At 40.1% G+C, this 72,089-nt stretch overlaps 1 protein-coding gene across 1 annotated transcript in view; it reads right to left on the bottom strand.

Moving 5' to 3' along the window:
- Positions 1 to 1,592, bottom strand: part of ppp1r3ca (protein phosphatase 1, regulatory subunit 3Ca) — a 2,783-nt gene extending 1,191 nt beyond the window's left edge. Inside the window, exons 1-2 of the mRNA XM_020918505.2 lie at positions 1,412 to 1,592; positions 1 to 550 (exon numbers count right to left, since the gene is read on the bottom strand). The exon at positions 1 to 550 is cut by the window's left edge and continues 1,191 nt beyond it. Coding sequence (XP_020774164.2) covers positions 1 to 550; positions 1,412 to 1,425 — 564 coding nt within the window. The 5' untranslated portion in view covers positions 1,426 to 1,592. The remainder of the gene's footprint in view (positions 551 to 1,411) is intronic.
- Between the last annotated feature and the right edge of the window lie 70,497 nt (positions 1,593 to 72,089).

Below are 72,089 nucleotides of genomic sequence, written 5' to 3'. Positions count from 1 at the left end.
TCGCACTTTGACGGTGCCCGTGAGCGCGCGCTCCTGCAGGGAGCAGTTCTCCAGACACACAGAGTTCTGCATCAGCCTGTTCCGGAAGTCCAGGTAGTCTGCGGACGGCTGCTTGAAGTCAAGGGCCAGGTTTCGTGTGGAGCTGATCTTAAGGTCCATAGTGGCCGCCTCCAGGTCGCACATGTCGAACTGCAAATCTTCGTTGCTTTGGTACGAATCATCGTCGAATTTGGAGAAAACGTGGATGGCGGTGAGTGACAGTCCCTTCATGTCGGCGAACACCACTCGTTTCTTGTTGGCCTTGTTAGCCCAGCAGCCGCCATCTTGCTCGGCGTCCTTCTGCTGGGAGCTGAGGCAGGGCCGCAGGGGTTTGTACAGGGACTTGTTAGCGAGGGACTTGTTAGCGCGCTTGCTAGCTCGCTGCAGGTCCTCGTAGGAGCTGAGGAAGCTTCTGAGAGGAGGGGGAGAGTGGCTAATGTAGAAACGCATGGCCACATCCATGGGCATGACTGGACCGGGCATCACAGAGGGACTGAAGGATCGGAGAACACTGTGGAGAGGAAGAGAGAGGAGAGAGGAAGAGAAGAGAGAGGAAGAGGGGGCGGGGAGAGAGGAGAGGAGAACAGAGAGGGACCAAAAAAGGACAACAAAAAAAAAGATATTAGAACATTTGGTTCTTTTGGCAGAGTTTTCCAGATTCTGTCTAAGTTTGGTTTGTAGTTTTGTTGTGATATTTGTGAAGTTTTTCATTGTGCTTAAAAAGAACATTAAGTTAAATTTGTTTAGTTTTGTTTATTTTGAGCTTGGACCGAAATTACACGACACTAAACTTCGAAATGTACTAAATTTGAATCCGAACTTTTATTAAACTTTTGTTTGTAAAACTTTCAAACTAATTTTCTCATTCATTTACATTTTTCATTAAATTTTATTGCTGTTTTGCGAATCTGAGTTGGACTTTTTCTGTCCAATGCAGATAGGACACCAAAATATTGAACAAAATTTTAAATGTAACGTGAAATTTTTATATTTTATTTATATTTTGGTCTTTTTTATTACTTTTTTTTATGAAAACGTCAAAATTTGGTCAACAGTTTTCATTGTTTGCAAAAAAGTTAACTACAATTTATTTATTTTTTATAAGTAAACTAATGAAAACTGTTAAGAAAATTTTGTCTGACAGATTTTTTTTCAAATTAAAGATGCTTACATGCTTATCTTGCAGCATAAAAATGTCAAAAAATGTGGTCAACAGTTTTCATTTTGCACAAACATTTAACGTCTATTTATTCATTTTTCTATAAGTAAACTGAGTAATTAGATAAAATTATAATTAAAACAAAGAAGAACGTAAGAAACTGTAAGAAAAAAGTTGGATTTTCTTCAAATAAAAGCTCTCCCACATGCTTACCTTGCAGCACTCATCGAGAAAGTACATCCAAATTGATGAAAAACTTTAGAATCCGTAGAACTTTTTTTCCAAATGGATTAGCGGCGTTCGGTAAAGCGCATAACTGCGTCACACCCCCTTTTGTGAGTCTGTGTGCGGCTCCTCTTGCTCTACTCTCTCCCTCTTCCTGCCTCTCAGTGACCAGCCTTGCACAGCTCTCCCGGATTTCAACCCCCACACGGCTCTCATTTGCATAGACGCTCATGTGACGCGCCCGGCGGCCAATCGGAGAAGAGAGTGTGGTCGCTCTCAGCCAGTGGGAGCCGGTTTGAGTTGGTCCTGGGCCAGCGGAGGAGGGGGGAGGGTTGGGACGCCTGTTGATTCAGCTGCTGTTTGGAGATGCTTGACAGACCCCTGCTGGCCGGGTGGGTAACTGTTCCAAGAGTTTGCCCCAACTGCGCTGCAAATTTCTCTGATCTGACCAAGATTCTAAAACTTCTCTCAGTTTATTCATGTTGTTTTCAGGTTCATTTATCGACTTATTACTTCTGAAACTGCTTCATTCTAGTCTAAACTTGGTTTATTTTAACATAACTCGTCAAGTGAAATCATCTTGCTGCATGGACACATCATTTCACTTCTTTTAAAGTCATTTTCTGATACTTTAAAGCGCTTTTATCTTACATTTTGGCCAAGCTTTTTTTTTTGCAGTGTGGGGGATAACGACAGCACGCCCCACTCGAGTATTCGTGTCGCTGTGACCCTCAGCAAAGGCATTTTTACAGAGGCGCGAGCCACAGAAGGACATGCCTGATATTTTACCATAATGCTGAGCTAAAAATAGATCGAGTCTCATGTAACAATGCAACTGTAATAGGGTCAGACTTATGCAACATTTTTGACCCATGAGTAAAAGTAAAATAAATACATTTGTTATCTAAGGGACTCAATAAATCATGTTTAAAATGCTCAAATAAATGAAACAGAAAACGCATGTTAAAGTTCTTGTAGAGGTGCAAAAAAGGTGCAAGGAAACAGTCAAATAAAAGTGGTAAAAATGCAGAGCACCTCACATGGCTGATGTCCAAAAACTTTTTTTATTTTTACACACTGTGGTCCAAAGCCAGAAAAATGATCTGACGAAGGCTTTTTTTGCTGAAATGTTTAATTATTTAAAAAAAAAAAAAAGCTTTTGGACATCGGCCATCTGAGTGTGCTAAGCATTTTTTCACTTTTAAAAAACTAAAATACCCAAGGCCACAGATAAGTTTGAAAATAAAGGACAGAAACATGACTTTAAAAGATGTAATTAAAATTTATTAAAAGGCTAAAAAGTATTTATTCCAAACCCCCCCCAAAAAACACCAACGATGATTAATACGATAAAAACAGAATAAACCCTTGCAGCGCTTGGGTGGAGGAAACAAATCCTGAAACAGAAATAACTGTTAAAAATCAACCAAACAAGGACGACTTGAGAGGGGGCAGCCCCACCCAGAACAAACAGAAAGTGCTGCCACACAGACACAACAAAATAACTTCAAAACCCAAAGTCCAAACTACAAGGTCTGAACTAAACCCTCCCAATACGACCCCGGAACTTAAACCAAACTAAAACCACATTTAAGGTTAAAAATGATATAACATGACTTTAAAATGAAACCAAACCATAAACAAAGTAAACAAAATGAACAACACTAAACTAAACAGTAGCAGACCAATCCTTAAAATCTCAAATACACTGGGGAAAAGATCTGCCACCGGTTTACTTCAACTCGGACACACGCAATAAATAAATAATAGTTACACTGTGGCCGATTATATTTGCCGATACCAATTTCACTGTTCAAGTTTATAAAAATAACAACAAAATGTATTTATCTGAAGTATAAAATCATTTACTACATGTTTGTGTCACATTCAGCAATATAAAAATGAAAAAAAAAATGCATAGAGGCCGATGTCCAAAAGCTTTATACACTACTGGTCAAAAGTTTTAGAACATGACACTTTTTCTAGTTTTTAACCGTTTACTGTTGACCGAAACGTATTCTAAACTTTTGATTCATGAAAGTGTCCACCTTTGGCAGATAGAACAGCTGAACACACTTGTGGCTTGTTCTTTTTACAACAGAAATCAAATCTTGTCCATAAAGTTCTTCCCAAGTCTGTTGCAGAAGTTTCCATAAATGTGTGGCACTTGTAGGTTGCTTCACTCTTCTGTCCAGTTCATCCCAAACCAGCTCCATGGGGTTTAAGTCTGGACACTGGAGAGTTCTTTTTTCCTGAGGTAGTTTTGGCAGAGCTTGGACTTGTGTTTTGTATCTTTTATCTTTTTTAACCTCTGTCTGTTCAGTTTTTACCTTTGCACAATTTCGAGCTCTTCATTGGACTCGCACAACTTGAACTGCAATAAATAACTGGACAAATTAGGGTGTTCGAAAACTTTTGACCAGTAGTGCATGTATTAGGTTTATTGTGGTCCAAAGCAAGAAAAATGATCTGATAAAGGCTTTTTTGCCAAAACGTTATTCATATATATATATATATATATATATATATATATATATATATATATATATATATATATATATATTATATTTTTTTTTTTTAAGCTTTCAGATGTTGGCCATCTGAGTGTGCTATACATTTTTTCACTTTTATATTGCCGTTCCTGCATTTGCACCTCTACAAGAACTTTGTGAGCGTTTTCTGTTTCATTTGTCTCACATACAAGCACATAACACTTTTCTACTTCCATCTTGAGTCATTAGTCTGTTGTAAAAGGGCGCTCGGACTCAGAGACTGGATCAGTGCAAATAAAATATACGTTTTGAGTATCGATGCTTGTCCAATACCAACACCACATGAATGTAAATGTTTTTTTAATTAATCATTGCATTTATAGAGCGCCTTTCAAGATACCCAAAGTGCTTTACATTTCATTCTTCATTCATTCAACACTCAGTGGTGGGAAACTACTGCTGTAGCCACAGCTGCCCTGCTGCCCTGGGGCAGACTGATGGAAGCGAGGCTGCCAATCTGCGCCATCAGCCCCTCCAAGCACCACCATCACTCATACACACACCACTTTCATACTAGGCAATGAGGGTGAAGTGTCTTGCCTAAGGACACAACAGCAGTTTTTAAGACTGGCGCCCCCCTGTGGCTCCTGATTTTCCCAGTGTCTCCATCCAAGTCCTAACCAGACCAGCCCTGCAGAGCTTCTGAGATGTGACAGGATCAGACTTTACAAACTGCTATGGCTTTCTGTTCACCAGTTTAAATTGACCCATGTTTTTGTTCATGAAGCTTATGGAGTTAGAAAGCTTTCAGAAATATTTGTGTGCATAGACGTCTGTGCATATTTGTCTGTAGTCAAGCCTAAAATAAATATTCATAAACTCTCAAATGAGTCCAATCACACATACAGTGTATTGTGTGTGTTTTATCCATCATACAAATTGAAAAATTATCACATCAAGAATTACAATCACATAATTTAAATTTACGATAACACTTTCTTCAGTCCGAATACAAGTTCACAGACATGACTCGACTATAAAAAATTAGGGCTGGGTATCATTAAGAAGTTGCTGATACAATACATATCTCGATACATAGGTCACGATACAATACATATCTCGATACATAGGTCACGATACGATACATATCTCGATACATAGGTCACGATACGATACATATCTCGATACATAGGTCACGATACGATACATATCTCGATACACAGGTCACGATACGATACATATCTCGATACACAGGTCACGATACGATACATATCTCGATACATAGGTCACGATACGATACATATCTCGATACACAGGTCACGATACGATACATATCTCGATACACAGGTCACGATACGATACATATCTCGATACATAGGTCAAGATACGATACATATCTCGATACACAGGTCACGATACGATACATATCTCGATACATAGGTCACGATACGATACATATCTCGATACATAGGTCACGATACGATACATATCTCGATACACAGGTCACGATACGATACATATCTCGATACATAGGTCATGATACGATACATATCTCGATTCACAGGTCACGATACGATACATATCTCGATACATAGGTCACGATACGATACATATCTCGATACACAGGTCATGATACGATACATATCTCCATACAGTGCACTTTGGATTCAATATGATATATTTCAAATCAATTCAATACAGTTCAATAAAAATAAAGGCTAAATCATGGCTGTGATACTAAAAGTGTTTGTTAAACCACTTAGTGCATAGTTATTATGAAATACGCCCATTTTAATCAGCAAAACAGTAAAAATGTCAAATTTGTTGCATAAAAGAGTTTCGTTCCTCAAAACAAACAACAAAACTGCAGCCCTGTAACAAAATAGTTTAGTAAAATATACCAAAAAATACTCTTGGCGATATATCGATACAGCTACCCATGATATCGATACTGTATCATCACATTAAACGATATATCGATATTTTTATATTTTTGCACACCCCTATAAAAAAATGCATCATCATTTCACAGACATTATTTATTGAGAAACATCGAATTGCACTTAAGTTGTAGCAGAGTTGGTAAAAGCAGAGGGTAAAAACAGAGTAACGGCACAACAAGGAACAACAACAGCCGACAAACAGGTGAGTTCATTATAATTTACTGTGAAAAATGGACTTGTCTTCTCACATTGAATTCGGGAACTGAACGCTTCGGTGTAATATTGTCTAGAAATACTTACTCTGAACGAGAAATGTCATTGTAACATTTTTATTTCGTGATTGTAATTTTTGAATGTTGTAACTTTTCAATTCGTATTCTGATGAATAAAATACACACAACACATTTTATTTACGACTGGACTCATTCTAGAGTTTACGAATATTTATTTTATGCTACAGGCAAATATGCACAGATTTCTACCCTATGCACATGATTATTTCTGACAACTTTCTTACTCCATAAAAGCTTTTCCCCATCATTTCTACTGTAAAATTTCTCTATATATTTATATTTTATTATATTATATTTATATTCATTCATACATGGCATCAGTCAAAAGTTACAAATTAATATTTCTCCAACTTCACCACAAAATCACCTGGACCTGATTTTTCCCCAAGTGTTTGAATAAAAAGTGTCTTGCTCCAGAGCAGATAAACTATATAAACAGCTGTTGAGGTCAAAATAAGTCCACTGCATACTAGCGATTTTTTTTTTTTTGGCAGAGAATCAGGAAGTGTGCTATTGGCATGGTAGTTGTTATCAGCATTATTGTGACGACACCTCCGCTCTGGTCTCTGAAAGTCGTTAAAAGCTCTTATAAACTCATCGAGGTGAATAATTTGAATGTTTAGAATAACTTTAAGCGTTTGAAATGATCTCGATCTGTTTTTCACTTTTTTAAAAACGTAAAAATTAGGTTCAGTTGACAATTTTAGATGTTTTACGTGTGTTTTTTCTGACTCCGTACCTGTTGCCTAATGTGGCTTTATCTGTCTGACCTGATGTCAGCTTGTGTTACAGCTAAATAAACAGAAAGTTATTAATAAGTAATAAAACACATGGACTTTAGCGTGGTGTGTGTCCTGGCCTGGTTTAAAGGGCACATTGGCACATCGGATTCTGTTTTGGCTCCGCTTTTTTTTCCAGCTATTTTTAAAAAGACTCTTTGCTTTATCGATCGGCTGGATAAACACTGGAAGTCAAAACACAAAGTGGACTAAAGGCGACGCACGAAAGCGGAGTGTGGGTCGATGATGATTAAAGCCACGATACGTCATTTTTCACGCGGGGGGACTGTGACGTCTGAGCGTCTCCACGGAGATGCCGCAGAATGTTCCGTGATAAAGCGATACCGACGTCTTTTCGCAGCAGGTGACAGGATGTGTTAAAACAGCTGAAGTAAATTAAGGTAATAAATTTAAGATTAAGATTTTTAAGATGAGATGCCAAGTTTGAGATTTGATGCCATACTGTGGAACATTCTTGACAAATCAATGCGTTGTCATGGAAACAAACAGGTGACTGTGCAAACTCTTTACCAGAAACATAGTGTAGTTCTTCCAAGTTTTAAGTCCTGTTATAATGATGTTCACTCCTCAAAAACAAACTAGGAGTTGTGTTTTTTTCATTCACACGGAACAAAACACAACTAGAAACACAAACAGAAAGCCCTCTCTGTTTGCGGAGATCGAAAATGGGCCTTCAACAAAACTAAAAGAACTAAAAAACAGGACAACAGAGAATCAGATCCAGGAGAAAGGGGGTAACTATAGGTGAGTTTCAGCTGACGTCATTGTTATTAAAAGCCCGCGTTGCATGCTGGGAAATATTTTAGTCGGAGGCTAGAAACAGGATAGCGGTCAAACACAGTGCGTAACCTCGCGTATTTATCCCCGATGGTAAATGGTAAATAATAATAATGGTAAATTCCTGCTGCATTATCAGATGCACAAACAGAAGCACGGAAGAAGGAAAATGTCTTTTTCGTATTCTGAGTGAAAAGAACCACTAACGGTGAATTAAACGGCTTTCAAACATTCCGCAGAGAAAATGTAGAAGATCCTAACAAACCGTGGACTCCAACAAGTTCAACAACACATCGAGACTCTTGGAGGTTTTCATCTTTTCTGCTGTGAATGGCCCAGGAGTTTCCACCAAGTCATTGTGGATATCACCAAAGTGAATATTTGTCCAGGTAGTTGGTGATTCCGACCAGAAATTTGGTTTGGTCCAGGTTTTGTCGGGGTTGAAAAGGGTGATTTGTCGTCCGTCGATGATTATGACCAATTTCTGGTCAAATGGTCTTGGGTCCTCTGCCGTTAGAGTGGATAAATAACCGGGATCAATACCCTTTACGTGCTTTCTGTCCGTTATGTTGAATTAGTGTTTATTGCCGCCGACCAAAATAATTCCCAGCATGCAACACGTGCTTTTGTCAACAATGAAACTCGCCTATTCCTTACATGGCTGGTATTTCTGAAAAACTACAGAGGATCTTTAGACAACATGAGATCCTGGTCTCTTTCAAACCTACGAACACTTTAAAACAGAAACTGGTTCAACCAAAAGACAAAACACCGAGACACAAACAAAGCAATGTGTTCTACTCCATGCAGTGTAGTGAAGACTGAAGTGAACGTGACACTGGAGAAACTAAACAGCCACTTCACAAAAGGATGAACCAGCACAGAAGAGAGAGCAGCAGTGGACTTCAGTCTGCTGTACATCTCCACTTAAAAGCCATGGGCCACTCCTGTGAGGACAGCGAGGTACAGATTTTAGCCAGAGAAAACAACTGGTTTGAGAGGGGAGTGAAAGAACCATTTTTGTTAAGAAAGAAAACTCCATCCTCAAACCTAAATCAAAACAAACAAGAGAACAACAGGTGTATCCAGGTCAGGTCCAGAGGTGAAGAAGCTCCATTATGGCCATGAATTGTTCTGTTAATTAGACCTCACACCCTGTACAGGTCAATAGGCCGAACTAACAAACAGAAACTGTAAACAAGTGTGTGTGTTAGTTTCAGAGTAGTTTCAGTGTAGTTAGCGCCTCCCTGCAGATATAAGGAAGTGTCACCAGCGTCTGACCAGAACTGAAGAAGCAGCTTGGAATGAGCTGCGAAACGTCTTCAACCAAATTAACTTTTGTCCAGTCGACAAACTGAATTATCTCCTCGCCGTGGATTCTACCTGGACGACTGAGGGATTCTTCACACAGTTCATTCACAGGTTTGAATCATCCTGGTTTATTCGTCTGTCTATGGGGTGTGCAAAAATATCAATATATCAATATATCGTATCGTTTAATGTTATGATACTGGGCTGCTGTATCGATATATCGCCAAGATTATTTTTTGGTATATTTTACTGATATAAAAGAATGAGAACGTCGCACATCAGTTACTTGAGACAGACGCGTTGGAGGAGAGGGAGCAGCCCTAGAACATAAAAATCCCACCACCGTCTTACTTGCCAAATGTGAGATTTATTCGGACATACTGTGCAGTGTTTCGGCACTAGGCCTTTGTCGGGCAAACAGAATGAGCGCTGAGGTGGCCATCTTAAATAGGGTGTGGCAAGCACCCAAGGGTGACAGTGTACCTAAAACACCACAATTCAAAAAACAAAAACAAGCAACATACGGCTGGCCTGGGAACGCCACGGGGTCCCCCCAGAGGAGCTGGAGGAAGTGTATATATATATATATATATATATATATATATATATATATATATATACATTTTCTTCTGCTTATCCGGGGCTGGGTCTTGGGGGCATCAGTCTAAGCAGGGACTCCCAGATTCCTTCACCCCAGACACTTCCTCCAGCTCCTCTGGGGGGACCCCGTGGCGTTCCCAGGCCAGCCGAGAGACATAGTCCCTCCAGCGTGTCCTGGGTCTTCCCCGGGGCCTCCTGGTGGTGGGACATGCCCGGAACACCTCCCCAGAACAGATGCCTGAGCCACCTCAACTGCTCCTCTCAATGTGGAGGAGCAGCGGCTCTACTCCGAGCTCCTCCCGTGTGACTGAGCTCCTCACTCTGTCACTAAGGGAGCGCCCGGCGCTGTGAGGAAACTCATTTCAAGCGCTTGTATCCGCTACCTCGTCCTTTCGGTCACTACCCAGAGCTCATGACCGTATGTGAGAGTAGGAACAAAGATTAACCAGTAAATCGAGAGCTTCGCCTTTCGACTCAGCTCCCTCTTCATCACAACGGTCCGATACAGCGACCGAATCACTGCATATATGTATATATATATATATATATATATATATATATATATATATATATACACAATGGATCTTAAAACATAGCCTATGTCTATATGTATCCAGATATTCTTCTTATTTTTCAATGATTTTTCTCCTGACTGCTTTAGACTGCTGCCTCCATGACCCCGCCCCGGATAAAGCGTTAGAAAATGGATGGCTGGATGGATTTTTTTACTATGATTAATATTTCATCACGATTAATATTACACTGTATGTTGCTTTTTTTTGTTTTTTGAATTGTGGTGTTTTGGGTACACTGTCACCCTTGGGTGCTTGCCACACCCTATTTAAGATGGCCACTTGAGCTCTCGTTCTGTTGGCCCAACGAAGGCCTAGTGGTGAAACGTTGCACAGTTTGTCCTACTAAATCTCACAATTTGCAAATAAGACAATGTGCAGTATTTTTCTCTATGTTCTTGGTATATTTTACTAAATTAACAGTTTTGTTGTTTGTTTAGAGGAAGGAAACTCGTTTATGCAACACATTTCACATTTTCACTGTTTTGATGATTAAAATGTTTGTGTTTCATATGAACTTTGCACAAGAAGTGGCTTAACAAACACTTTTAATATCACAGCCATGACTTAGCTTTTTTTTTTTTTTTTTTTAATTAAACTGTATCGAATTTATTATTATTATTGAAATATGTCATATCGAAGCAAAAGCAAGATATGTATCGTATCATGGTCTGTGTATCGAGATGCGTTTCGCATCGTGGCCTGTGTATCGAGATATGTATTGTATCTGCAACTTCTTAATGATACTCAACTCTATCTGTCTACGTTTCCAAATCTCAAAATGCCCCGTTCCACCGTGTGATGTCATGAAGAGTTTACACAGTTACACAGCAAAAACTGGAGGGTTCAAATTTCAGTCCGATGAGGTTCATTTGGTCTTCCGATAATTTATGTTATGAGGTTCTTTTTTCAGACCAAGAGTTTGTTTTTATACCTGACAGTTTGGACTGCTCACTAGCGTCTTCCTCAGAGTGGTCATGTGATGTTGCTGTGACGTGTCCGGTCCGCTGATTTAAACAGGTCGTCCTGCCTCCACCAGTAGAAAGACAGCGGCAAAAACATGTATAAATCAGCTGACAACAACATCATGTGACCACTCTGAGGAAGACTGAGCCGTGCAAACTGTCAGGGATGAAAACAAACTCTTGATCTGAAAAAAGAACCTGATAACATGGGTTAAAATTTCAGTTGTTTTTTTTACGCAAAAAGTGTTATTTTAACTATGTGAAGGTTAAATGGGGGTTGGAGCTGGGGGTTATTTGCCAGAGTTGATATGGTTGAGGTTAATTCATCTTCCCGTAGTGTCATTTCGGCCCCTCCCATCCACCACTTCCAACGCCTGCCAGAGAAGACCAGTCTGAACCAGTTTTGAACATGATTTCATCTTAAATGAACTGAAATAAAGTGTAAAAATAAAACAACTCTATTTGTTGTTTAGTTAAATCAGGAAAACCCAACAAAGTGTTATCTGTTTACTCTCCAAACATTTATATAACTCTTGATTTCGGGGTTAAACAGGAACTTTGGACCAGTGTTACTTAATGAACATTTCCAAAAAAAATTTAAATTAACTCTAGAACAGATCAGACTCCTGAGAAAAACCTGAGAAAATGTTCAAACTGATTCTGTGCGAGTCACTTTTAACACTCCTCTCTCTGTGCACCTTTAACCTTTAGTTCAATAGAAATTCCAGCAATTCCTGGTCTGAAATTCTCCATTATTAGTGGAGGTGAGTGGAGTTTTAAAACGTAGAGTGGCTTTTCCGGTCTGACCGCAAGAACTCAGCCTAAATGTGCAGGGTTAGTGCGGGAAACGTGTTTAAATGAAACGAAACGCAGCTCCAGGTCTGTTTGTGATGAGGAAACAACATTGGTTAGACACTCAAAGTAAACCTGAAAAAAAAACAAAAAAACAGTCCACTAATTCAATCCCACACGACGTCACTTATTTCAGCTGCATAAACTGAAATTATGAAATTGAAATGTGCACAGATATTTGTAAGAAGCTATTTTTTTTTAAACAATAATAAAAAAAATGTAAAAAAGGAAAAGAAAATTTGACATGAACACTACATCTGTCAAACGTTGCCTTCACAAATTGACATACAAATCAAATCAGGTTTTTATCCAAACGTTTTTTTTAATCTTTTAAACTTTCCACGCTTTTATTCCCTCACGCCTAGATGACTGTAACGCGCTTTTTTCTGACGTCACACAAAACGCACTCTACCGTCTACAGTTAGTCCAAAACCCTGCGGCACGACTTTTAACAGGAACCGAAAGAAGAGAGCACATTACCCCGATCCTTGCGTCGTTGCACTGTCTTCCTGCTCCATTTTAGAATTGATTTCAAGATTTTATTGTTTGTTTTTAAAGCCCCACCGTACGTCTCGGATGCTTCCTCCAAATTTACACCCGCTCGCGCTGAAATCTGCAATCCCGGCTCCGGCTCTGAGACCAGACTGAAGCCGTGGGGGGACAGGGCCCTTCTCTGTGGTTGGCCCCTGAGCTCTGGAACCCTCTTCCCCACCCCACCCCACCCCACCCCACGTCCACGTCCTCACAGCCCCCACAGCGGATAGTTTTAAGCTTCCTCTTAAGACCAGCTTTTATTCTCTCCGCGTGAGTTGTGTGGTCCTCTGCGTCTTTTATTTACTGCTATTCTATGGTTTCGTGACTGGTTTTATTGTTTTAAGACCAGAATGATTCAAATCTGAGCGTTTATTTTATCATTATATCATTATTGGATTGGATTTCTCTCTTAGTCCTCCCATTCTCACGTTTATCAATCTTTTATCAGGAGCCCGCCTGCTGTATTTTTCCTTAATTCGCTGGCAGCCTCGGTTAAAGACAAGAACGGTCTTAATTCTATCGTTAAAACTTGTTCTGGAATCACAGGGGTTGCAGCAGACTTGGCAAAATGTATTTTACACAAAGCCAAAGTGCATCTTAGTTCACAGAGTTATATTTTAAAGACAGAGTTGTCCTCTAATCCAAAATGTAAAGGTATTTGAAAGCTTTTACCGCTCCTGGCACTCGCTTTTTAATTATAAATCCAATCTCAAGGCAGTATATTACGCTTTTTTTTAGATCTTTTGTTTCATTTGCACACGTTTAAAACACAAACTCTGCAAATTTAGGCTGTGTTCTTTTCTCAAACAGTCTATAATCCAAACTCTTTCACTACAGTTTGGATTATTTCAGCTCTGCAAGCAGCAATCTCTACTGAACTAAAGGTAAAAAGGTTGCTCTGACATGCGTGAATGAAACAAAACCCAACTCCAGGTCTGTTTTTTGAAGTAACAACATCACAACATGATCAACAAGAATCTATTTGGTGTAATATGTGATCTTTAAAAGCCATATATGTAGGTGAATTTGAATCTAGGTCATGAAACTCACTGGAGAGGATCAGTAATACTCTAGTAAAAGGAGACCTTCACCATCCCCATCCCCCAAACCCGTTCCCTCACGTCCCCTCCCCCGCGGACACTCCTGCTGATGTGTCCGGGAGTATCCTATTTCTTTTGTTTTCCTATTGCTCGGCACGTTTTTTTGATGCCGCTGAGTGCTTCCATACGTTTAACATAAATGAAATGACTGAAGAAGTAGAAGAAGAAGAAATTCAATGGAGATATAATGAATGTTTTTGGATTGGCTGCATCACTGACCTCTGAGCTCCTCTTTGTTCAAAACCACTCATGTGTTTTGATCTCTGTGTGTCTCTGTGGTTTTGCAGCTCAAACCAACTAACTGCCCCAGGTGTGGTCCAAAAAAGTTTCAGTCTGATTTATATGATCTTACACGTTTTACTTTTTGGGTGGTTACCATAGATTGTACACAGCAAAAAGTGGAGGGTTAAAATTGACTAACAGAATCAATTTGAACATTTTCTCAGGGTTTATATGAGTCCAATCTGTTCTAGAGTTAATTTAACATTTTGGAAATGTTAATTAAAGCTACGTCCACATGACAACACTTCTGGCTTTTTTTTTTTTTTTTTGCAGGTTGAAAAAAATTTGCATCCACACTTGTCAGATCAATAAATATTCACGTCCACACAACAACGGGGCACTGAGTGAAAAAACATCCGCCATGCTTGTATGTGGCGCTGTAAACAGGATACAGCCAGAGCCACTGGACACACAATACTACAAAGAACGCATGCAAATAAAGTCCTTCCTGCGTGGGGTTCAGTTCTGGTCATGTGGTGATGACGGGGTCAAGAATCATCGGTTTTCAAAAAGTTGTGGTTTGCTTGTTTACACGACAACGCAACGGCGGCCTTTTCAGATTTCTCCAGTCTAGAAACCGTTTTCAAAAAACACAACACGAAAGGTCAAAACAAAAAAAACTTTACCGTTTCGACCAAAAAACGATGTTGTGTGGACACCACCTAAGAAACGCTGGTCCGAAGTTCCTATTTAACCTCAAAATCAAGAGTGATATTAATGTTCTGAGAATAAAAGGAGAACACTTTGTAAGGTTATCTTCATTTAGCTAAACAACACACACAGGTGATTTATTTTTACACTTTATTTGAGTTCATTTAAGATGAAATCATGTACAAAACTGGTTCAGACTGGTCTTCTCTGGCAGGAGTTGGAAGTGGTGGGTGGGAGGAGCCAAATGAACATCAAGGGAAGATGAATTAACCTCAACCATATCAACTATAACCCCGACTCCAACCAACATTTAACTTTCAAATAGTTAAAATAACTATATAAAACAACTCTGAAATATTTTACCTTGAAATTTTAACCCTGCAATTTTTGTTGTATATAAAGAAGTGGACAAATTTAGTTCAATTTAGAGTTAATGTCCATAAGAGGAATTGATTTATGGACAAAATACCTAAATAAAACACTGGGATCGTGTAGAGCAGGTTAATATAAACACTTTAAGACCAAGACGAGGAGCCTGACAGCAGCACTTACAGAGAGGGGGGATGTTTTCTCAATACACACTAAATTGGAGCTGCAGTCAATAGACCCAGAAGTGCACTCATGCTCATTTTCTGTTTGTGCAAAAGAAGAATGAAATCCACAGCGCACTGGTTGTCTGAAGAAGAGCTTGACCCGAAACGTCACATTGTGGTGTCGTTGAATAAAAAAAAATGTGGGAGCTTTAAAGATCTGCAGCTTTTGTTTTTGGAGTCACAATTTCTGTTGGATGCGCACGTCTCTATCCACCAGTATCACCTCCTATTTGTCTCACATTTGTCACACTGATGAATCTTTTGGACAATGAACCGTGCCTGCAGGGTTGCCATGACGACGGCGGACGCAGCAGGTCGCGTCGCTCCATTCACGGAGGCAAGCTAAGTTAATTACCGACAGAATCACAGACCTGTGTTGCAGAGCGTTTCCAGGGCTGGACTTTGACTCAGGAAATTCCTCTTCAACCAATTAATTGACTAAAAATGAGGCGTGGCAAAAGCTCTCAAAACGATGATGCATTTATCAGAGTCAGAAAGCACTCACAAGAATACAGCTTCAAGAGAGTTCGTGCAAAAACTACTATTTAAACTGAAAAACGTACGAGGAAACACTGGGCCTGATTCATGAAATCTTATGAACAATTTTGCACTTCAGGTCTTCTTATGAACATGTTTGGCATTCACAAAATGTTTTCTTAACTGAAAATGTTCTTCTGGAAGAGCAAACGAATGGTTGAACAGTCAGGACTCGTAAGAACAAAAATTCTACAGTGTTATTACTCTGATAATGCAACAAAAATTGAGATTCCTCCATGATTGTAAGTGATATATTTTGTTAAATTATTTCCTATAAACATATGACTGTGTGATCCAGTAACATTTATGAGTTGTTTTATAGAGTCTGTGTGTATTGTGGGCAGTGTTGGGGAGTAACAGATTACATGTACCAGAGTGATGTAATCAGAGTACTAATTATGAGTAACTGTATTTGGTTACAGTTACTGTTTCAGTGAGTGGTAATTGGATTACAGTTACTTTGTTGAAATAAGTGGATTACACGACGGTATTTTCCTGTTTTTACATTTTGGACAATATTGCTTTTTTTGTTTTTTTTGTTTTTTTTCAGTAATTCCACTCATTGCTGGACACTAAACCAGGTCTAAACCAGGTCTAAAACCAGGTCTAAACCAGGTCTAAAACCAGGTCTAAAACCAGGTCTGAACCAGGACTAAAACCAGGTCTAAACTAGGTCTAAACTAGGACTAAACCAGGTCTAAACCAGGACTAAACAAGGACTAAACCAGGTCTAAAACCAGGTCTAAAACCAGGTCTAAAACCAGGTCTAAACCAGGTCTAAAACCAGGTCTAAAACCAGGTCTAAACCAGGACTAAAACCAGGTCTAAACCAGGTCTAAAACCAGGTCTAAACCAGGTCTAAACCAGGACTAAAACCAGGTCTAAACCAGGTCTAAAACCAGGACTAAAAACAGGTCTAAACCAGGACTAAAACCAGGTAAACCAGGTCTAAACCAGGACTAAACCAGGACTAAACCAGGTCTAAACCAGGACTAAACCAGGTCTAAACCAGGACTAAACCCGGACTAAACCAGGTCTAAAACAGGACTAAATCATGGACATGTCTCCTCTTCTTCTATCAATAATATTTTTAATTTGTTTAAGTAAAGTCTGGGCTTTTTATTTTCTTTTATCAGACAAAAAAGATTTCCTCGTCTTTGCTTCTCTACAACAAATCAAGTAATCCAAAGTATTCAGATTACTCACTTTAAGTAATTTAATGGATTACGTTACAAACTACATTTTGGGGTGTGTAATCTGTAATCTGTAGGGGATTACATTTTAAAAGTCACCTTCCCAACACTGATTGTGTGTAACATATTTTGTCCAGGCTGCAGTGAGCCTCAGTCTGTCACAGCTCTGATCACTGCGCTCGACTCAACACCTCCACCATCCCCCCATGACCTCTCATGCACCCGCAGGCCAGCCCCCCTCCCCCGCTATTTACTGTGGGTTCACGACTGTGGAAAGCACAATAAATACGATAAAAGTGGACACTTACTTCAATAAGTTTGTGACTTAAATCTTCCTTCCTGAGTGTGTTCGTGTGAGTTTGGACATTTGAAATCGCCGCTGATGCTCCTCCTGACCTCCTCGGTCACTCTCTCCCTCACGTCAAACAAATATTGGCCATATTTGCAAGTTCAAAGGGCGTTTCTAACTGAATATATATGAATTCTCTATGTTAATTAAATGTAAATGAGTTGAGTAGCTGGGTTTGGGTGAATTCAGCTTCATTTAACTGTCACTTAAGAAGCAATTTGTCTGCTTAAGAACACTTTGTGAAGCTCCTGCAGAATTCTCTCAGGATCTTCTTAAAGTGGAAGTTACGAAAATGTTTTAAGAAAAGATTCAAGAATGAGGCTCAGTGCATTTTTATAAAGAGTTCTGCATTTTTTACAGAGAAATACAAACAATACCAAATCTTCAACTCACTCGTCAATGTGTTTTTTATAGTTTCTTCCAAAGAGTTAAGTGACAGACTGTGAACAGCTGCCAAAGAAAGGCTCAATATATTTAGAGGTGAAGTCTATGTCCTTTGAACCTACATACGGCGCTGTTCAAATTCTATGTCGTTTTTGTTTGCCTGACCAGCCATTCCCTTCTACGTTCTGTTCGATTTCATAAAGTCTGGAAATGGACCACTGAAAAATCGAAATTCTCGTAACATTCAGAACAAAATACATCCCTGCTTTTACCTGAGATAAGTCATAGTTTGGTGCTTCGATTGTTGATTCTGTGAAAATCTGCTCTGTTTCTCGATCCTTTATGGCTACATTCACACTGCAGCCTGAAGTGACCCAAAACTGATTTTTTTTGGCCCCTATGTTCCTGTATCTGATCTTTTAATGACAGTCTGAACAACACAGATCAGATTTTTTCAAATGTGACCCAGGCCACTTGGATATGTGCTCCTGAAACTGATACATATCTGATCTTTTGACATGTGACTTCAGTGTGAACGGCCAAAGCACATTCATCCACCTACACGTTATCAACAAGACACAAACATCACTATTCTGTGCTGAAGTAGGTGAAAATTGTTAATGAACTCCGTGTCACTGAAGTGAAGCACATCACCACTCACCACTCTTGGCTCCGTCTCCACATCCACACATTTCTTTCAACGGACGTCGCTGCCGCTGTCCCACAAAACACCACGACCAAAAACCTCGTCTTTCTCCTTCTCAATCTCCTCCTTAAAACAAGTAAGTTGTTCATGTTCTGGCTCTGGTACGAGAGGAACTTTAAAATCTCCAGGTGCTCGATGCTGCGTCCATGTTTGGACAACTTCTGTAAACACAGAGCACGCTCACTGCGGTTGACGTCATCGTGTCTCCAGTGCACATGTGGGACACTTTTGGGCCGTTTACTGTTCACACAGGAGACCACATACAAGTCGCATTTAATTGGAAATGTGAACGACCTCACAAAAACATCAACAGCATAATCCTGCATAACAGCATTAGCTAAGGCCAGCATTACTTCATTAGTTGGTTTACAAACCCACCAATGCTATATTAAAAGAAAAAGATTTTACATAAAATTGAAATTAAGGTTGTAGAGCTCGAATTACTGAACATTTTGCAAGTTGTTGCCTGAAAATCAAACAATTATTAACACTGTTACACTTAAGACAGACATTTCCACCCAAATCATTATTTCCTCAAACATTTTTACTGTATTTTAAGGGTTTAATATATTTATTACTTTTAAGCTTTAATTTTAAAATACTTAAAACTTGAAATACAATTTCATTTGTAACAATTTGTAACACGACCTGAACATGGATTTTCTGACTAGAGGCTCTTCTGATGATAGGACTGACCCCGTCGCATTTACTTGGAAATGTGAAGGACCTCGCAAAAACATCGGATTTCACAAAAAATATCCAAATTGAGCGTTAAGCCCTGCAGTCTGAATGTAGCCTAAGTCGATTTTTCTCCTTTTTTTTTTTTTTTGGTTTTTGACTTAAACGGTGCATGTTTCTCTCATGACACAGCTCCAGATCCAGTCGTTTTTGGAAAAATTTGGTCAAAGCGCATAATTCTGGCTGGACAGTTTACAGTTTTTTGCAAGGACGCCATTTATAAATTCAGATTTTACGTGCAAAGAGCGCCACTGCAGCGTCCAAACGGAGAGAGCGGATGAAGATGAACCGGCACCTTCTGGTATTGACACGCCCCACCTCCTCGAGCCCACGCCACTCCAGCTGATAACACAAAAGACATCGATTTGAACTCTGCAGAAGAATTACAACGTGGCTCATGGGTGTTTATCTCATTTATCTCACAAATATTTCACCCGCAAACTAATCTGGAGGTTCCAAATCAACCGAGTTATTGTAGATGTGTTTGAGGACAGGAGGACTTCACGAGACGGGGATTCCTTCTCCTTCTCGTCTCTTCACAACTAAAAAAGCCTTGAGTGACAGTGGACACCCGAGCCTGCCCTGTGCTGACAGCGCTGACACACCCCCTTTTAAAATAGCTGTTAACAAGGGTCTTTTGGCTCAGAGAAACAAGCCTGATCCTGTCACTGTTGGATAAAGCGGACATTTATTTATCTGGCCTCAGCTTAATCCCACCTGGAAAACTCTCAGCTACAACATGAGCAGCCAAACAAGAGACATGAGACGCAGAGGTGCCGGAACAGTCCTCCAGTGTCGCTCCGAGCGCAAGAGAATTCAAGTATTTACGGAACGGAACATAACCTTCCCCGACAACCTCACGGCTAATCGGAGGATGCTGGTGAAACGCTGCTCTCTCTCTGTCGGAGGAATTAACCCAAAACCCAAAAGTTAGTTCCTGTGGCTCAACGGCATCAGGTTTGGTTCCTGAATATTCAGACAGAAGAAGACAGCAGCATCTACACCAGGGTGGGCAATTCTTATTTCCATGGGGCCACAAAAACAGAAAATATTGTGGAGGGCCAAACCAAAATGCTTACCTCAATTCTGCATAATATTAATAGTATTTCTTTACAAAAAGCAGTAAATGTGATTGTTTTGACGAGCTGCTCAGACTGGTAAGAGTTTATGTTCTGAATAAGCAATGAAAAAGTGAGGTTGACTTAAGAAAAATGTCATTAAAAAAAACTCCTCTAAAACAAAAGCAATGCAGCTTTAGTCCATGCATGAGGTCAAATTATAAAATATGTTTATTTTGTAATTCCAAATGAGCCTAAAGGGGCTGGTCAGAGTCAACCAAAGGGCATAATGCCCAGGTCTGATCTACACCATGAAGGAGACATAAAGACCTTTCTGGGCTCTCAAGGACACTGTATTAAACTATGAATTAACATGCAATTTAAAACAATAAACTCTGAAAAGCAAGGGATAAAAACATGTGTAGAACAGCAGTCAGATTTTTATGTGTAACCCTCCACAAAAGTTGGAACGCTACAATATTTGAATCTGATTAGTCAAAGCGTCTTCCCTGTCCACACATGCACAAAGTGTTTCCCTCCACATGTTTTTCACAAACTAAATAGTCAGTATTTCACTAAAATAGTCTGAAGTGCATCCATGCATGAGGTGAAATTATAAAATATGTTTATTTTATAATTCCAAATGAGCCTAAAGGGGCTCTTCAGAGTCAACCAAAGGGCGTATGTGGCCCCAGAGCTGCATAATGCCCAGGTCTGATCCACACCATGAAGACCTTTCTGGGCTCTCAAGGACCCTGTACTAAACTACACACAATTTAAAATGATAAACTCTGAACAGCAAGGGATAAAAACATGTGTAGAACAGCAGCAATATAACCTGTCTCATGTCAGATTATGTGTAGCGCTCCACAAAAGTTAGAACGTCACAATATTTGAATCTGATTAGTCAAAGCGTCTTCCCTGTCCACAAATGAACAAAGTTCTTCCCTCTGCACGTGTTTCACAAACTAAATAGTCAGTATTTTGCTAAAATAGTCTATTTTTTCCATGGGGCCACATGAGAAACAGAAAATATTGTGGAGGCCAAAATGCTTCACTCAGTTCTGCAGAATAGTAATTGTATTTCTTTATAAAAAGCAGTAAATAGTTTAGATGAGCTGCTCAGACTAATAAGAGGTTATGTTCTAACTAAGCAATGAAAAAGTGAGGTTTCCTTACAAAAATGTCATTTAATAAAAGCAATGCACCTTTATTCCATGCATGAGGTCAAATTATAAAATATGTTTATTTTGTAATTCCACATGAGCTTAAACAGATCGGTCAGAGTCGACCTAAGGGTCGTATGTGGCCCTGGAGCACGACAATGCCCAGGTCTGAACTAGAGGCACGTATGAATCAGCTCTGCACATCTTAACTGAACAACATGGCAGATTTCTGCAGAATCAATGAGCCAAGTACTACATGTTCTGTTCATTTGAGGTGAGAGAAATTTTGAATTTGTAAATGACATGGGACCAATGAGCTCCTTCGTTTCGCAAGTCTCAGTTAATGTTCTCTATATAAATAAAGAAAAAAATGCAAAAATGTTCCATATTTGGACTTATTGATCTGAAAAATAAATAGAGCCGGGTTAAATTAAAAACATCATACCCTTAACCTGGACACGCGCTGCTCAGGTGAGATAACTTGTGTTTGAACACACGTTGCACCATTGAGCTGACCTCCCTCGGCTTCTCTCTGCAGCCCGAGCACACAGACAAATCAGACTTCACAAATATTAAAAGTCAATAATAAGTCTGATTTAGCAACAGGCTGAGTGCTTTACACTGACAGACATTTCAACATTTCAACATTAAAGACACACTGTAGTGACACGTGAGTCACATTCTGCAGGAGCGTGTTGTATCTTCAAACGTGACAAAGCTTTTGTTCAACTGCGGAAGGAAACTTGGTCAGATTTTTGTCCATAAGGATCGTGCAAAAATGTTGACATACTTCCTTGGGGCTATTGAGTATTACTAGAGGAATTTCCATCTGTTTTCATCAACTGACCTTGTATATTCTGTGATATTGTGGTTTTTGTCAGTGTAGTTGACTGGAGACAATCAAACAGAATCAAATCGATGAATGGGACCAGTTCTGACCTAAACTAATCTGTCTGTTTTATTTTATTATTGTTTTAAAACTGTCAGGCCAATGTCTTAATTCTTCAAATAAAGTATTTTTTTAGTTGGAACATATTTTAATCGTTTGGATGTCATATTTAAAGGTACATTGTGTAACTTTTCGGGTGAAGTTTCCATCAAATGCTTTTCTTCATGGAGATGTTATTGCTTTGTCTGGAATGTTTCACAGTATGGCATTAAACCTTTCTATCTTCATAGAGACCAAACCAGACCAAGTTACAGGCCAGATCTGTGGAGTGGCGACCCCGCTCACAGTCAGAATGTTGTTTTTCTAGGTATTTTTGAGCTGTAAAACCACTTGCAAGTGAATAAGTGCAAGATAGGCTACGTTCAGACTGCAGGGCTTAACGCTCAATTCCGATTTCTTTGTGAAATCCAATGTTTTTGCGAGGTCGTTCACATTTCCAATTAAATGCGACTTGTATGTGATCCCCTGTGTGAACAGTAAACGGCCCAAAAGTGTCCCGCATGTGCACTGGAGACACGATGACGTCATCCACAGTGAGCGTGCTCTGTGTTTACGGAAGTTGTCCAAACATGGACGCAGCATTGAGCACCTGGAGATTTTAAAGTTCCTCTCGTACCGGAGCCACAAACATGAACAACTTACTTGTTTTAAGGAGGAGATTGAGAAGGAGAAGGACGAGGTTTTTGGCCGTGGTGTTTTGTGGGACAGTGGCAGCGACGTCTGTTGAAAGGAACGTGTGGATGTGGAGACGGAGCCAAGAGTGGTGAGTGGTGATGTGCTTCACTTCAGTGACACAGAGTTCATTAACAATTGTCACCTACTTCAGCGCAGAATGGTGATGTTTGTGGCTTGGATGTGCTTTGGTCATTCAGACTGAAGTCACATGTCAAAAGATCAGATATGTATCGGTTTCAGGAGCACATATTCCAAGTGTCCTGGGTCACATTTAAAAAATCAGATCTGTGTCGGTTCAGACTGTCATTAAAAGATCAGATACAGGTCACACAGAGCCCAAAAAATCTGATTTGGGTCACTTCAGGCTGCAGTGTGAAGGTAGCCATAGACCTGTTTAATGTCATACTGTGGAACATTCCAGGCAAAGCAATGACATCTCCATAGAAACAAGCAGGTGACAGACCCCTAACCAAAAACTTACATAGTGCGTCTTTTAAGAGGGACATACACATTACATCAGAGAAATGATGCATCACCCACACCACTACATTTAGTTTAATTTTTTAATGTTCTGGGCCCCCTCCCTTTGCTCTCCATGCTTCGTCTCTCCTCCTTCAGAGCACTATCACAACACAATCAACACACATCCCACTAAAGCCCAATTTATGATTGTGTGCGCTGAGTCGACGCAGAACTATAAAACAGCCTTAATGACACTACTGAACATCGCATCAAGTTTGTGAAGTTGTAGAGCATTGTTTTGTATCATGCTTTTGTATTGTATTTGTATTGCACTGTACAGTGAAGTCGAGAATACGTCGAGAGGAGCCAGTTGAGGTGGCTCGGGCATCTGTTATGATGCCTCCTGGGCGCCTCCCTCGGGAGGTGTTCCAGGCATGTCCCACCAGGAGGAGGCCCTGGGGAAGACCCAGGACACGCTGGAGGGACTATGTCTCTCGGCTGGCCTGGGAACACCCTCGGGGTCCCCTGGAGGAGCTGGAGGACGTATCTGGGGTGAAGGAAGTCTGGGAGTCCCTGCTTAGGCTGCTGCCCCCGCGACCCGGCCCCGGATAAGCGGAAGAAAATGGATGGATGGATGTACAGTGAATTCTACACGTTAGCACTGAAAGCGATCAGAAAACATGGATCAGGACTATTTAATTCTAATTGGTCACAACAGCGAAACGAGCCAAAAATAAATAAATAAATAAAGCTTCTATCCAGTTCCAGCTAGCTGAGAGAACAGCACAGACATCTTCCCTGTCTACAAATGCATAAAGCTCTTCCCTCCATACACTTTTCGCCAATGTAATAGTTCATACTGACGCTCTTCTCTCTGCACACTTTTCACAAACGTAAAAGTTCGTTTTGACACTCTTTCCTCTTCACACTTTTCACAAACGTAAAAGTTCGTTTTGACACTCTTCCCTCTGCACACTTTTCACAAACATAATAGTTCATCTTGACACTCTTTCCTCTTCACACTTTTCACAAACGTTATAGGTCGTATTGGCCCTAGGCTGAAGTCTGTCTTCGTCACTGTATTTGTTTTGGTTCGTTTGTGATTTGAAAGGCGTGTCAATCCAGTAAACTGCAATGCAAAGTAGGGCATCTTTATTACCGGTAGCCCAATTCAAACAATGCTTGAGATAACACTGTCACTGCGCAAAAGAGGCACTTAGAAGCTGCTATTTGAAGACCATTTCACTATACGATCTTTTTGGAGTTTTTCACTGTGTTATACCCTGTTTCCTTATTAAATATACCTGGATAAAAATCTGAAAATGCCTTTCCAAAAATGCATGGTGCAGTTGTAGTATTGGTGCCACTGGACTAAAAGTGAGAGGCCCTTTGACTCTGTTGGCCCTTCCAAAGAATGCCTGGCAGGGTGACAGTTTCCTTAGCAACTGCCCAAACACAAAAGGATCAGGAGAGGCCAGAAGACGTGGGGATTGGCTGAGAGCTGTCACATGACCTGAATGACCTAGACCTCTTTGAAAATTTTGACAGCTGAGATAGAGGATTATTCTCAAATGCAGCGAGCTCTTATCAGACTGGGCTAATTAGCGGGTAGGTCTGAACTCTTTAGAGTGATGTCAGAATCAATATTGAAACATTTCTAATTTGAAGGTCCTATATTTGAACTTTTAAAGGGCAGTATGCAACTTTCTGATGATGGGATGTTACCTGCATGATCCCAGTGAAATAGAAAGTTGAAACTAGACTTTGGATACATACTTTGGGTGTTTGGGTTGTAGATGTTTTATCAGTAACATTTTTGTATCTCCACAAACAGATCTTTTGTTTTCAGAAGCCTTCAGCAAAACAACCACCAAGTCTTAAACCTCTTACCTGGGATCCCGACTACACATTTCTAAAATACTTTGTGAGTCTGGTCATATCTGAATCTCCCTGACTTCACATAGGTGTGAGTGACACATGGATTAGATCAGAGATGTGAAACTCAGGCCTGGGGACCAAATTTGGCCCACGATATAATTGTATTTGGCCCGCGAGATCATATCAAATATTTATTAGAGCTGGGCATAGAGACATTATTTATTTAAAATGTTATTATTTGATATTCTGCTTGTTCTGAATTCAATGTTTAAGCAAAACTATTATTAAACATTTATTTTAATAAGAAAAAGTTTAACATTACATATCACGAAAGAAGAGAAAACATGCAGATGTTGCTGAAATTTTTCAATAAATATTTAGTTTGGCCCATGACTTAGCCCCAGTTTTTAATTTTAGCCTCTGTGAATGTGAGTTTAACAGTCCTGGATTAGATCATCACGGACTGTCCATAACAAAACTAATATAGCTGCTTACAGGGTAAAAAGAAAGGAAAAAGTATCACAAAGGATTGGAAAAATGAAGTGACCAATCAGCTCCTTTATTTAACCTGCATCACTGAGATACATACATCTGATTGGCCGGCCGTGTTTGGTTCTGGCTCGAGGTGCGATGAAGGGAGTGGGGACCAGATTGATGTCCCCCTGTATAAAAATACTCTGAGGTATCATTCTGAACCTGCCAGGCAGTAATACCCTCTCAAACCCAAGGCCTCGCCCCCTCGACCCCAGAGCCCCAGAGCCCTGGATCCCAGGGTCACCTTCTAAGTCAAGTGACTTTCTAGTCTAGAGGATTGACTTCAAGCGTCAAACAACATGGAGCTGTGCATTATGCAGTATTAATATATGTTACATGCTGTGAAGACAAGTTAAAGAGGAGGTATTTTACTTCTATGGAGTATTACCTGCTAATATATAACATATTTAGATCACCATGTTCCTTTTATTGCTGAAAACAAAACAGGGTGTCACAAAAAATTTGACATAATAATAAAAGCAATTATCTTGAAAACTGCTACGTCCTAGCTCAATGAAGATGTTGATGTTGATGTTGGTCTACCAGATCCTTCAGCCCTGCATAAACAGCCTTCCTCTTTACATTTTGGTACCAAGTCCAAATTTTTTGGCCAGCTGGTGAAGTTTTTCCAAGTGTTGCAAGTCTTGGGTGAGTGTGTGTGAGCAGATTCCAGGATACAAGATGACTTCTCTTTGGGAGTGAATGGCCCAACCTGAAAACACAACAAAAATAAAACATTAAATATAAAATCTTGATCTGTTTCTATATATTCTGTGAACATTTGAGGATATTTCAGCAAGAATTGCCAAAATTATTGGCCTGCATGCACAACTGCACTTTGAAAACAAAGCAAAACTAAAAAAAAAGTTCTTGCACTATCATTTAAGGTATGGTGTTTTGGGCACATGAAAAAATGGGAGGCTTAAACACCAACCCAAAAAACTCATTAACAAACATGACTAGGTTCCCCCACCTCTTCCCACTTGTAACTATACTAGACATAAATGTGCTGTTATTATTTCTGTAGTTGTCATTATTCTCAACACTGTTAAGAATCTTTATGTAACTGTACACAATTTGTCATTTATATTTAATTATACTGAAATTTCACACTCTCTCTCATACATACACACACTCTTACACACACACGCACACACACACACACACACACACACACACACACACTTTACAGCTCATTTGTATTGTATTGTTCTGTATTGTACTTTAGTGTATTGTCCTGTCCTGTCTGATGTCGGTGTGCATGTTGTATGTTGCAAATGAAAAAATAATAAAAAACTATAAAAAATTGTACACTCTGAGTACCCCCTCCCTTTACTCTCTGTGCTAAGTCACTTCCCCTTCAGAGCAGATGCACACTAATTATGTTGTGATAGACAACACAGTCAGATTTGTTAAATTGTTGTGTGCACTTTTTTTATATTTACCGTATTTATTGGACAAAAGTCGCTCTGGAGTATAAGTCACACCATCCAAAAAATGAGTAATGAAGAAGAAAAAACATATAAGTCGAACTGGACTATAAGTCGCACTTTTTGGGGGAAATTTATTTTATAAAATCGGAGACCAGGAACTGACATTTCATGTTGAAAGTCAAGTTGTAGTAATAACAACAGAAGAGAGAACAACAGACTGTTAGCCTCACATATGAACAATATTTCAGATAATTATAACATAAGCAACAGAACAGAACAAGTTTACCAAACTTTCCATCTCACTCCAAATCACTAAATCCATTCAATTCTTCATCCTCTGTGTCACTTCTGAACAACTCCACGACCTCCAGCGACCTCCAAATTTTCTTTCTGCTGCTTGATTACCATTTTCAGCTGAATATTTCACGACTTGCAGCAGGACAGAGGCTCTTTCTGCAGGAGACATGTGCAGTAAAGTGAAGTGACAGTGGTACAGGAGGAACAGGTGCAGCAGATACTCACACACAGGACTAGAACCTCTTGCGGTTTCAGTGTGAACATTTTAATATATAAGTCACACCAGAGTGTAAGTCGAAGGAAACACCCAAACCATGAAAAAAAGTGCAACTTATAGTCCGAAAAATATGGTATAGAGAATTAGTGTGGGAAGATGGGTGACATAATTTTGTCTTACTGTTAACCATAAGCAGGGTTCCAATGGGCAGGCCAGTGTGTTTGAGATCGCTAAATTACTCAAACATGCATGGATGGCATCTAAAACCTCCATAACATGGTTGAAAGCTAAAAAAAAAAAAAAAAAAGGGTTGGATTTTGCATCATAGCCCCTCTCTTTCTGTACGTGCCAAATGTAAACAAAACCTCACGTGATAATGTTTCTCTTTCTGTGTGCACATTCATGAGGCAATATTATCTCATGAGATCCTGTGGCGTGAGCTCTGGTCCCACCTCTTGTAGTTGTAGTTTAGTGACTGAAAATGTATCTGATGAAACAGCAAGATCCCACCTGTCCCTGTGTGTTGTCAGAGCAGCAGCTGAGGACCATGCAGCTGTTCACTCTTTTGCTGACATATGCTGCAGATGCCAGGCAACCAGACCCCCTTTAGCCCTCCTGACACTACACGAGAATCTGCCCAGTTTAGAGCCAGACTTCTGTCTCCCTGACTTGGTGGTGCGACTCTGAGCAGAGGCGGAGGGACAATAATGACTTTATTACTCATCGTAAAGCTTTTAAGTTAAACTGTAACCGTCATCCATGTCCTCATATCCAAAGAAACCTGTTATTTTCTCAGCAAATCCATGGTACCCAGTTCACAATCGATAATGGTCCAGCTTGAAGCGTTGTTAAAAAAATAAAAAGTGACAGGTGTTACATAAATCCACACTGTGAGGATTATTGGCTGAAGCTGCTGCAGATTAGCGAAAAAAGTAAACAAAAGAGTATGTCCTGAGTTTCTGTTGGAAGCTTTGTGTTTGTGCAAAAGTATTTTCTGAAGCTACGGTTGAAGAAACAGTAACACACATTTTACTTGCATCTAATTTATAAAGCTCGGATCGTTTTGAACAGACCTGAGTCTAAGTCTCAGTGAGTGACTTTACTCTGGACGTGAGGTGTGCTCATGTGTTTTAGCTTGTTGTGTGCGGTCTCTTTGCTGCAGTCTTTGCACTCAGGAGATTGCAAGATTTAAAATCTCATCAGATCCTCCTCGTGTCTGTGATCTGTGCTTTTTGACACGTTTAACTCAAAAATCCTGTAGTGTGTGATGGACTTTACTTTCTTTCACATCACCAAAGAGTCAGGTCCCAATAGAATCACAAAAAGGACTTTCAATGCAGTATACATACTTAAAATGTAATCGATTTGTAATTTGTTCTGAGGCATGGTCTGTTCATATAGAAGGATGATCAAACTATGTCACTTGGCACTCTACTGCGCATGTCTCCTGCAGAAAGAGCCTCTGTCCTGTCTGTATCATGTCAGTGTCTTGTAGGATTTCAGTAGATTTCAGACTCTCCCGTGGGCGGGGATATTATTTATTTAATTCATTAGTGATTGCATTTATATAGCGCCTTTCAAGACACCCAAAGCACTTTACAGTTCATTATTCATTCACTCAACACCCAGTGATGGTAAACCAATCTGCACCATTGGCCCCTCCGACCACCATCATCACTCACACACACCACTTTCATACTAGGCAATGTTGGTGAAGTGCCTTGCCTAAGGACACAATGACAGTTTTTGCCACTGGCGCCCCCTGTGGCACCTGGGATTCCCAGTGGTCTCCCATCCAAGTACTAACCAGGCCCGGCCCTGCTGAGCTTCTGAGAACTGACTGGCTCAGGCTTTGACAAGCCTGTATGGTGGATGGATGAGGTATGAGTGGATGTCTGACTACTGAAGTCTGAAAGTTTCTTCTCATCATTTACGCACTCACCTGCATTTAAGGCATACATGTCATTAAGACGTAGCCCACTCACTAATCTTCATTTAGCACCAGAACTTATTTTATCACACAGTGATAAACTGTTTTAGTGCTGACAACCACACTAGTTACAGACTTTCTGCACTCAGGCTCCGTGCATCCGCTGTGTTCATCAACAAATAATCCATCATCTCAGAGGACACATACAAGTTTTTCTCATTCTGTCTGCAGGTTAAGGCACTGGCAACTCAGGTTCAGTAGTATTATAGTATTATAATACTTTGTAAAATTATTTAAACAGTGAGAGCGCAGGCTACATACAGTTAATAGAAAAGTGAAAAGTGCTGTGGATGTGTTCTCTAAATGTGATGAGAGTTTCCACAGTCATTTTTTTTTTTGGATGCCTTTGACAGTGTGGGTCAGATAGAGCTGGGAGAGCTTTAAAATCAATGTGACAGCTTATGCAACGTGGCCATGACATAACTGCGATCGAGATTGGGAAACTGGATTAAATTGGGTGAGCTCCAACGCTGCAAATGTCTGCAGAATTTTTCCTCCAAAGACGACTCTTATTCCTTATTAGGGAACATAGCATTTTATTCTAAATATTGAGCTTTAACCGACGCTGTTTACACGTCAAAACATCTGGAGTTGATCTGAGTATTTCCACATATACAAATAGAGCATTTTTACTTTTTTTGCATAATCTGTGAACTCCCCTAACTCTGTTATGGGAAGTACTTCAGCAGCTGAAGTAAGACAAATGTGGCTGCATATCACATCACATTTAAACAAAGGGTCTGGCTCAAGGACACAATGCAAGTCCTGTCAGTTGTTACATCACTGTGTAGGCAACCGAAATCAGGTACATGTTGCATTCATGGTCCAGATATTGATGATGCCATAATTTCAGATGGAATGCAGGCGTCTGTATAAATTTAGGGGAGACTTGCCATGTTTACATAAGAGCATTAATTCTGAATAAAAACAATGTAATTCTAAATGAAAATTTATTCCACTTTTAAAAGACCATGTAAACACTTAAAATTATTATTCCTAATTATGAGCATGTAAACATTTATTCTTCTTAAAAATAATTCGGGTCCTGGCTTCGGACTTTCATCCACATCTTTTTGGATTTGCGAGCGGGATGCGGGAGTGGGCTGAGGTGGAGCAGCCGTTGACTCATGTAAATGTGGCCACTGTCACTGTTTTTGGAAGAAACCTGCAAAACCTATGATGAATGCAAAACCTCTGTTGAATCTTATCTTTTTTTTATTTTTTTTGGACTGGCTCTAGAAACTTGGCATATTTTGGGCCTGTTTACACGAGAACGCTTGCAGGTAAAAACAACAAACTATTTTATCATAAATGATTTTCGTTTAGACGGTGAAGGCATTTTTGAGGCTTAAAAATGTAAAAATCTGAAACCACCCTCCAGAGTGGAAAAGTTGAATACACTCCAAAGTAGCTTTTCCGTCTACACTGCCCAAGACACAAAACTCTGGTCAGATCTGCTCACGTCTCGTACGCGTTTACATCACATACATCATCACCTAGCGTCACCACCGAGCCGCCTGGCATGCAAACCCAGTTGAATTCCACACACATTTGCGTCAGATTTCCTCATGAAAATGCTTGTTTAAACACGGAATAAAAAGTGAAGACGCGATGCCACTTTTGCATCTTCTGTTCAGACCGTCATCATATAAACGAAGGCTTATCCTTTCATCTGACACATGTTTGGAGGTAATAATGACACCACTTTGTGAAAATATAGGGTAAATATATTCAGATCAAATGTGCTAATGCTGATTTATTTGTAATTATAAAAACATTGGACATGATGGCTAACTTGGTAATGTTATAATTCAATACGATCAAATTTATTTACACCAGTTTTTTCTGCACGTGCGCAGTGGCTGGTAGGCAAAAAGTCAGTGGGGCCGCTCATTTGTGTTGACACATGCGTTGCGTATGTCTGTCCTGAGATAACAGGTCTTATTTTCAGGTAGGTTTTGAATTTAATTATTTTGACAGGACTTCATCATCTTACTTGAAGTCACTGAATGTTGAGGATCAAAAACGTTACTTTGAAAAGTTAAAACTCGTCGATAACTGTTGGCGATGTTGATGTCGTACTGTTGCATGACGATTGTTGATGTTGTACGTTGATAACTGTCGACGATGTTGATGTCGTACTGTTGCATGACGATTGTTGATGTTGTACGTTGATAACTGTCGACGATGTTGATGTCGTACTGTTGTATGACGATTGTTGATGTTGTACGTTGATAACTGTCGACGATGTTGATGTCGTACTGTTGCATGATGATTGTTGATGTTGTACGTTGATAACTGTCGACGATGTTGATGTCGTGCTGTTGTATGACGATTGTTGATGTTGTACGTTGATAACTGTTGGCGATGTTGATGCTGACTTGTTGATAGGGAAGCTTTTTGCCTACCAAAATGGCTGACGTGATGTCATTGTGCTTTCTTGTATAAAGTTGGTTTAAACCTAAAATTACTCTCTGATCTAAACTGTCACTACCTAAACCTGGAGCCAGTCATGAGTCAGTGCTAGTGCAGCCTCTACAGCTCAGGGAGGGACTTCTGGAGGTTCTGAGCTTTCACATGAGGCCTGTCCATAAACTAAGAATGAGACAAACTTGTACGTGTCCTCTATTTGCAGGTTAGTGCTCTGGCAACACTACAGGCTACATACAGTACCAGGTCAACACATCTGCACTGTGACAGTTAAACACCAAATTCCCCCACAGTTCTGACCTGTCCTCCAGTTTTAAACACCTCTAATCCAACTGTTCTCTGTGAACCTGCCAAGTCCAGCCCCCAAATAGCACACTTTTCCATTCATTAGTAAAAATGAAGTGGTCAAATGAATAAATAGATGACAGCATGGCAACAAATGGGAGACAGGAGATATTTGTTGGAACCCGGAGAAGCTGAGGACAGATCTGACAGACCGCAGTGTGGGGGCGCAGCCAACAGGAGGCAGGATGTCGGACAGCAGGTCAAATGGGCTGCTACAATGGCACTGGCCCTGCTCCTGTAAGCTCCTCTGCATAACTCACCGGTCACTCCTGTCACCCAAGCACAGAGAGAGGGGGGCGCTCAGCTGTCGGAAAGAAATCCGATGATACTCAGAATAAATCATAAACATTGTTAAAAGAAGTCCAGTATTCAGCGAAGTTGTCCTTTTGAGCATCCATGTTATAATAGTGTGTTTAAAAAGGAGCTGTTTTACTCTGGGAAATTAACTAATATCTTTTATTGTTTTGAAAATGTTGTATTCGTCAAAAACAATGTATTAACATGTTTTATGAGTTTCACTTTTTTCCTCTCTCACATTGCTGTCTGCACAATGTCATTCCAAGTGTCAAGATCAAGACCAAAACCAGTTTGAGACCAAATCCAAACCACGTTAGTTATAAGTTTTTTATACCTATCTCCATTGTATTTGTTCATTTAGACATAAAAAAAAAAAAAAAAGTCAGGTAAACTATACTGCACTGAAACATTCTGCGCCCCTTTTTTGGACCCTCACCTACATTTTGAGAACCCCCTTTTTAAGATAACTTCCAATGGCACTTTACAGAAAATAGCTTCAAACCCCTTTTTTAAAATTCCAAGCTGGACTTGCATCATCTTACTGGTTTTGCCAGTTTATTGCCGACAGCAGTGGCCGTAATGAAAATATCAACAGGTGTCAAATTTTGAGTCCGAGACAAGACCGAGTTCAAAAGTGGTTGACTCTGAGAGGAGACCAAGACCGTAAAGAAATGTCTCGAGGCCAGTCTCAAGACCAAGAGCGGTCTTGAGTACTACAACACTTGTCATTCAAATCATTTGGAACAGACATGAGTCTAAGTCTCAGTGAGTGACTTTAGACAGGAAACAGCTGATGTGAGGTGTGCTCATGTCTTTTATCTTGTAGTCTGCGGTCTCTTTGCTGCAGACTTTGCACTCAGGAGATTGCAAAATTTAAAATCTAATCTGATTCTCCTCGTGCCTGTGGTCTGTGCTTTTTGACACGTGTTTAACTCAAAAGTCATGTAGTGTGTGGTGGACTTTACTTTCTTTCACATCACCAAATATAAATCATAAAATACCCAATATAAATTTGAGAAAAAAGCACTTTCAATGCTTTTTTTTCCTGAGCTTTCACATTAATCACAGAAGAGAAAGTGATGAGTGTGACATCGCCCATAGCGTTCGACTGTATCCAAATGAAGCTCAGCTAAACAGCGATAGCGACTGTTCTTCAACTGGGGACTATATTCGGCAATCAGGGCATGAAACCAAAGAGCCAATCAGGGGCCAGACTGTTGAAGGTACAAGCACCCTCCCACTTGCCTTTTTGGTAGGAGACAGGTGCTTAGCAACATGGCTGTCAGTCAAACTGTGGCTAACACTAGCTGGAGCAATCTCGGAAAAAACACTGCACTGGATTTGTCTGTTATCAATGTTCATATCTTAGTTTACGTTTTTATATATTTATGGAGAATCGTCGTGTGAGAGTATGGGTGATGTAAGCTTGTGGGCGGAGCAGTGTACAGAATCTTGTAGTTCACCTTAAAGAGCCATTAAACACCCTCTCAAAGCTTTACTACTAAAATCTGAAAAATCCTCCGTCAGATTGGGGGCAGGGGGTGTTCAGCGGTGCCCGGTTGGGGCGAGTGGGTGTGGGGTGAGCTCTGGAGTGATGATTGACAACCGACTGACAGCCACAACAATCCAACATGGCACGGACCGGTGCGCTCCAGACTTTGAAACAGAGCGGACATTTATGCTCAGATCATGCTGTTTCCCTTTTCTGCCAGACACGGCAGGACATCGTGGTGACCGGCAGTGCCAGATCAGGGTGGAGCTGAGAAGGGCTCCTTATGTCCCGTCCGTAGATGCCAGTGTCTGTGCTCGTCATGTAATAACCTGCATCTGACTCATCGGCACCATTAGTCCAATCCAAATTAAAATAGTTCATCCTAAAGAGGCTGTTACAGACCCAACTTTGACCCAAAAGTCTGATTTTTAACAAATATGCACTAAAATGCCAAAATAAGGCCAGGGATAGAGATACACTTCTGTTTTAGACCCATTTACACAGATAATCAGAAGTGCTTTGGTGTTTAGTGGCCCTTTAAGGATGGTTTGAACAGAGCCCAGGAAAGATAGCTAATGGATGACTTCTACAACCTCTTCAGGCATCTTTCTGATAATAATAATTAACTGAACGGACAATATCACCTTTTTAAGATGAGCTGTGCGTCACTGGGTTGTTAGTGAGAGCAGCTGCAGTCGAGGGGAGGAGAAAAACCTCTGGAGTCAAGTCAAACCCCCCACGAGCCCCACAACAGCCAGGCAGCCCCAGATCACGCAGTGTGTCCGTGAAGAGGCTCCGGGCTGCCAACCATTCCCCAAAACTGTGCCACTTCCACTCAGAGAAGTCACTGACATGTGTCCAACAGAATAAAGTTGAAAAACATACATTTATCCTATGAAATCATTAACTTAAAGAGGAGATATTGTACTTGTATGAGATATTAACTGGTAACACATAATATATTTCGATCACCAATGTTATAATCGCAGAAAACAACATATTAACATGTTTTATACGTTTTCTTTTCGTGCTGTTCACTCCCCCTTCAGAGCGCTAACCACCTAATCAGAGGAAAGGAAGCAGCCGAAAGGAAACCACCCCGCACCTCGCATCAGGTTTGTCAAGTTGCTGTGTACAGTTTCGTGTCATGTTTTTGTACATTTATTGAGAATTGTCACGTGGGGAGGTGGGGAGGTGGGTCGGTGACGTAGGCCTGTGGGCGGAGCAACAGACAGAGGGTTCAAATAGGGCCCGGGAGAGATCGCAAGATTACTGATGACATCCAAAACCTCATCAGGCACGTTTTAGATGAGGGAACAGCTCATCAAAACACACAGTAGAAAGCTCAAAAGATTCTTCGAGACCCCTCTTGATGAGATGAGCTGTGCGTCGTTGGTGAGAGCAGCTGCAATCGAGAGTCAAGTCAAACCCCCACGAGCCCCAGAACAGCCAGGCAGCCCCAGATCACGCAGTGTCCCCGTGAAGAGGCTCAAGGCTGCCAAAGATTCCCCAAAACTGTACCACTTCCACTCCTAGAAGTCACTGACATGTGTCCAACAGAACAAACATGAAATTATCCAAAGAAATGATGAATAAACTATACTGAAAATTAGATCAGATAAGGTAACATGACTTTGCAAATACTCTGACAGACATTGTCTTGATCCCTTTAAAAGTTTACGACCACAGTATCAAATATACCGTCCACAGCCTCATCACGTACACCGTAATAAACCCTCACGCCTACAACAGCTGCACTTCATATTTTATTTGATTTATTTGGACTGCTTGTTCTGTTGAAGAACTCAAAGACTGCCCACATTTACAAAAATGTTTCAGCACAACAAAATTAGCCTCAGTTAAACCACAAACGAATCAGTTATGGGGCGTGGACTGGGCATGCATGGACATCTTTTTTGGAGAGTTTTTGTTTTTATTCTATGTTGACAGTGCAGAGATGTCATGTGCTTCTCTTAGACCAGTTTGAGCTTCTGTAAGACTGATATGAGTCTTTATCTTTGATCCAATTTCTCATCTTTTGCTCCTGCACAAAGCACAAAATTTGTCTACCCCAACTGCGATATGGCAGAGATCTCAGGAGTCCCCCTCAACCTGTTTCTTCTTTCTGTCTCGAGGAAACAAAGCAGATCAAGTTTCATGGGCTCATTCTAAGATTCTCGTTTTAGCTTTAAAAGCTTGAACAGCGCTGTCAGACTCATGCTACTTTAGTAGGTTCAGAGCCGGTGCTGTGGGTGTTCTTTTGGGCTACGTTCAGACTGCACGGCTTAATGCTCAATTCAATTTTTTTTAAATACATTGTATTTATTTTTTTTTTTTTTTTTTTTTTGTGAGGTTGCTTCCAGGTTCACTGGTGTGATTTCAGCTCAAATGACTGGCCTCAAATTTCAGATCAATGCTGTCGTTGTGTCCTTGGGCAAGACACTTAACCCACCTTGCCCTCAGCGTCTCCGTACACTGATGTGTGAATGGGTGAGTGGTTCCTTGTTGTAAAGCACTTTAAGTGTCTTGAAGGTGGAAAAGTGCTATAGAAAAATGTGACCATTTACCATCTCCAGTGTGAACTTTAAATGCCCCAAAAGTGTCCCACATGTGCATTGGAGGACTCGACAACACAGCGAGCATGCTCAGTGTTTGTGGAAGTCGCCTAAACTCTGGACTTGTCTCCAAAATATGGTCCACGTCCGCGGCCACTTTGTTTGTTTGAGTCTTTAGCCTCCTTGTATTTGACTCACAGGCTCTATTTTTTGTTGATATTGGAGCCAGGACCGCCTGTCGCCGTTTCTTTGGCAATCATTTCAAAAACTGCCCAGTTCCCTCCTAGACCCCTTCAATTTGTCCTGAATACAGTGATCCCTCAAAATATTAATGAACTCGCTAACCTCGCTTTCCCTCCATTGACGAGACTCTGAGCCTGATGTGTAGGTGGGATGAATGTGACCTGACCGTCAAAGATCGGATATGTATCGGTTTTAGGAGCACATATCCAAGTGTCCTGGGTCACATTTGAAAAAATCTAATTTGTGTTGTTCAGACTGTCATTAAAAGATCAGATACAGGAGCATAGGGGCCAAAAAATTGGATCTGGGTCACTTCAGGCTGCAGACTGAACGTAGCCTTGGATTGCTAGACTGAAAAGGAAATGCCTGTACACTCCCTTCACTCCCATTTGCACAATTTGTACAGACTTTTCACATTTAGAGCATCCAAATTTTTCATTGAACTGTATCAAGTACCTGCCTTAGCCAATAATAGTCAAAACCAACTTGTAAAAGCACACAAGGTCCTGTTGATTTGATTATAATGCCATGATATGTCTGTTAAGAGTTCCCACCAGTGATTCCGCAAAAGTGAACATTGAAGACGTGGAATCCTCAACCAAAATCCTGCAGAGGTCATGTTTTCTCGTGTTGTGCACTTGAAAAAGCTCAGTTCATTCATGACACAAGAAAAAGGCCAAACTGAAAACTTGGTGCTGGAAGACGACTGGAAGCTCAGTTTTACGTCTGTGTTCCAGGTGAGAGAAATATATTGGGGTCATTACTTTGAGTGAACTTCTGACAAACCCCACCATCAAAAATGTCATTCATGTGAGAGAGCATTATCCTCCCAGTTTGGCTGCCTTCAATATGGGTCGGATGTTTTTTCTTTTTTTTTTTCTTTTATCAGCAGTTTAATTCAGCGTGAGACATCAGGAGTGTGGCGTGAGAGCGTGTGAAAGTGCTCACATGTGTGAGTCTCAGTAAACACGTGAGAGCTGGCAGCTTTCATTATGTTTCTATTGAACAACACCAGGGCCTGTCCTGTTTGATGTTAACCATGTGTGACGATCATGTCTTCACAGGCAATATCATTTTTCAGTTTTTTTTTTTTCTTTTTTTTTTTTCTTTTTAATCAGAAATAACATGACTGAAAACTGATGAAAATATTTGAGTCGTCAAACTTAACACTAGTTCATTCAATACAGTGATCGCTCGTTTATCATGGGGGTTACGTTCTAAAAATAACCCGCGATAGGTGAAATCCGCAAAGTAGTCAACTTTATATTTTACAGTGATTATATCTGTTTTAAGGCCGTAAAATCCCTCAGCACACACTTTATACACTTTTCTCACACAGGACAGTTACAACCATTTTTACATCCTTCTTAAAAGTTATTGCTGCTGTCGTCCTTTTGTTATTTTCCTCCTTCTTTATGTAACAAACCGAAGATTCATTTATTCCGTAATGGGGCCCTACAGAGCAGAGTCCTGCACAGGTCCATTTTTGGAGACCCACACACCACCGCACCGGCGCAGTACACCACCGCACCGGCGCAGTACACCACCGCACCGGCGCAGTACACCACCGCACACGCGGAGTACACCACCGCACACGCGGAGTACAACACCGCACACGCGGAGTACAACACCGCACACGCGGAGTACAACACCGCACACGCGGAGTACAACACCGCACCCGTTAAACCCATGATTATATCAAACTTTTGCACTGAATACACCACGGACTGAACCAAGACTAAACCAGGACTAACCCAGGACTAAACCAGAACTGAAAGGAGAAAGGCCCGACGGAGAGCTCTGCACCTCACGGAGGTAAGAGCGGCAATTGCCCAATCGCACTTTGCAAACACCCTGCTCTGGGTCTTCTCTCTTAAGTCCAATATTAGTTCTGGTTTAGACCTGGTTTAGTCCTGACCCACCCGTGTGTAATTATTACCCACCCATAATATGCAATACCCATTCATATGCTGTAAAAAAAATAAAATAAATGCACTAAGAAAAATCTGCAAAACAGCGAGGCCATGAAACGTGAACCGCGATATAGCGAAGGACGACTGTAATGTTTAATGTACATCTAATGTCCAGTAAAAACAACAGAACACAAAGCCGAACAACTCAAATCAACCATTTCTGATGATTGTAAAAGAGAGAACCACATTATGCCGAGAAGATAACATTGGGACAGAGGTCAACAAACATCGTCGCTGGATTAAAGAGTCAAACAAAATACGAAAACCTGCCCATGGGACTATAAACTGGGACAGGGGGGATTTTTTTACTCTCTCACACCCAGGATACTGTCCTGCAGACTCCTGAAAACCTGCCAAAACCTTCTTTAAATCAGCTGATCAGACATGTCCCAGCAACATCACGTAATTACTCTGAGGAAGACTTCTAGTGAGCAGTGGAAGCAGCAGTCAGGGAGGAAAACAAATAAACCTTGGTCTGAAAAAAGAATCTTAATTTTTTTTTTTTTTTAAATAAAAGTTAAACATTTCTCTCTCTGGCCCGATAGATATTTAGCATTTAATTAAAAAAAGGGGTGCAGTCTGACTATTGGTTAGCGGTGACATCAGTTAATCTATAAAAGCTCTCCCTTTCCGTCCCCTCGCCCTTTGACCTCGCGCTCTTCCTTCCGGTTTCCTGTTGTTGATGCCGCTTGTTCACCACTCTCAGGCAGTATTCCAGATTCAGTGTTAAGTTTAAGATTCAGTAAGGTCTGTAGTTTTGATTACTTGCTTTTATTTAGTGCTTGCTGGCGTGGGCCGATGTTGCTGCGGCGTCTGTGTACCACCCGTCATACCGTCAGACCTTCAAATCTATCGCTTAGTTGTTCAGTTGGGGGTAATTTGCATTTTATTTCATAGATCTTGAACCATGGAGTTGAGTGCACTTGCCTTGCCTTTCTTGCTGTTTCTGTGTACTGGTGTTTTCCGGAGATTTGAGTTCAGACTGGATTTACGTCTTTGGAACCAAAAGTCATTCAGTGAACTAGGAATGGGCATGATTAGTCGATTAATCAATAACTGACCATTAAGTATTTCGTCAATTACGTTCATTTTTAATCGACAAACCGAATGTAGGTTGCTGTGCGTAGCGTAGGGTGACCAAACGTCTGTTTTTCCCCAGACATGTCCGTTTTCCACGTCCTGTCCTGGCCGTCGAGGTTTTTTTTCATAAAGTGATGCAAATGTTCAGGTTTTCATTACTTTTCATTGGGCCATTAAACTGAGCGTCTCTCGTAGTTCTCTGTAACTCAGAAGGAGCAAGAAGACACAGACAGTCTGTCAGCCTGCAACACGCCAAAGCACAAATGCGCATTTAACGATGACTTGTACCAGACATTTCCCGCTTTCCGTCCCTTTTGAAACAAGTGAGAGGCTATGTGCACAGTGTACAAAGCAGCACATATGTTTTGGTGTCCAGTGGCGGTGCCAGGGACCTCAAAGCACCAGGACACCGAAAAACATTAAAAAGCTTTGTCAGGTGAGAGTAGCTCAATGTCAAGGCCCCACCTCCCACCCCCCATACAGTGTCCTGGTTTTGACAAACACAAATATGGTCACACTAACCTATATTCCACTGAGTCATGTCCGTTAGTCCAACAGAAGTTGACCACATCAGCACACAAGAGCTGTTTTTTTCTTTGCTTAGTTTATGTAAATTAGCCATGTGGTTTTAAGTTTTGTTTCTGTAAGACTTACGTAAAGCTGCATTAAACACATTATAATGTCAAACGGGCTGATGTGGCTCTAGTGGTTATGGTTTATATATTGGAAAGTTTTATTTATTTATGCAGATAAGTAGTAATAATAATGATGATTATTTTAATATAAAAACATTAATGATTAATCGATAATCGATCGCTAATTCTCCCGACGATCGATTAATGAAATTTCATAGAATGCCCATCCCTACTGTGTCCTAACACCTGGAAACATTACTGTCACAATGAACTAATTTACAGAAAATGTATAAATAAACAGTATACTTTTAATACCTGTGAATTATGCCTCTGTTCATCAACAATGAACCTATGTGCCTTTTATATTCGCTATTCAAAGACTTGCTGAAGTACTGAAGTAACACAATTAAAGAGTGACATTTTTGCAACAAAAACTCCTTTTCACTCAACAGGCACATGCATTTGTTGTATTGTGAAAGAAAACATGATATTGACTGACAGAAAAATATTTTATTGATGCTAGTTTTTGTGCTAAGACATTACGCTGAAGACACATTTCAATTAGAGGCATTAAAAAAGAAAGTTAAGTGCAAACAATGTGAAGTGTTTGTCTGAGAGAACACTCTTGAGAGCTAGATTCAGCAGTGGTACATACTTAAACTGTATGACCTCCCAGACTTGTGTCAATCTGCTATCATCTTCTCAGGAATTCACCTCAGCCTATTGAATTTTAAGTTTTAGTTAGATTTTTTTTGTAATACTTTTTATTATCCCTGTAGGGAAATTCTTTTGACCCATTCTTTCAGGAGCAGTGGGCAGCACATGAGGCCCACAAGGATCTATCTCCATAATCTTGTTGTTAGGCTTGGTCAGGACCTTTAACCTGTGGTACATGTTTTTTGTGTTGATGGAGGAAACCAGAGGAAACCCACCCCAACACAGACACATGGATAGACTAATATGAGCCTCCTTGACATAGGCCGTGTGTGGTCTATAGGAACATATGATGAAGCGCTGAAATTGCATCAGTCACAGAAACTTCAGGGCTTTTGAGCTGCCTATAAATATTAATGTATTTTCATAAAACTTTAAAGACCACAATTTCTCCTCAGTTGTAGCATTTTGGGAAGGTCAAACCGTGTGTGAAAAATCCCTCGGTCGTCCAGGTAGAATCCATGGCAAAGGAGAAATTCAGTTTTTTTAATGTATTTTTTTATGTTTTGAAAGTGTATTTGGTCGAGTAGGTTCTGCAGCTCATCTAAGCTGCTTCTTCAGTTCTGGTCAGACGCTGGTGGATACTGCCTTATATCTGCCTAAGTAACTACTCTGAAACTAACACACCTACGTGTTTACAGTTTCTGTTAGTAAAGCCTTTTGAACTGCACTGAGTGTGGGGTCATATTAGCATAACCATTCAGGCCTCCGTTTCTGTTTAGAGGAGGATTCCCTTAACAAAAATTCCTTCTTTAATTCCCCTCTCAAACCAGTTCTTTTCTGTGGCTAAGATCTGTACCTGTCTTCACAACACTGAATGGCGTAGACCACATTGCTTTGTTTGTGGCTCATTGTTTTGTCCTTTGGGTTGGACCAGTTTCTGTTAAAGTGTTTGTAGGTTTGAAATAGACTGAGATATTTACAACTCAAACCTCAAACCTAAATCAAAACAAACAATAGAACAATAGGTGTAGCCAGATCAGGCCCAGAGGTGTGAAAGCTCCATTATGGCCATGAATGATTCTGCTATCAAGACCCCACAGTCAGTGCACTTCAATAGGCCTAATCAACAAAAACTGTAAACAAGTAGGTGGGTTAGTTTCAGAGTTGTTATTTAGCTCCTCTATGCAGGCAGATATAAGGAAGTGTCCACCAGCGTCTGACCCCACTGAAGAAGTAGTTTGGATGAACTGTGAAACATATTCAACCAACTAAACCCAATACGTCGATCACGATCTACCAGTCGATCGCCAAGGTCGTGTGGGTAGATCGCCGTGTCTACTCGTCTCGGACTCGCGTTTGGACTCGGTCTTGTCTCTCACTCAAGGTCTGACACTCAACAAGTGTGATCATATTTCATTACAGCCGCTGCTGTTGGTAATAAACTTGTAGAGGGTGCAGGAGCGTGTGGGGCGTCTCAGTGCAGCCTGTGCGCTCATTTGAAACCCGCGGAGACTCTACGGCACATCACAAACACACACGCTCCCTATGCACGGCTCGTCTGCGACAGCGTGTGCCCTCGTGTACCAGCGTGCATCACAGGGCAGGTTCAACTTCCTAAACATCCTACCTGTCCATCTGCCTCACGTCAGCACGCCGCCCCTCGCCTTTTCACGCTCTCGCTCCTTCCTGCGTACAGCGAACACAAGCCCCTCCCACAGTGCGGCTGATTAGAAGAGCAAGACCAAACGTGAAGCAAAAACCAGTCTAAATTTGTGTTCCAGTGTTGGCACAAAGCAGGTCTACAGCATAGAGCGGATCTACAGAACAGACCTACTGCCACATTTGGCTGAAGTTTGTCTAACAAAAGTGCACAAATGCATCTGTGTTTGTCACGATGTGCGTTTGGTTTGGTAAACGTGCAGAGGCTGGTAAATATCACTGCAAAACCAGAAAAGAATGAAACTCCAGTTTGGAACTTTAAAAAACAGGTTTAAAAATCTTCCTTCACTTTTTTCACAGTTTTGTGTAAAGTGCCAGAGGAAGTTTTCTTAAAGAAGAGGTTCTCAAACTGTGGGTGAGGGTCCAAAAAAGGGGCACAGAGTGTTTCAGTGCAGTTTGCTTGGCTTTGTATTAGGTAGATCATTTTGACTTGGTCATTTTGTAAGTAGCTCACATGCTGAAAAAGTGTGAGCACCCCTGAACTAAACTTTTGTCCAGTAGACAAACTGAATTTCTCCTTTGTCAGACCAGATGATTTTAAAAGTTCATAAGTAAGGACCACCCTAGCCTGTGTACAGTTGTCATTAGATTGTCCGCTCATCTTAAACACACCTATTTTTGTATTCTCATCGTAAACATACATGTAGCTGGGTTTCATTCACACAGTTCACACAAGTATTCTTAAGTAGATTATACATTTAGAAAGAAGCAAAGTCTGGAACAGTATGCTGTCTCCACAAATGTGTGATGTTAATGAAACAAAACACAAGTCCAGGTCTGTTTGTGATGCAGAATCAGAAAACTGTAATATGGCCCTGTTCAGATATATTCAATACCAAAGGTCAGGTGTTCAAATAAAAATCCTGATTAATGCACTTTGAATGAGTGAGAATGAAGGGTGGAAACAGTCGTATCTCGTGGGAGCGCTGCAGACTGATAAACGTGTCTTGTGAAATTATACATTTTCCAGTGATTAAAATAACTCTGATAGCAGTGGCATTATCAGCTCACTATCAGTTATTGTTTTATGGTGTGCACTAAACCAGACTAGACTCTCATACCGTAGAGGAGTTTGCATGCTCTCTCTGTGTCTGGACGGGGTTTCTCAGGTTGCTGTTTTCCCTTTCACCTTATAGGACATATATTTTCCTAAACAGACTTTGACCTTTTAAATGTTATAACAGATCTGGAGTTGTATTTTTTTTCATTAGCCCTTGTTTGAATCCATGAAATCTAGGCCTTCTTCACTGAGAACACAAACATAGTCCGTTTGCATTTTGCTCAGATTGTTGCATCACAGGGAAAAATACAAACTACTTCTGCCCAAATTGTGCTCACAACAAATACAAGGCTCTCTTGGCATAGCACTCACAGGATAAGAACTTCATTTGTTTATTTTGAATTGTTCATTCTCATTGTTGACACTAGAGGAAGCTCCATCCATCCATTCATTTTCTTCTGCTTATCCGGGGTTGGGTCGTGGGGGCATCAGTCTGAGCAGAGTCTCCCAGACTTCCTGAGGCGTTCCCAGGCCAGTCGAGAGACATAGTCCCTCCAGCATGTTGTAGGTCTTCCCCAGGGCCTCCTCCCGGTGGGACATGTCCGGAACACCTCCCGAGGGAGGCGTCCAGGAGGCATCCGGAACAGATGCCCAAGCCACCTCAAGTGGCTCTTCTCGACATGGAGGACCAGTGGCTTTACTCTGAGCTCCTCCTGTGTGACTGAGCTCCTCACCCTATCTCTAAGGGAGACGCCCAGACACCCTGCGGAGGAAACACATTTCAGTCGCTTGTATCCGCGATCTCGTCCTTTCAGTCATTACCCAGAGCTCATGACCATAGGTGAGGGGAGGAATGTAGACTGACGGTAAATCGAGAACTTTGCCTTTCGACTCAGCTCCCTCTTCCCCACAACAGTCTGATACAGCGACCACATCACTGCAGACGCTGCACCGATCCGCCTGTCAATCTCACGCTCCATCCTCCCCTCACTCATGAACAAGACCCCGAGATACTTGAACTCCTCCAGACCTCAAGTGAAAGTAGAGGAAGCTCCAATGCCTTAATACCTAAATAGAAAATAGAGTATATAAAGTAAATTTTTCAAATGCAGACATTATTTTAAATTAGAAAATTTGAAATGCTTATCCCAAGGTGACCAAAGCATGTTTAAAAAGGAATTAAAGCTCCCATATTACGCAAAATGCATTCTGGTGAGCTTTTAGTCATGTTACTTTGTCATTAAATCCTCAAAAACAGACCTGGAGTTGTGTTTCTTTCAATCACACATCCTGCATTATTAATCTGTCTACACCTCTAAATGCTTTGTTCCACCTTGAGATGTCACAAAGTGTTAGTTTCAAGTTCAGCCCCTTTTACCTTTTAGGTCAGAAGAGATTGGCAATTCCAAGGGTGACATTATCCAAATTATTCTAGCATTAATAATAATAATAATAATAATAATAATATAAATCTTTATGTATAAAGCACTTTATATTTTGTTTTTGCAAAGTGTTGTACATGGCGCAATGAACAATACAAAAAGCATAAAAATAGCAAACAGAAAGCATACAAAAACAGACAATGATGCAAACAATCCAATAAATTATAAGAAATAAATAAATAATAAGAAATAGAATAAAATGAAATAATAGCACTTTCTGTATTACCATATGACATCACAAGGTGGAACAGAGCGTTATTCGTTTGAGAGAACTCAGCCTAAATACGTAGGGTTTGTGTGTTAAACGTGTGTGAGTGAAACAAAACACAACTCCAGATGTGTTGTGATGAGGAAACAACATTAGAACAGATCAGAAAGAAAGAGAATGTATAATATGTGTTGTTTAAAGGTGAGCGTGAGGCTGAAGTGGTGGACAAGGGTTGACGGGTTGAAAAATGGGTCTAATGTTGCTTATGTAAGAGCCTCTGTTAAACATACATAGAGCCAGGACCTGCTGACTTCTTTTTGTTTGGGACCAGGGCTGCGCAATCGATCAGAATTCGATCGGCAGTGGCATTGTGTTATTTCTGATGGTTAATGATCAATGTGGGTGTTTTTAATGGAGAGGTCTACAGCCAATCCTCTGTCAGTGAAGTGAGGTCTGGAGCAGAGTCCAAGGAAAGCAAAAAGTTACCTATGTTTGTGTGAAATAGCAATGATAAAGTCCTTTTGTTTATGTTCAGAAAATGAAGATCTAGACTAAATCAAATCATATGGACAGTGTTGGGAAGGTGACTTTTAAAATGTATTCCCCTACAGATTACAGATTACATACCCCAAAATGTAGTTTGTAACTTAATCCATTTAATGACTTAAAGTGAGTAACGTAATCTGAATACTTTGGATTATTTGATATTGTCATGCTTTTTAAAACTACATGAATGCACCAACCACATCCTGAAAATTCTTGTTTGTTCTCTTCAAGCCCAAGTCGCCATGAACAGACAATTGTTTGCTGTAAAGACTAGAATATCTTCACATAAGATGTTTTGTCTGCTAAAAGACAATAAAAAGCCCAGACTTTACTTAACCAAATAAAAAATATTATTGATAGAGAAATGATTTTTATATGAGATCCCTGCTGCCTTAAAATATGTCCACCTACTGTTAAGTGTCACCACAACTAAAACACTACAATCCTGTGTAAGTGTCTTATTAAACATCTCACTTCCCTCCAAGCTGAACCCTGGTCTTCTGATCAAGCCTATTGTTATTACTACCACCACTATACTTCCTGTGTTCTAAACCCCTAGTGTGGCATTGTATAAGTGCTACACCTGGTTTAGACCTGGTTTAGTCCTGGTTTAGCCCAAAATGTGAAAACAGGAAAATACCGCCATGTAATCCATTTACTTCAACACAGTAACTGTAATCTAATTACCACTCATTGAAACAGTAACTGTAACTGAATACAGTTACTCATAATTTGTACTCTGATTACGAAACTCCAGTACATGTAATTTGTTACTCCCCAACACTGCATATGGAATCATTTATTTAGTCAGTATGAGGAGTAAATGCTACATGTCTTCAATAGTTCTGGTCTGGTGCATAGATTGGAAGTTAAAGATCGACCAGTTATAACAATAAAAAGACATAAATGAACAAATACCAAATAGAGAAGTTTAAAGTGAGGGTATTTTACTTCTCTGGGGTATTAATTGTGAACACATACCATCTTTACATCACCATGTTCAAGTTTTGTTGTTTTGAAAATGTTATATTTGCCAAAAAGAACTTTAACACATTTTTATAAGTTTCACTTTTGTTCTTGAAGCTCTGAATCTGTTTGCTCTTGTTGCTAAATCCGAGCACTATCTCACCATTATCACAGTGTATTTACTAATGAAACTACTACTACTACACAGCACATCAGATTTGTGAAGTTGTATTGTGTTATTTTTAGGGGCAGTACATTAATTAATTAGTTAATTACGATTAATTAATTACAAAGAAAATAACACATTAAATATATGAATGCATTTTGTCTTAATTTGCCAAACAACACAAAACATTTGTCAGTGCTCCATGTCGTGGTACGACAATTATACTGACGCACACAGTTCTGACTACAACAGTGGAGCATAGAAGCTCCCTGGGTCTGCTGGAAGATAAATATCTATTCAAAAAATGACTCAGTGGAAGTTTTGACAAAGGCGTCATTTATTGCAAATTGTGCAGAGGAGAGTTACATCACAGAAGCACCTGAACCCTACCACACTACTGAAATGAAAACATGTGTTGGTGGGAGTAGGGCTTCAAGAAGAAAATGAGTAAATGCGTAAGGAAAATATTGTTATGTAATTAATTGAGATTAATTAATAACAAAGCCTGCAATTAATTAGTCTCACCCCTTGGTATTTTGTGTCAGGCTTTTGTATATTTATGGAGAATTGTCGTGTGGGAGCATTGGTGGCGTAGGCTTGTGGGCGGAGCCTTGTACAGACTCGTACTGCTAACCATAAGGAGGGTTCGCATAGGGCTTAGGAGAGATCACTACATTACTCAAACATGCATGGTTTTGGTTCAAACCTCTTCAGGCATGTTTTTGGTGAGGAAACAATGCTGCAACAGTGTCACTGTAGCTGCTGTGGCGTAAGAGGAAAGTTGTGGCAAAGGGGCGAGGAAAGACGGGAGGTAGTCAGGCCATCGTAAAACGGCGACGGCTCCTCAGAGGAGTGTCATAAAAACTGCAAATCATAGTCATACTAAAGAAAAGAGTTAAAACTAAAAAGAATTTCAGTAACATATTTTTCCAGTTTTGTTGAGCAAGATTTTTGTGAGGAATGAATGAATCTTCTGCCCCAAATTGCCGCTTGGTCTCAAATAAAAGCCTGGTCTGTTAAGTGATTGAAACAAATAAATGCCCTGGCTATTATTTGGTATTTTACGGTAATGATTTTTTAAAACAACCAACTCAACCAATTGTGATGTAATATTTTGGAGGCTGGAAGTCAAGGCCATGTTTAAGCAGTACTGATTTTCACGTAATAATTATACATTTAGAAATAACTTTTTGTCTGTATCTTATCGAGAGCGCAGTCTGCAGATAGGAAAGTGGGTTAGACTCTTGTCCTCATGTTACCTTGACCTGACACACCCCCATGCCTCTCTCTCCCTCACACACGCACACACAGGCACACACACACACACACCGCCTCTCACACAGACACACACACTCTGCCTCTACTCCCCCTGCTTCTCTCACACACATACACACACACACACACACACACACACACACACATACATACCACATTCAAAGGCATACATGTAAACCCAGACACACTCACACACACTCACACAGGCATACTTGTACACATACCGCACAGTGACCCGCTGACCGACAGAGCACACACTTGAACTTGACCTTTCTTGCGAAACAACCTCTCTCTCAGTTTATGGCCTTGTTGGTGGAGGAGGACGGGGTAGGACTAAAAATCAAATTCTAATCGATACTGAAACTGGTATCGAAACTAGACACTCATCTGAGCAGTTATCAACACTACAGTCACAGGACAGAACTTTTTTTTAGGGCTGGGCAAAAATAAAAAAATTTAATCTCGATTAATTGCATGAGCTCGAGCGATTAATCGCATGTTATACGCAAAACCAATTAATGAATTAAAAAGTAGAGTATAGAGCTCTTTTATTGGAAATGTAAATGAAAGAGCCAAACATTTGTTGTGCAAACAGCATTTCTTTCACAGGGGAACCTCAGAGCCTTCGAGGTGTTCAGGGAAGGCTCAAGAAAAAATATGGAATGGACATTTGTACTACTAATATATTTATTGAATATTTTTTATGCTGTGAGTAATAAACACTACACTAGTCATTTCTAGATCAGTGTTATAAACTTATTAACTTAGAAAGGGTTAATATAATGGAATGGAAATGGACCAATCACATTTTTTCTTCCAATGGTATCTGGGTAAATCAGTTACTCCAGCACTGAACTAAAGAAATAAGCTCAGCTCAGAGACGATGCCCGTGGCCGGAGCCGGAGCCCGCGACCAGAGCTCGCAACCGGAGTCGGAGCCCGCGGCTCACGGAGGCTCGGGCACGTTGCATCTCACGTGGTCAGAAAAAAGTGAAAAAAGTGTAAAGAAAAGACGTCAAACTTAAAGAAACGGTCACGGTGGACTTTTTCAAAATAAAAGCCAGTGAGAAACAGACGTTGACAATAAAATAAATAAATAAATAATAAAAACTGCGTAAACGGCATTATTAGGTGACTTAATTAGTTAACGCAAAGTTAACGCAAAGTTAACGCAAAGTTAACGCAAAGTTAACGTGCCCGGCCCTACTTTTTTTGTATAAAACTGGGACAAATCACTGGTTTTGCATAAATCTGCTGGGACAGGGGACACAGGGCTCAGAACTGGGACTGTCCCGGGTGTATAGAGACGTCTGGTCACCCTAGCTGTGATAGCGCTCTGAAGGGGGAGTGACTTAGCACAGGGTAAGACTTATAAAACATTTTTTTTTTTTTTTTTTCAAATGCGAATATAGCATTTTCAAAACAATAAAAGGTAACATCTAAATATGTTATGTATATTATCTCCATGGAGAAAAGCATGTGATGGACCCTCCACCAGAAAAGTGCACTTTTAATTTGTACATGTGCGTTCATTTGAGATTAACAGCAGTGGTGTAAACCTGCGTGAAGTTGGCCCCCATCAAATGCAAACCTACACAAAACTATGTCAATCATTTGTGCTTTGTTTGAGCCATGTTGTGCTGCAAAACATTCTGTTTGTGCTGCTTTAGTTTTTGAGATATTAACGATTCTTTTATATTTGGGTCAGCAGCCTCCAGGAAGCTTCAAAATGCTTGAAAACACCCCAAATGGTGTCAGTCCTTTGCGCTTCGTTTGTGCTGCAAAAAGTTAGTTTTTTGCAATTACGGTTCTTAAGATATTAGTAATTTTTCAGCCAATGACGTCATTCAGCATTAGGATTCGTTTGTTTTTTTTTATTTAACCAATTGCTGCTATTTGGTCTATTTGGTGATGTATGTAATGTGCCACTAACGGGACTAACTGGTATATTAAGCTTTTCCCAAATCCCATAGTAAGAAGGACAATAACGTCTTTACTCTTGATAAAATTCACCAAACATTCTCTTTTTTCCAGCTTTAAATCCTTGATCTTGGGAATCGTTGACAACACAGAATATATGACTCTGCTGATTGGCTGGTGCCCGCACTCACTTTTCCTGGGTTCTTGCAAATCATCTATTGTATTCTGATTCCTGACCTAGTCGCTGGAGAGAAATGAAACAAAGTAGAGGCATTAGGTGGCGCCAGCCTGGCCAGATGACGTCGTCCAGCTCCTCAAAATGTTAAACAGCATTCTGGAAAAGTCTGTATCAGTCATAAGTAAGTTGCTTTTGATTCATATTTTATATAATAACACAGATTTTTCCACAGCCTCAGATCATTTCTCTTCACTAGTTTTGAGGAGCTGCTGTCATCTGAGCAGGAATGACATCATATAATTTGTGCAAAAACAATAATGAATCATTTTAGAAATATACTCACAACAAACGAAATATGTTTAATTTTCTGCCTGTTTTGAGGCTGTTTAACATTTTGAGGAGCTGGATGACGTAATTGGCCCAAAAAAACAAAAAAAAAAAACTGCTCATGTTTTGCATGTATTTGCAGCACAAACGGAGCAAGAACGAATCACAAATGTGCACAAAGGATTTACAACATTTTGAGCGTTTTCGAGCATTTTGAAGCTTCCTGGGGGCTGGTTGAACTACGGGAGCCGAGAGGGGTCACAACAAACGCAAACGCCGCAACAAATACAAATGCGACAACACAACAAAAAGCCACAACACACCAAAAAAAGCCACAACGGAAATGACCGCGGGACTCTATTTTAATGCAAACACCGCAACAAATACAAACGCCACACCACAAACGCAAATGCCACAACACATTAAAAAGCCTCGACACATTAAAAAGCCGCAACGGAAGTGACCGCGGGACTCTATTTTCTGACCGACCAATCAAGCGGCAATTGAAGAAGAACTACAATGTGAACAGTAAAGGAACGGAGAAGTTGGAAACGTAAGTAAAAGTAATTTATTGTTTTATCATTATTCGTTTCACGTTGTAGTTCTTCTTCTTCACTTGCCGCTTGATCGGTCCGTCGGAAAATAGAGTCCCGCGGTCACTTCCGTTGTGGCTTTTTAATGTGTTGTGGCTTTTTCATGTGTTGCAGCATCTGTGTTTGCGTCGTGGCGTTTGTATTTGTTGCGGCGTTTGCATTAAAATAGAGTCCCGCGGTCATTTCCGTTGTGGCTTTTTGTTGTGTTGTTGCATTTGTATTTGTTGCGGCGTTTGCTTCCGTATTGAACCTAATTTGACCTATAAAAGAATCGTTAATATCGCCAAAACTTTTTGCACAAACGATAGGCACAGTTTTGGTGTAGGCGTGCGTTTGATGAGAGGCCAACTTCTCGGAGGTGCGGTGTCAGCGTGTCTGGAACGGTTGCGGCAGGAGCAGTGACAGGTGCAGCGGAGCAGGTGAAGGAACAAAACAACACACCTCTGCCCCATTAAGCTGCTGCTATGTATCCATCACACGGAGGTATTTACTGCACATGGATGTGAGCGGGCGGACGTGCACGGACCTCACTGCGACATGGACGCCCCTTCATACGCTCGTCTCCATGGAGATGTTATTCGCTTTGTCTGGAATGTTTCAGAGTATGGTATCTTCATAGAGACCAAGCCAGACCAAGTTACACGTCAGATCTGTGGAGAGGTCTGTAAATGTTTGTTTTTCTACATATTTTTGAGCTATAAAACCACAAGTAATTGAGTAAATGTAAGGTAGAGCTGTTTAATGTCACACTGTGGAACATTTCAGAGCAATGACATCTCCGTGGAAACAAGAAGGTGATGGACCCTCCACCAGAAAAGTTACACAGTGCACCTTTAACATGATATTTATTGCAGTATTTTGGAGGGATTTTTTTTTTTTCCTTTTTAAAATGTCGTGACAAACTTTTGGTACAAGTTTCAGTGTAAGACAATTATAGAAGTTTTTATTGTTGTTTATTTATTTATTTTATTTTATTTTATTTTTTTAAGTTAATACCACACAATTTTCTGATTTGTTTCCTCATCACAAACAGACCTGGAGTTGTGTTTTGTTTCATTCACATGTTTAACACTCACAGCCTGCACATTTAGGCCGAGTTCTTCTCTCAAACTGAAAACACTCTGTTCCACCTTGTGATGTCATGTGGTAATACAGGAAGTGCTCCACTGTGTTTTTAAACTCCACACACTTTCACTAGAATCATTTGGATGATTTCAGTCCTGGAATTGCCGATCTCTACTGAACTAAAGGTAAAAGGAGATGGTCACTTTACCTCCTGTTTCATGACATCACAAGGTGGAACAGAGCATTTCGAGCTTCAAAGGAGGTAACAACATTCTAAGCAGGATTTCTACGGTCTTGGAAATCCTGGAAAAGTCATAGAAATTGAAAAGGTCATTTTCTAGACCTGGAGAAGTCATGGATTTTTGTTAATTCAATGAAAGTTTTGGAAAAGTCATGGAATTGTAGTATCTCTTTCACGCAACTCCATTGTTCTGTTAAGTTCTCATGAAGCTGTTCTGATTATTTCTGATCGTCTGCGCCTTTTGTTTAAAAGAGAAGACAATAAATGCACTGACAGGATTCTGAAAGTAAAAAATCTACTATATAACTACACTGGAAAGAGTTAACAATTCATCTTTAGCCCTAAACGTCGTGGAAAATTCACTTTCACACACAATGTTGCATCATATAGGCCTTTTATTGAGCGTGATGTGGAAATGTAATCTCTTATTTAACTTCCCTCTTGGTTTGAAATGTGGTTTACTTGTTGCTGTTGTTGTGAACTCTCCACCAATTTGCACAAAATAAAAAGTGAGTGAAACGTGACTTATCCTGAGCTTTGTTCAAAACACGGAAATAATCGAGACGCTTCTCTGGTGATTCACATGGGAGAGACGGAGGGAGAGAAGGAGAGAGGGATGGGAGGAAAAGAGAGGGAGGGAGTGCAGTAGAGAGGAAGAGCTGAAGAGAGACAGAGGGAGAGATGGGGAAAGAAAGGGAGAGAAAGGCAGAGGGGTAGAAGAGAGAGGGAGGGGAGGGTGAGAAAGAGGGGGCGTGCTAAAGAGAGGGAGAACTGAGAAGAGAAAGGGGGAGAGGGGTGGAAGAGAGAGAGAGGGAGAAAAGGAGAGACGGGGAGGGAGAAAGGGAAAGAGAGAGAAGGAGGGAGGGAGAGACAGCGGGAGAGCGGGAGCGGGGGATGCAAAAGACAGGGAGAGAGAGAGGGAGAGGGGTGGAAGAGTGAGAGAGGGAAGTAGGGAGGAAAGGAGAGGAGAGAGAGGGAGGGAGGAGAGGGGGGAAGAGAGAGGGAGAAAGAAAGGGAGAGAGAGCGAGAAGATGGGAGGGAAGGATAGAAGGAGAGAGGGAGTGAGAGAAAGAGGGGGGTCGCTAAAGAGAGGGAGAGCTGGGGAGAGACAGAGGCAGAGGGGTGGAAGAGAAAGGAAGAGAGAAAGGGGGAGAGAGAAAGAGAGAAGGAGGGAGTAACAGAGGGAGGAGGTGCTAAAGAGAGGGAGAGGTGGGGAGAGGGGTGGGAGAGAGAGAAGGAGGAGGGAAGGAGAGAGAGGGAGGGGGCAGAGACCGAGGGAGAGAGGAGGGGTGGAAGAGAGAGGAAGAGAGAAAGGAAGAGAGAGAGCGAGAAGAAGGGAGGGAAGGATAGAAGGAAAGAGAGAGAGGGAGTGAGAGAAAGAGAGAAAGAGGGGGTTGCTAAAAAGAGGGAGAGCTGGGGAGAGACAGAGGGAGGGGGAGAGAGGAAGGCAGAGAGACAGAGAGTGAGAGGGGGATGCAAAAGAGAGGGTGAGATGAGGAGAAAGAGTGGGAGAGAGAAAGGGAGAGAAGGAGGGAAGGAGGGAGGGGCAGCAGCAACTTACTTACCTACTTATAAGACTCTGCACTTTCCATGTATTTGAGCTAAAAATATCTTGCCCCAGTACAGATGTATTGTATAAGCAAATCTTGAAAATGTGTCCCATAATCAGGAAGGGCTCTGTTAGTATGCTAGTTAACATTCAGTGGTCTCTGAAAGTTGTGAAATGTGCTTCTCAACACATCGCGGTAAAAAACCAGGATACTTTGAATGCAAACTGTAAACGAGGAAGAACTTTGGACCACTGCAACTCGTTCTGTTTTTCACATTTTTTAAACATTTAATGCAAAGAAAAGAACAAAATAAACATTGATTCTTCAAATTTATTGTTCCGGCCGATCAATAAATCCATGTAGTTATTATTGTGACTGCAGTAACCCGGCGGTGTTGTTGCATCATTGAACCAGAGCTGTAAATAAAAGCCCCTCCGCTTTAATAATCTTTGTGTACATTGGGTGAGCTGGTTGCTAGGTTACACTTCACCTACAATGGAATGACAGGAGTCTAACCTGTCATATGCACCTGTCGCATTATCAAAAGCATCTTCCTTGGGTAAAATGTAAAAAAAAATAGGAATGAAATGTTTCTCTTTAATTCAAAACACACAGAGAATAAAAGTGGATCACCCAAAACTCTCATGTAACCCCGAGCTGTGGTTGCATCATTGAAACACATCGACAAATAAAAGGCTCAGATTTCTCAATTTAGACACAAAACTTATCTTATCTTTAAAAAAAAAAAAAAAAAAAAAAGTTATCCTAAAAAACAAGTTCTATCTACACTCCACTCCTCAAAATGCAGTGACAATTTACGCACAAGGGACATTTTTTGTTAAAGTTTAAAAATCCATTTAACAGAATAAAGTTGTTTTAATATATTTTTAAGTCATCTTTGTATCTTTAGGTGAGCTCTGGTCCTGTGGTTGCTACGTCACAATTTTCTAAAATAATTATTACACTCCGTTATAATGAAATGAGTGTAACCTGTCACATGCACCTGTCACATTCTCTAAAGCAGACGTCTCCAGGCTTTTTCCTCTGGTGAGCTCTTAAAAACAAATATGCCAGAGAGCTGCTCATTTTAGTGCTCACAAGAAAGAGTAAATATCTGAGCCTTTAGATGGGGTACAATTTGATGCCTATAAAACATTTACACAACTATTATTTATTTATTAGCGTACATCAGAACTATACATGCACAATGGTAATAGGCATTTAATTCAATCAAATTTGAGTTATTCAGTGAAATATGTGTGATTCAGAAATCCCTTGGCGAGCTGCTTGGACAGGAACCAGTAGATCTCTGCTGGTAGCTCCTGAGCTACAGGTTGGAGACTCCTGATCTAAAGCATCTTCTGTGGGATAAAATGTGAATGAACCATAAAACCTGGAGAAAATGCTTCCTGTTAATGCAAAACAAACATAATAAAAAATGGATCATCCAAAACTACTTCTAAATATTCCATGTACTGACTGATGAGTTGATACAGGCGAGTTTCAGCTGACGTCATTGTTATTAAAAGCCCGTGTTGCATGCTGGGAAATATTTTGGTCGGAGGCAAGAAACAGGATAGCGGTCAAACACAGTGCGTAACCTCACGTATTTCTCCCCAATAATGGTAATTCCTGCTGCATTATCGGATGCACAAATAGAAGCACGGAAGAAGGAAAAGGTCTTTTTCATATTCTGAGTGAAAAGAACCACTAACGGTGAATTAAACGACTTTCAAACATCCGCAGAGCAAACGTAGAAGATCCTAACAAACCGTGGACTCCAACAAGTTCAACAATACATCGAGACTCTTGGAGGTTTTCATCTTTTCTGTTGTGAATGGCCCAGGAGTCGATATCGCCGAAGTGAATATTTGTCCAGGTAGTTGGCGATTCCGATCAGAAATTTGGTTTGGTCCACCTTTTGTTGGGGTAGAAAAGGGTGATTTGGCTCCATCGATGCTTATGACCAATTTCTGGTTAAATCGTCTTCAGTCCTCTGCGATGTCAGTGGATAAATAACCGGGATCAATACCTTTTACGTGCTTTCTTGCTCCATCCGTCATGTTGAATTAGTGTTTATTGCCGCCGACCAAAGTAATTCCCAGCATGCAACGCACGCTTTTGTCAACAATGAAACTCGCCTATATCATTGTTAGAACAAGTCCCTATTAGGGTGGTCCAAAACATTTTTTTAGATTCTCTAGATTAGAATCCTGCATTTGGTTCCATATCTGGCTAAAATATTTGGGTCCAAATTGTATTCAAATGAATTCATATTTAGAGGTTGATCAAGACACTTGAAAATGTCCCTATCCTGCCAATCATAACGAACCAATAAATAAGACGTGTGTGTGCACCCTTAAAAAAAAAGTAACGCAGTAATTACTTTCATAGTGTAGTGACTCAGTTACTTTTTAAGAGAAGTAACTAACTATAACAAATTACTTTTTCAAAGTAATGTGCCCAACACTGCTGAAAACACAAAATTAGTCAGTTTCCAATAAACCTGAGCGACCTCTAAAACATCTCCTTTTTCATCCAAATTTCATCCTAAATCATCTTTTGGTGCCAAAACCTAAAGCAGGTTCTAATGGAGGTGATCTCACACTTTATTTTTGACCATGCTTTGTTAAACTGCCCTACTGCAGATTCAGAAGCTCGTGTTCTGGTTCTGTAACCCAGAGCTGTGCTTGCATCATTGAACACATCTATAAATAAAAGACTCCTCCTCTGGTCTCTGCAGGTGTGAGAGTCACAGGTTTTTATGTTTCTAATTATGACTTTGACTATATATGACTTTGTTATTTTAATATATTGTGCATATTTATTCTGCATATTTAGGCTGAGCTCTTCTCTCAAACAGAAAACACCAATGCTCCACCTGGTGATGTCATGTGGTAATACAGGATGTGCTCCACTGTGTTGTTAAACACACCTTCACTAGAATTATTTGGATCATTTCAGCCCTGGAACTGACGATTTCTACTGAACTAAAGATAAAAGGAGCTGTTTACTTGAAAACTCCTGTTTCATGACATCACAAGGTGGAACAGAGCATTTTGAGCTTCGGAGATGTTGTGCCTGAACTGATTTGGAATGTAATAACTGTTGGTGCTGATGTATTGTCTTGAAAGGGGAAAGGGGTCAGATAACATAAGATTTCTCTTCTTTCTGTTTCTTTTCATTCATTTCTTGTGTGTCTGATGTAGTGACACTGTCGATGTCTTTTTATACTTTATGAATGAAATAAATACAAATACAAATGTAGACAGACCATGCTTTGATAAACCACCTGTAACCCAGAGCTGTGCTTGCATCATTAAACACATCTATAAATACAAGTCTCCTCCTCTGGTCTCTGGTCCAGGTGTGAACGAGAGGCAGGTTTTCATGTTTCTAATTATGACTTTGACTATATATGACTTTGTTATTATATGATATTGTGATGTGTGAGCTCCTGTGTCCAAGTCATTTCCCTTGTGGATGAATAAAGTTTGTCTAAGTCTAATAATACAGAATTAGAAAATTTCATAAACTGGCATTTCATGTTTTTATCTCCATGGAGGCAAGAAAATGACTCCAGTCAGACCTGCTGTGGACTCTTTAGATCTTTTCCGTACAGATAAGTCGTTATAGTGTTTATTATGACAGGTCCATGTGCTTGAACAGAAGCTCACGTTCTGCTGCAGTAACCCAGCGTTGGGGTTGCATCATTGATCCAGACCTATAAATAAAACCTCACCTCTGCTGGTATAAGTGCAGATATTGTCATGTAAACTTAAAATGCTTGTAATAATGACTCGGTGTGGTGGATAGTGTTTGTGGTCAGTAATTATCACATTTTTACATCAGTTCTGTGGAAGTTTTTTGAAAAAGCTGGAAATATACTTTAGAAAACACATTGTATTCTTGTACCTTTAATCCTCTTTTAAACATTTTTGGCCGCCACATTTTCTAACTCAAACTAATGTTGGAAATCACTCTTTAAAAACTACACCTCCATTAAGTATTAAGGCGTTGGAGCTCCCTCTGCTGTCAGTAAAAGGAATGACTTAGACTTAAACAAGCTTGATCCAAGAGAAATTATTTGGACATTAGGATAACATAATTTGACCACAGAATGAATCCAGTGATGATTTACGGGCTTAAAAACTCTAGGAGAAATGCAGAGTTTTATCTATGACATAACAATCTGGGCAAAATTCAAACAGAGCATTTTTGAGGTTCAGAGAAAAAGAGTTTGGATGAATGGATTAATGAAACAAGTGTGAATGAAACAAAATGCAACTCTAGGTATGTTTTTGGACAATATGACATGGCTTAAAAGTCAGTTTTGCAAAGTAGGAAGTAGAAAGCTAAAAATTCCAAGAGGTAGCACCACATTCTCAAAAGGAATGCTTCTGTTTACTGAGTCATCAACGCCCAAAACTTTACCCAAAATACAGGGACTATTTACGCTCAAGGGGCAAGTTTTCTGACAATTTAAAAATCCACTTAAAGGTGCACTATCTAACTTTTGTCATTGCTCTGCCTGAAATGTTCCACAGTATGACATTAAACAGCTCTACCTTACATTTATTCAATACACACATCAAGAATCGCGGACTTCCGGTCATTGCGCAGTGCATACTGGGAAGGATTTTCCGAAAAAGTGAACATCAAACCTCCGTGTTTGTTTTCCCAATGGGATGCATCTATTGACAAAGCCGATATTTTCTAGTCTTTTGAACCATATCACTTTTGTTTCTGGTTCTGATATTGTCATATTTTAGTTTTGGGATTCGGACATCGTTAATTGTGTGGTTGTTGGATCCTAACAGCGGAAAACGGCTCGAGAAATGGGTTTGCGAACTTCATAGATGCAAAAGGGAATCAGATGTGTGTGACTCAAACCTCTGTTCAAACTGTTTCTCTTCCCAGCGGAATTGAAAAATAGTGAAAGGTGAAGGTGATGGGCAGGATTGATCCACGGGAAAGACGAAAAAGGAAACCTTTGACTGCTTAAATCATCCCGAGTTTACAGCGAACATTTTATATGTTTAGCCATCAAAGCAGGATCCCGTTTGTTAAGCGAGAGGTGCAGAAGACAAACAGACTGAGCTGCACTTTCTTGTTCTTGTAGTTTTACAGCAACATCACGTCTTGGTCTCTTTGCAGTGGAAGGTGTTTCTTGGAGAACAGCTGGTGCCTCTCGCTTTGGCGTTGACTTTTTAAATTCATAATCAAGACTGAGTGAAGGATCAGGATTTTGCTTTGATGGCGCTCCACATACAAAATGTTCGCTGTAAACTCGGGATGATTTAGGCAGTCAGAGTGGATCAATCCTGCCCATCGCCTTCACCTTTCACTATTTTTCAATTCTGTTGGGAAGAGAAACAGTTTGAACAGAGGTTTGCAGTCGCCACTTTGCCTATTTAAGCCCAATTTCTGCTGGCATAGGAAGCTGGCGTCAGGTGATTAAAAAGTAAAACCGCCCACTGCAGTCCACCACAATTGAAAGTTTTAATGCTATATTTGGGAACATTCCAGATGAAGCAATAACATCTCCATGGAGAAAAGCATTTGTCATACCTCCACCAGAAAAGTTACACAATGCACTTTTAAGATAATAATGGTACTGTGATGTAATTACTTCAAATAATCTCTGTACAGATTAGGTCAGATACGGCCCTGTGGTTGCTAGGTAACAGTCAGCCAAATATGTCACATCTTAAGTCGAAGAGCTCAGAAGCATTTTAAGGCTCTCTGTGTATTTTGGCTCAAACACACAAACACACGGCTCCCACTTGGACCTTTATCTGTGAGCCGCTCCTTCTGGAATGTGAAAGAAAGACACACAAACTAAAAATAAACTGATTCATCTGCAAGCACAAAAACACAGAAAGCTGCACTGTGTAACTTTTCTGCTGGAGGGTTTGTCATGTGATTGTCTCCGTGGAGATGTTATTGCTTTGTCTGGAATGTTTCGCAGTATGGCATTAAATCCTTTTATCTTCATGGAGATCAAACCAGACCAAGATACAGGTCAGATCTGTGGAGAGGCGACCCCGCTCACAGTCAGAATGTTTGTTTTTGTAGGTGTTTTGAGCTGTAAAACCAAATTTAATTGAATAAATGTAAAGTAGAGCTGTTTAATGTCATACTGTGGAACATTCCAGACATATCCATAGAAACAAGCAGGCGGACCAGACAGACCCCCAATCAAAAAGTTACAGAGTGCACCTTTAACATTTCATAATTGCTCTAATGTTTATTTTATTTTATGTTTATTTATTATACTCGGGCATCTGGTCCAGATGCCTCCTGGGCAAATTCCTCAGGAGGTTTTTGGGGCATGTCCCACCGGGAAGAGGCCCCGGGGAAGACCCAGGAGCCCCCTGACCTCCCTGAGGAACTGGAGGAAGTGTCTGGGGCAACGGAAGTCTAGGAGTCCCTGCTTAGACTGCTGCCCTCGTGACCCGGCCCCGGATAAACGGAAGAAAATGGCTGGATAAAATCACAAAATAAACATATTTTATAATTTGACCTCATGCATGGACTAAAGCTGCATTGTTTTTATTTTAGAGGTGTTTTTTTTTATGTCATTTTCAATACCGCGTGAGTTGTTGATTGATTGCATTTATATAGCGCCTTTCAAGATACGCAAAGCGCTTTACAGTTTATTATTCAGTCACTCCACACTCAGTGGTGGTAAACTACTACTGTAGCCACAGCTGCCCTGGGGCAGACTGACGGAAGTGAAGCTGCCAATCTTCATCATCGGCCCCTCCGACCACCACCATCACTCACACACACACACACACACACACACACACACACACACACGCACATCACTTTCATACTAGGAAATGTGGGTGAAGTGTCTTGCCTAAGGACACAACAACAGTTTTTGCCACTGGCGCCCCACTGAGTTGTGTGGTCCTCTGTGTTTATTTTATTTTTTTATTTATTGTTTTTATCTATTTTATTTTTTAGTACTGCTTTTATGTTTTGATTTTATTATTTTTGTTCATTGATTTTATTATTATTATTTTATTTATTTATTCTGTCCTTATTAAACATAATTCTGTATAATATTTTGCATTGCTGTGTGAAGCACTTTGGAAACTGTTTTGTTTGTAAAATGTGCTATACAAATAAAGTTGGACTGGATTGGAGCTGGATTTTTTGTAAGTCAGCCTCACTTTTTTATTGCTGAGTCGTAACATAAACTCTTACCAGTCTGAGAAGCTCATCAAAACAATCATATTTACTGCTTTTTATAAAGAAATACTATTGATATTATGCAGAGCAAGTTAAACATTTTGGCCTCCACGATATTATCTGTTTCTCATGTGGCCCCAAGGAAAAAAGAATTGCCCCTCCCTGCTCTATAGGATACATATTTAGATGGACATGTGAACACACATGTACGAAATGTCCACGTGTTGAAACCATGTTCTGTTCATAATCTCTCCAATAAACATATGAGAGAAAAAAAAAAGAAAAAATGTTATAATCACATAATTCCTGTTTGGATTCTGTGCACTCTGCTCCAGTTCAAACAATAGCTCCCGTAATAAAGCAGAGGATATGAGCCAGGGCCAGAGTGTGTCCTCAGCTGACCCGGTGTGGAAGGTAAACTCTGCACACGAGTTATTCTGACACTACAAACATGGCGGACATCAAATCACTATCACGTTTAAAGGCCTGATGGGAAACAGGAGTGAGCGTGAGTCTTCTAATGTTTCCTCATTCAAATCTGCACATCTGGACTTTTGTTTTGTTGCATTCGTACTTGTTTGAGTATTCCCGCACATTTGGTCCACCTCCCTTAAACCTCAAAACACTTGCTCCCACCTTGTGATGTCATCTGGTGCTCCTCTCTATTTTTAAAGTCTGTTCTCCCCCAATTTTGTTCTCACTTCAGCACTTAATTTCACAACACAACTCTAACTTCAACCTTCGCAGCTCACATAAAAATTAAAATTCACTATTACGTTTGTGCTGGATTCTTTGCTCTCCCTTTCCTTTTCTCTCCACACTAAGTCACTCCCCGTTCAGAGCATTATCACAACACAATCGGCGTGCATCCCTCTAAAGAAACTACTCCACATCGTATCATTTTTGTCAAGAAGTTGTGTGCAGGGTCCATCGCCTTCTTGTCTCTATGGACGTGTGACTGCTTTGACTGGAATGTTCCGCAGTGTAGCATTAAACCAGTCTAGCTATCATTTATACAAGTTTTATAGTAGAAAAACGTGGATTATTACTGTGAATGCACTGAAAAGATGGTCAGAGAGGGGTTGCTCAAATTGCAAAAACAAATTTGACAACAATAACATGACTTTTTTACGTTTCTCTGTCCAGCATGTTTAAATCTTACAAAGGTCACTTGATTGTGGCTGATGTGAGACCTGCATGTTTTAATCAGGTTGAGGAAACATGATTTTATTAGAATCTGTGGTGAGGCTCCTCCCTCTGGAATTCTCCTCCCCAATTTTTTGGAGGGAAAATTCAAATGTAACAGGACACAGGACAGATCCAGGAGCAGAGACACACAGTGTGGAGCAGGAGGATTATCAGAGCTGATCTGGAGGTGAGACTTTTTAAAGATTTTATATGTTTCTCTGGACTAGAATGTCGTCATTGTTAAAACATTGTGGTGTTTTATTTGAAATTAGAGTTAATGTAAGGACTCTTTGAAACAAATTGTATTTGACTGTCCATCTACAAGAGTGTGACAGTTGAACTAAGATTTGATTGTGTTGCTTCCAGAGTCGTCTACAAACACAGAGTGACGTCCAGAGCTCTGCTGGAGCTGTGGGGAAGTTCATGAATGTTACAGCTGATGTTTCAGAAAAAAGGAAGATGTTTGAGAATCAACAAAACACAGAGCACAGATGAACAAAGTAAGTAAACCAACTAAAATGATTTTAAAAGAATTTTTCAAAATGTACTTCTATTGAAACAGTTGTCGTGTTTCTACAGGGTGATGTGGCACTAGGAGACTTTATACCAGATGCCCTCCCTGTTACTGTGTTTAGAGGAAGAAAAGCAGCACACGGTGAGTTTTGTTTCTGCAGATACAGTTCTAATGTTCTTGTGATTCTGTTCTGGTCCATTATTGTAGTAATAAGTACTTTAAGTGTATTTAAACATGTACAACACAGTAGATCATCTTAATATAATGATCATGTGTTATTCTGTGTCCACAGACAGAGACCAGAGCTTCTTCACTGGAATAAATCTTCACACTGTCCAGCTCCAAACTGTGTGTCTCTGTACTTGTGTGTCTCTGTGTGTTTGATTCTGTTTAAGACAATACAGAACTGTGGAAAACTAAAGACTGTTTTTGTATTCTTTTACAGAATTAGATCAGTTAAATTAAATCATACATTCTTATACATAAGATAAATATGCCTATTCAGCATGATTTGATCAAATTTCATCAACATGAAAAAGTGACGTTCATGTTCTGAGAAAAATATGTGTAGAGAGGATCAAAATAAGTTTCAAAGCCTAAACATAATTTTATTGCATGCAACTGCTTTCCAGAACTTTTTTACGCAAATAAAGCAACCTTTTTTTCAGTGTGGGCTCGACTGCACTAGGGAGGTGCTTGTTTATGAACTTTCAAACTCATATGGTCTGAACATCCCAAAATGCTCCAACTGAGGAGAAATTGTTTTTTTTAAAAGTTTTATGAAAATACATTTACATAAATTTCAGTGCTATTCATCATGATTGTCATTTGCCCCTCTAGATCATGCATGGCCTATGTCAAGGAGCATCATATTAGTGTAATGTAGCTCAGTTGGTAGAGCGTTTGTCCACTGATCCAAAGGTTGACAGTTTGAATCCCATTTTCGATATAAAACATTATTGGTTGAGCGATCAGATCCACTGACTCACAGGTTGGCGGGGCAGTTCTAATTCCCACAGATGAATGCTGTCGTTGTGTCCTTGGGTAAGACACTTAACCCACCTCGCCCCAAGTGTCTGTGTACACTAGGGATGGGCATTCGATGAAATTTTATTAATCGATCGGGAATTGGGAGAATTAACAATCTATTTTCGATTAATCATTAACGTTTTTGTATAATAAATATCATCATTATTATTATTATTACTAATCTGTATAAATAAACTAAACTTTACAACATATAATCCATAACCATTGTGTGCATGTAAACGCTCTCACTGAGTGTCTCCACGGAGCCAGAGCCCAAACGTGGGACTGAGGCTGCAACTCCAGTGTTTGCACTGTCAGACGCAGCTTCATATCTACATGCAGAAACCTACATTTGGTTTGTAGATTAGAAATGCATATAATTGACAAAATTCTTAATGACCGATTATTGATTAGTTGACTAATCATGCCCATCCCTACAGTAGTGTACACTGCTGTATGTATGTGTGTGTGAATGGGTGAGGGGTTCCTTGTTGTAAAGTGCTTTGAGCCTTGAAAGTGGAAAAATGTATAAAAAATGTGACCATTCACCATTAGTCTATCCAAACTAAAATTCAGTAAGCTGAGGTGAATTCCTAAGAAGATGATGGTCGTGCAGTGATGACATGACACAAGCCTGGGAGGGAATACAGTGGAAACATGTTCCACTGATGGGCCCAGCATGGCTGAATCAAGCTTTCAAGAGTCTACTGTCAGACAAACACTTCACATTGTTTGCACTGAACTTTCTTTTTTATTGCCTCTAACTGAAATGTGTCTTCAGTCAGTTTTTCTGTCAGTAAACATCATGTTTTCTAGCCAGGCTGGCGCCACCTAGTGCCTCCACTCAATTTCATTTCTCTCCAGCAACTAGGTCAGGAATCAGAATACACTAGACAGTTCACAAAAACCCCAGAAGTGCAAGTTCGGGCACCAACCAATCAGCGAAGAGCCAGACATTCTGTGTTGTTAACAATTCCTGAGATCAAGGATTTAAAGCCGGAACAAAGAAAATGTTTGTGAATTTTATCAAGGGGAAAGACGCTGTTGTCCTTCTTCCTACGGGGTTTGGGAAAAGCTTAATATACCAGTTAGTCCCGTTACATACATCATGACCAAATAGCAGCAATTGGTTAAATGATAAAAAGTACCCGCCTACAGTTGAGTGAACAAATTCTAACACTGCGAGGACAGACGGTTTCTACGAACTAATGAAGGCACAGTGACAAAAACTTCGAGGTCTTTGAGCTACCTTTAAATATGCATGAAACTTTATGAAACTTTGCAAACCCCTTTTTTTTATTAAGTGCTAAATATGTACGGGGCCAGAGAGAGACATTTTTAACTGTTACTTTTTTCCATTAGATAAGGACCATCCTACTCTCCACAGATGTGACCTGTGACTTGGCCTGCTTGCTTTAATGGAGATAGATACAGTCTGTTTAATGCCATACTGTGGAACATTCCAGCAAAGCAATAACTGCAGCAATCTGAATGAGGACAGGTAGAAGTAACATGTAACTCTACACTAGAAAAGTGACCCAGTGCAGCTTTAAGAGGACATAAACGAGTCAGTTACTTAAGTAGTTCACGTGTTGTTTACAAATACACATGTTTAGTTTAGCGCGCTCACATTTCCAAAGGGACATGGGAAAATGATTGATGACAGACTCGAGTTTCATGAGGCCGTTTATGACAGATCAGAGTTCAGGTCTTGTGATCGCGAGCGTCATCCCCGAGGCTGAAGTGTCCAGACGGAGGCGAGAGCCAAAAACACCGTTATATCACATTCATGAGTCGACCTGCAGCACTTATGGTCATAGAAAATACAAATACAAATATGGACACACTTAGAACTGCACCTTATAAACCAGGGCTGGGCAATTCTTTTTTCCATGGGGCCACATGAGAAACAGAAAATATTGTGGGGGGCCAAAATGCTTAACTCACTCAATTCTGCAGAACATTAATTGCATTTCTTTATAAAAAGCAGTAAATATCATTGTTTAGACGAGCTGCTCAGACTGGTAAGAGTTTATGTTCTGACTAAGTAATGAAAAAGTGAGGCTGACTTACGAAAAATGTCATAAAAAAAAACAAACAAACTGTAAAATAAAAGTAATGCAGCTTTAGTCCATGCATGAGGTCAAATACCCACATGTATTATAGATTCATTCAGAATAATTCAGAAGAAACTGTGTAACTTCCTAGAGATGGCACTTAACTGAAATATCGTGATATTGTATCAAAAGTCTCACAATAATATCATGGGCTGTCACAATATATCGAATCACAAGTTCCTTTGCTTTAATTCATGGTTTTATAGTAGCAACAGATTATAAATATCGGGCACTACATATCCCATGATTCATTTCAGTGCAGACAATATGAAGAAATATGTTTTTACTTGAATTCTTGGGATTATGACAGTAATAATTCACACCAAAATCTTGTCAAGGTATTTTAAAAGCAAAAAAGTTTACTAACTACAATTATATTATCTTCTCCAAAATATCGCAATAAATATCGTACCATGAGATGCATATCGTGATAATATCGTACTGAGAGATTTGGATATCGTTACGTCCCTAATATTAAGATTAACCAAAGCCACAGTATGTAACTTTTAACCAAAAAAAAACAGGAATTTTCATTTATTGTGTTAAATTGCACCAGAAGGTTACTTTTAAAATGTATTCCCCTACAGATTACAGATTACATACCCCAAAATGTAGTTTGTAACTTAATCCATTAAATTACTTAAAGTGAGTAATGTAATCTGAATACTTTGGATTACTTGATATTGTCATGCTTTTTAAAACTACATGAATGTAGCAACCACAACCTGAAAATTCTTGTTTGTTCTCTTCAAATTGTCTGTTGAGCCCAAGTCTCCATGAAGAGGCTGTTGTTTACTGTAGAGAAGCAAAGACTAGGAAATCTTAACATGAGATGTTTTATCTGCTAAAAGACAATAAAAAGTCCAGTCTTTCCTTAAGCATATTAAAAATATTATTGATAGAGAAATGATTTTTATATGAGATCCCTGCTGCCTTCAATTATGTTCACCTACTGTTAAGTGTCATATTGTTTAGACCTGGTTTTACTCCTAGTTTAGTCCTGTTTAGTCCTGGTTTAGTCCTGGTTTTCCTGCTTTTAGTCCTAGTTAGTCCTGGTTTTAGTCCTGGTTTTAGAGCTGGTTTAGTCTTAGTTTAGTTCTGGTTTAGACCTGGTTTAGACCTGGTTTTGGTCCTGGTTTAGACCTGGTTTAGACCTGGTTTTGGTCCTGGTTTAGACCTGGTTTAGACCTAGTTTTGGTCCTGGTTTTAGTCCTGGTTTTAGTCCTAGTTTAGTCCTGGTTTAGTCCTGGTTTTAGTCCTGGTTTTAGTCCTGGTTTTAGACCTGGTTTTAGTCCTGGTTTTAGTCCTGGTTTTAGTCCTGGTTTTAGACCTGGTTTTAGACCTGGTTTTAGTCCTGGTTTTAGTCCTGGTTTAGCCCAAAATGTGAAAACAAGAACACACAGCCATGTAATCCATTTATTTCAACAAAGTAACTGTAATCCAATTACCACTCATTGAAACAGTAACTGTAACTGAATACAGTTACTCATAATTTGTACTCTGATTACGTAACGCCGATACATGTAATCTGTTACTCCCCACACTGTATGAACACCAGTGATTTAGAAAAGAAAAACAGGGATAAATAGTTTCTCTCTGTGCAAACTGGTGCTAAACTAGTGATACAGTGATGATGATGTGTATGATGTGTAGTGATTAGTTCAAATTAGATTGTGCCACCAGACCTTTATTCAGGCTTAGATCCTCAAAAACACAAACTATTTATTTTATATTGCTTATATCTAGGTAGATTTTCAAAAAACTTAAAGTAATATGGGCCGATTCACCTGGAAACCTGAGGACCATAGTATGACCATGCCTGATGTAACTCAATGCTAAAAAAGTCCAGCATGCATAGCCATGCTTTTCCCTTTAATTTCACTTACTAAATATCAGTTGTAATATAATGTAATCAGTTACCATGGACACACAATTCCCACATTAGCACACATTCGCAATAAGGTTTTAACCCTCTCCAGGCAGGTGTTGCAGATTTGCAACAGCTAAATGCCAATTACCTACTTACTCCACATCCATATTTTATGAGCTTTTTTTACTCAGGAGCCTTTTCTCCCGTCCATGCTGATAAACATGGACAATGCAGACTGTGCAAGAATGGCTCCACACAAACGGCCTGCCAGAAGTGCAAAGTACTTTTGTTGTTTACAAAGGATAAAAATTGTTTCTTGGAGAAGCACACGAAAAAGTGATGTTGTTCTGCCACTGTGAAGTGGCTGTTACACTCTGCTTTATGTTTTCATTGTTATGAAAAGTGGTTTACACATTTATTTATTTATTTATTTATTTATTTATTTATTTATTTGAGACAGGGACAGCACACAATTTTTTGCATTTTACCTTAACAGGAGAGATGCATTGTACATCAGGTTGTAGCATCAGTGTTGATTTCCACCTGTCGTCCCTGGGCAGGTTCATTGATTGATTGTATTTAACTGACCTTGACTATCAACTGTTCTGGAGACCTGTAGCATGTTTTGGGTTGCATAAAGTTAGTGTTCATATCATATTCAGTCTTCAGTGTTAATTTACCACACCAGGCCAATGCTGCAAATCTGCAACATCCCAGAACACACTGGATGTGAAGGTCTCTCAAAAAAAAAAAAGTCAGGATTGTATATTACCTCCCCATATGATCATTTTCCCCAAATATCAGATTTTTCCTGATACTAAAAATTCATTTGAGCCTGAGAGGGTTAAGATAGTTAGCTTGTGACTGTAATTTGATGTATGAGATGCTTGTTTAACAGTAAAAATCAGCTCATATGTTGTAGTTCCAGACCAACAGAGCTTCAGACAGAGCAGTGCCAACAGTTAGCGTCACACCCCGGGGAAGGTTGATGACATCAGCTGCAAAGTATCAATATTGTGTACCTTTTTAATCACAATAAACAATGGAGGTACTTGATGAGATTTGGAATATTCAGCTTTAATGATGTTGTATAAGTCTTGTGTAACAGTGTTTTGAAGTAGCCCCACTCCCTCCTTTTCCACCTCTTCTCCTTCTTCCTCCTCTTCTTCCTCTTCTTCCTCTTCCTCCTCTTCCTCCTCTTCCTGCTCTTCCTGGCCGCTGGTGTGTGGGGTCAGTGTGAGGTGAGGTGAAACCAGGTCAGATGAGCTCCAGACTGGACTCAGGCCCTCACCCAAACCCCAGACCCTCCTCCAGCTCTCGGCTTTCAGACTTCGCTCCAACTTCTTCTAGAGTTTAACGGCGGACGGAGCATTAACGCCACCTTCAGGGCTGTTCCAGTATTTGTTCTGTCTTTATATTATACTGGCAGTGTGTTCAAGTCAAGTATCGCCCCCATGAGAATTCACAAATATTCCCAGAGCCTAAACCAGTGTTCTCAGTGTCAGGTCCTTCTCTTTTTCTCCAACAAATGTGGCACACTCCATTGCGGCCTGTCTGAGTTTATACTGAAGCGTTTGTTTTCATATCATTTTGTAAGACATGTTCATCAGCCTTAGCTCCCATCGTCATCACCTGTGACTAAAACTAACCTGACTCATTCATAGAAAATACGACCACGTCTCCAAATCCAATCTGCCCTTCACTGGATTTTAAAAGACTTTTATTTGTATTATTTTTTATTTTTTTAATGTTTATTAAGGACATCACAATCACATTAGACAAGCCAGATGCATTGCTTTGAGTGTTTTAGCACAAGTGCCAGTTTTCAACACCTGTCCATATAAAAATATAAACTACACGCATAAAAACAGAGAATACAAGACACATAAGTTACATACAAATAAAATATATACAGTACATATTCAATGGATGCATTTTTTTTTCTAAACATACAATAATTTTAATTTCCCTTTAAATTTGTTGTTGTTGGTTTCCAATTTTAAATGAGCTGGTGAACCGTTCCACAGACTGGCCCCTTTAAAAGAGAACGAGGACTGACCAAGAGTCGTCCTGTACAGAGGAACAACACAATCACCACGAGTAGCTCCTCTTGTGTTCGCTCTGTGTGAACATTTTATGGTCCTGGCAAATTCTGAGTGCAGTGGTGTATCCCAGTTAAGACACTTCAAAAATAATTTAAGATGATTAAAATTGGTAAAATTTTCATAGTTAAAAAGTTGATGTTTCTTTATAATTTCACAGTGGTGCCAGTGTTTGGGCTTTTTGTCAAGGATCTTAAGGGTCAGTTTGTATAATGAACAAAGTGGTTTCAAATGTCTAAGTGGTGTTGCCCCACAGTACCTCGCTGACCTGTTGGTGCCACAATCTCCACTGCGCTCCCTCAGATCTGCTGACCAGACTCTGCTCGTGGTTCCTCGGTCCAGGAGGAAGCTCAGAGGAGACAGAGTATTTTCTGTTGCTGGACCTAGATGATGGCAGATGTCCTCTGGGAGGTGATATGTCACCCCACAGCAAAAGACTAACCACTACGCCAAATCTTTTCTTCCTTCTGCCATAAAGCTTTTAAATGGAAAGTGGATTTGCTTCTGTGTCCCTGATACACTGAGGTTTGAATGTATGGCGTCTGTTTTTCTTTTTCTTTTATTATTTATAGACGACCAGGGATGTGCGAACTGAATTGCCCTTTGGGATTAATAAAGTTGTTGATTGATCAATTGATTGACTGGAATGAGTTGCCTATTCTCATAAGACAAGCTGACTCTCTTTTTGCTTTTAAATCACTTCTTAAAACACTCTTGTTTTCTTTGGCTTTTAACTAGTCTTGAGGTCTTTGTGTGCAGCGCTTTGGTCAGCTTTGTTGATTTTAATAATGCTTTATAAATAAACTGGATTTGGATTTAAAACATGCCAAATGTTTTTTCTCTTACTTCAGATCTATTTTCCAAACCCAAATAAAAGCACATTTCATCTCAGTAGCATTTAAGTTATGACATTGACATTTCTACATAATCCTCAGTGATGCCACTAACGCGCTACTTAGTAACGCGTCACTGTAGTCTGACTACTTTTTTCAGTAACGAGTCGTCTAACGCAGTGCTAGTAATCAGATTTAAGTTACTTATCTAATACACTGTGCGTCTATTTTTGCATTTCAGGGCTACGTAGATTATTTATTTATTTTTATTTTTTGGCAACGTGGGTTATATGACCCCAAAGATCATATAAATTGTCTCTGGTGACACGTTTCCTGTGATGTTACGTCATCTCTGTTCCACCACGAGTCAGATGTAAACAGTGGAGGGAGAGAGGGATACCTTTTGCAGCTGGAAATACAAACATTATTTTGATTTTATTTCAGCTAAGGATGGAAACATAAAGGTTCGTTGTTCACTCTGTGTTGGCGACAAAGTGTTATCTGCCTTCAAGAAGGTGGGGATCAGCCACTACTGAAAGTAACTAATAAAGTAACTTGTAATCTAACTTAGTCACTT

The sequence above is a fragment of the Boleophthalmus pectinirostris genome, unplaced genomic scaffold (assembly GCF_026225935.1).
Source record: "Boleophthalmus pectinirostris isolate CB_2022bp ecotype Guang Dong unplaced genomic scaffold, ASM2622593v1 HiC_scaffold_5, whole genome shotgun sequence".
Lineage (NCBI taxonomy): Eukaryota > Metazoa > Chordata > Actinopteri > Gobiiformes > Gobiidae > Boleophthalmus > Boleophthalmus pectinirostris.
The sequence above is the reverse complement of the archived record's forward strand: the minus strand, read 5'-3'. Positions and strand labels throughout refer to the sequence as shown.